This window comes from Pinus tabuliformis, chromosome 1_1 (genome assembly GCF_031772625.1).
Source record: "Pinus tabuliformis cultivar Carrire ecotype Pingquan chromosome 1_1, CPIR1, whole genome shotgun sequence".
Classification (NCBI taxonomy): domain Eukaryota; kingdom Viridiplantae; phylum Streptophyta; class Pinopsida; order Pinales; family Pinaceae; genus Pinus; species Pinus tabuliformis.
The window spans coordinates 172,177,600-172,249,688 of record NC_142297.1 but is presented as its reverse complement, the minus strand read 5'-3'; positions in this window follow the sequence as shown (position 1 = coordinate 172,249,688).

The following is a 72,089-nucleotide window of genomic DNA, read 5'->3' as shown; positions in this document are numbered from 1 at the left end:
GGTTGGCAAGAAAAATTGAAAGCAAAATAATGGCAACAAGAAATCCTACCACTCACAACTATAAAGATGGAAGTGTTGTTGCTCCTAGCCTTCCACAACCTACAAGGTTGACACCACGACAATTGGAAGAAAAAAAATGGGCTTTGTTACAGTTGTGATAAAAAATACACTAAAGGTCATAAGTGTGCTGAGAATAAATTATTTTACATTGATTGTGAAGAGGAGGAAGAAAAGGATCAAGAAACGTCAAAAGAAGAGGATATATACCAGAAACCAACCCCAGAGAAAGAAAAAATGAATATAACCATATCTTGTAATGCATTGGAAAGAATTACCACTCCTCAAAATCTCAAGATAGAAGGACATATCAAGAGGAAAAAGGATAACCTCACTTTCGTACAGAATCAAATGAAACAACAGGCAGATCAACATCACAACGAAAGAAGTTTTGATATACGCGACTGGGTATTTTTACGGCTACAACCATACAAACAAATGTCCCTCAAGCAAGCTAAGAAGGACAATATATTATCACCAAAGTACTATGGTCCTTACAAGGTACTGCAAAAGATTGGTACTACGAAATACAAATTGGAGCTTCTTGAATCTTCTTGAGTGCCCCTAGTTTTCCATGTTTCATGCTTAAAGAAGGTTATAGATGACAAGCTCTCAGTTCAAACTTTTTTGCCAGAACTTGACGAGGAAGGAAAAACCATATTGGAACTTGAAGCAGTCACGGAAACAAGAACCTGAGAACTACGAAATCAATCAATTTTTGAGTATCTCATCAAGTGGAAGAACTTACCCGCTGAAGATTCCACATGGGAGGATGAGAATTTTATATAGAAGCATCCATAACTACTCAAGCGTTGAGGACAACACTTTTTGAAGGAGAGAAGCATGTTAGGTCCCTATAATACTAGTGTAACCCCTTATTTTTATTAATGCAACCCCCTTATTGTATTATTGTTCCCATATAGTACCCATGTTGTTATTATTATGCCCCATAGAAGCCCACTATTGGTATTGTTGTGCCCCTACAATTTATTGTTATGTAGGCTCTGATTGTATTGGGACCCCTTAGAATCCTATATATAGAAAGGAGGTCTTGTCATTTGTATCATCCAAGAATTGTTCATTTATGTACTGGGAAGGAAGCTGCCCCCTCGAAGAGGCTGATTTTTAAGTTGTTGATCTATATTTTCTATCTTTTTGTGAGCTGGTTTCATAACATTTAATGTGTTTACCAATGCAGAAAATAGGTCAAAACCTATGTTGTCCAATGCAGAAAAAGTTTCAAAACTACATTGACTTGCCAAGGTTTTTCTTTTGGGATCTTATTTGAGTTTTTTGTTTGTTTCTCTTCCTATACTTGTGACCTGAAAAAAACTTCGCAAAAGTAAAAGGCACCATGTTTCTCCAAAACTTCACCAAAAATTCAAAATTACTAAAAAAGGAAAAGGGAAAAAAGCTTATAGAATGCCACCTAGAACCTAAAGTGTTAAAGTCCCTAAATTTGGAGTCACCATATTTTAGATGTCTTCCTACAAATGGGTTACAAAAATACTTTTTCTAATCTGGATAGATAGTAGTCTAACAACAAAACAATGAGAATTTAGTTATAAACCCTACGAGTAGCAAATGTTAGTTTAACTATTTATTAGATCTACATAATAATTAGAATAAAAAAAAGAAAAAGATAAATAGATATATATCACTATACAATAGATGAAAATTCCATTTATCCAAAGAAGACTTTTATTATATGCTCACATGGTGAGAAGCTCCATTCTAAGAATGAATAAAAAAGGACCTCCTCCTTGGGAGTATTCATGCGTAATCATTGTTGCATCTTGTGTGGTTCCCTCTATCCAAAAAGGGAAATGCGATCCAAAAACAAAAATAAAAATAAAAATGGAGGGCGTCTAGTGGAGAATGCTTGAGAGTTTCATGATCGTAGGTTTAATACTGAAAATGGATCATGTAGAATGAGGAGGAAAACCTCTCTATTTACAATAAAATGCTAGCTAGATTTGATGAGGTCAAATATAATAAGCTATTTGCTGGACCAAATCAAGATCTAACCAATTCAATATTTTATTATTATTTATGAGAGGAAAACGTCAAAGATAATGGTCAACAACCTTTATTTAGGCAACTAACTAAAAAATTATGATTTATTGATATAATTAATAAAAATGGGTAAAATAGTGGGAAACCATTAAAAGACAACGAGTTTTTTAAATTACTTCTAAATGAAATGGTAAAATAGGTTAGAAACAATTTATAAATAATTATTTAATAAATTATCTCTATGATAATATTTTTTTTGTAAGCTTGGTGGGACTACATCTTCATCATGTCCAATATACCACCCTGATCGAGGTGGGGAATTGAACTGGTGACTTCACATCAAGGAGTATCTTAACAAATGCCCGATCACCATGTATTTAAGACCCTGTGGACATATATATGATAGCATTTAAAAGATTAAAGAACAATCAATTAATAAATGATTTATTGAATTATGAAAATGTGAGTGAAAATATTTTAGATTCTTTTCACCTAAATGGGTAAAATTACGAGAATAACATAAAATTAATGAATTTATGAGCTATTCTTATATAAATGAATTAATTAACATAAATAACCTAGAAAAATAGTTCCTTAAATCCCTTAGGAATTGTTAGTGTCAGTCTTTGCAGCCTTCCTCCTGTTAGTGTCGGTATCTTCATCCCTCTGTCAGAGATCAAATTCTCTTGTTGCATTGCATATTAGGTGTCCTGCCCAGTCAGCTGAATTCCATTGGGAGCATGGATCATCTGACGGTAGTGGCTTGTTGTACATTTTCCCTCATGTACTTTACCTGCTGGCCCATTTCCATTCATCGAGATCATCTGCAGGCACTTTTTGTCTTTAAATTTGCAAAAGTCTTTTTTAGGGTTTCATTGTTATTAGGTCTAGGGTTTCACTAGGGATTCATCAAAAAGTGTTTCAAAGTGTCCAATAACAACCAGCAGGCACATGAGGAGGTTCCAACATCAATAAATTTCATCATCAAGTGCTCAAAGATGTGTCTTTCCTCAAAACTCTGTTTTGAGGAAAAACAGAGTATTTTTTGCTTTTATGGTACAAATTTATGTAATTTTATTTTCTTCATATGTAAATCACTCCACCTGTAACCCTGGTCTCTTTCCCTAGCCCCAGTAGCTCCAACCACCTACAAAACAAACAAAGCACAGGTCATTCAGTCCATCACAAGTTCTAATAAAGTGAAAAAGCTCAAAACAGAGTAAAAAATAAAGTCAAATTCAAAATATTGTAAAAGTGGGTCTTATCAACCAAAAATTTGAAAGCTCCATATATGAGTCATTTCTTCATTTGAAAAGTTCATTTTCACTGCAAGACAAAGTGGAAGCAAGGCAAAATCGTGTTGGTGAGCAAGTGAGAGGAATTGGTGAAAATCGGCCAAAAAACAGAGGTGCGATGCACTAGGCAGGTGGCACGGTGCACATAGTAGGTGCGGCGCACTGGGCTTCGACCTCCAGTTCAAAATTTCACGGGCGCGGTGCACTCAGTAGGCGTGGCGCATTGGGTTTGATGTGCGGCGCATACAACCGGCAAGCCTGAAAACTTCAAAAACTTGCTCCAAATCGCCCAAAACTTGTGGATCATCACTTGTCCAAGTAGGTTGACCCTCTGTCACTGCTTTTCATCCAAATTTGGTGGTTGTTTTATGGTGTTTGTTGTATGGTGAGTGTTTAAAAGAAACCAAACCCTATATCTTGAAATTTCTCAAAGGAAATCGCTGCGTAGGGTTAGGATTGACTGTTTTGCTACCAATTCCATCGTTATATTCCCTCAATCACTTGTTGGCATTATGACACAGGTTTGGCACTATGGCATAGGTGTTTTCCTTGATGGCAACTCACTCTGATGAAAGATCTCAGTTCAGGCTCTCAGAATGAAGGAAAAAGATATATACGCAGGTTCACCTTGACCAAGCCGCGTATACACGCGGGTTAGACGTTCCAAAGACGCGTATGCGTATACATGCACTTTCATGCAAGGAAAAGCACGTACATATGGGAGAACTTATTTTTGGTCCGTGGTATTTAGTCCTTGGTATTTGAACCTATGGTTTTGGACCATAGTATCTCGTCAGATGTGTTGATCCCAAGTATTGGGTCCATGGTATTGGTTTGTTATGGTTTTGGACCGTGGTATTGTGAAAGGCCTAAGACTATAAAAGAGGAAGGAGATCATTAGGCAAGGATCATCTGATGTATTGAATATCTGAAGACGTGCAAGTGATTGGTTTGTGTGGCTGGATCTGAATCAAGGAGGAACCTGAGCATTACAAGATAGATAAGTTCTATTGATGGGTCGAGATCTCAAGGCTTGAATAGTAATATCTTTTTTGATTTGATCTGTTATAATATCTATAAATCTGATAATCTGAGTATAACTGAAGTCTGTTTAAGTGTAAAGGGTGAATTGTCTTTTATAGATCTATACGCAGGTTCGGCTCTGCAAAGGCGCGTATACATGCAGGTTCAGTAAGAGAAGAAAGCGTATACGCAGGTTGACCTCGATTCAGCTGCGTATGTACGCAGGCTTATACATAGTGAAGTAGCGTACGTCTCTTGAAATATGTTTTAGCTTCTTCTGTGGATTCCTGCAGTGTTCTGGATTTAGTATTGGTGTCTGGTTACTAGTATTGTTTTCTGGTTACAGCACTCTGAGAAATTATTGGTTGATTCAGGAGTTGTTTATAGAAAGGAGATTGGTTGATGCACATATACTTGATGTTTGTTTGATATTCATGGATCCAGTCTGAAAATTGATGAAACGTGGTCCCTGGAAGAAAAGAGAAGGTTGTAGCCTTCTGTAGGTCAGCACTTACGTACTAGTATCTCAGCTAGTACAAGAGCTACGGGGGTTGTAGCTCCCTTCCAGGAGAAGCTGGAGAACGAGAGAGGGTTGTAGCTCTCTGCAGGTTGCAGCCTGCGTACTGGTATAAGTCTGCACCAGTACAAAATCATTGTAAAAAGAAGTTTCTAATTAAAAGAAGATAGAGATGAATTGCAGCAGGTGGTTTTCACCCACATTGGGTTTCCACCTTATATCTTGTGTTCTTGTGTGTGATTATCTTCTGCTCTGTTTTACTGTTCCTTGTTATTGTTTATATGACTCTGATGCACAGATTAATGATCAACATCTGTAGAATACATTAAATTATAAGTTTGCATGGTATACGCTGGTTTTCTTATATGAAGTTGCGTATATACGCGGTTTTCTCTAACTGAAGTAGTGTATATGATCTGGGTGTGAAATAAAAAATATTTGACTTAATAATACTGATTCACCCCCCCTCTCAGTATTATTTCCAACAATTGGTATCAGAGCAGGTCCTTCTGAAGAAGCTTGATCGCTTGAAGGAAGATCTATCATCATGAGCAACTACGAGAGAGAAGCATCGATCAGGCCACCAATTTTTGATGGGACCAACTTCGTCTATTGGAAGGTAAGAATTACAGCCTATCTTCAATCTCTTGGTACAGAAGTCTAGGATATCATAGATACAGGGTACACATTTCCATCAGCAACTCCTACAGATCCGGCTGGTAAGAAGCAGTATGAAACAAATGCAAAGGCTGTCAATACTCTATTAGGGAGTCTATCTCAAACAGAATTTGTCAAGGTTATGCAGCTCAAAACCGCAAAAGAAATATGGGACAAGATCGTTCTGAGCTATGAAGGAGATGAACAGGTAAAACGAGCAAAACTTCAAACTCTCAGAATTCAGTATGAAAATCTCAGAATGCACAATGATGAAAGTGTGGCTAACTATTTCCTACGTATAGATGAGATTGTTAATTGTATGAAAAACTTGGGTGAAGAAATAAAAGAGGTTGTTTTGGTTGAAAAGGTTCTAAGATCTTTGTCTTCTAAGTTTGAATCAAAAGTTTCTGCAATAGAAGAAAAACAGAATCTACAGAGCCTTACCATGTCACAGCTGCACGGAATTCTAACTGCTTACGAAATGAGGAAAGGAGGACCATCAGACAGGAGAGAAGCTGCATTCAAGGCTTCAGGCAAAGGAGATTACTATGAGTCAGGACATATGTCAGAAGAAGAGGAAGAATCAAATTTTGTCAAGAACCTCCAACGGGGAACTGGAAGATTCAGAGGTAAGCTGCCTTTCAAATGCTTTGCTTGTGGAAGAGTCAGTCATTATGCTACAAAATGTCCTCATAAAGATAAACTAGACAAAGGTAAGGAACCTGTCAGATGGAACAGAAAGCAGAATAAGAAGAGCTATTACATGCATGAAGACAGTGATGGATTGTCAAATAGTGATGAAGATGAACGAGGTAATGATGATAGACTTTTGATGGCTTTTGAAGATGATGATTTCTTGGATGCTATAAATGAAGAAGGTCTTTATGAAGAAATTTCTAGACTTAAAATTTGTTTAGAGGAAAAGAATATGATTATAGATACTCTAACATTCCAACTTGCTGAAAAAGATAAATACAATGAAAAGTTAGAATGTGAAATTGTGGGACTTAGAAAAGAAATTGAGAAAACAAAAGCCCTTAATCTCAGATTTGCTAAAGGATCTAAAACTTTAGATGAGATTATCAAAGTGCAGCGTTCTCCACTAATCAAGACAGGTCTAGGATATAATGAAGAAGCGTCTCAAGCACAGGAGCCATCCACCTCCAAAAGTTATCTTGATGCAGCAAGGAGGAGTGAACAAATTGACAATCGACAGCAAAGGCACAATGGAGACTACCAGGTAAATCGGGGGCAATCTACTTTAAGGATGAACATAAGCTACAATCAGCCATAGGTAAAACATTCTCAATTTGCCTCAAGAATGGATGTCAATAGAAACTACAATCATTCGGTTGGTAGATATGATAATCGTAGGAGTTTCTTCAATGGCCAGTGTTTCTCTTGTCATAACTTTGGTCACAAAGCAGCTCAATGTGTTGCCTATAAGACAATCATGACTAGAGAAGCTCAAAAACAAAGAAGTATGACTGGGATCATGAAAAGGACCTACAATAACTTTTCTGCTCTTGAAAATGAAATAGAATGTTCTATTTGTAACAACTTCGGTCATGAAGATTCTGAATGCAGGAGCAGGTTTCGGCAGACAACTCAGAAGGAACAAGTCTCAAGTGCCAAAACATGGAGAATGAAAGAACCGCAACCGGAAAGATGTGGGATAGCCTTATATGCAGAAGGACAGGAAAATCAATGGTATATCGATAGTGGATGTTCGAAACATATGACAAGTGATAAAGAAAAAATTCAATCATATAGTGCCTTAGAAAAGGCAAAGAAGGTCTCATTTGGAAACGACACCCTTGCGTTCATAAAAGGTAAAGGTTCTGTTCAGTTGAAAGAAAAGGTCAAAGCTGGAAATGTTATGTATGTTGATGGCTTAAAGCATAATCTATTGAGTGTCAGTCAGATGTGCGATCAAGGAACTGAGGTAATATTTCGATCAAATGGATGTAGTGTTCGTGATCTTGATACAGGAAAAACAGTGATCAAAGGCATAAGAACTCCAAATAATTTATACATATTCAAAGAAGGACAACATCAATGCTATCTAAGCAAGAATGATGAACACTGGCTATGGCACAGAAGATTGGGGCATCTTAGCTTCTCTTAGATAAGGAAAGCATGCAAATATCAGGCGGTTCGTGATCTTCTTGACATCAGAATTCCAGACAATACAATATGAAAATCATGTCAGTTTGGTAAGCAAACCAGAACTAATTTCCCTGAGAAGGAAGGATCAGCTAGCAGGCCACTTGAACTTGTCCATACTGATATATGTGGTCCAACTAGGAAGAAGTCACCTCGAGGTGAAGAGTACTTCATATTGTTTATTGACGACTTTTCAAGGATGTGTTGGTTAGGACTCATGAAGTATAAAGATGAAGCTTTCGAAAAGTTCAAATCATTCAAAGCCTTGGTTGAAAATGAATCAGATCGACGAATCAAATGTCTCAGATCTGATCTAGGAGGAGAATTTACCTTAGATGAATTTTTTTATTTTTGTGAAGAACATGGCATAAGAAGGGAATTTTTTGCTGCAAGGACACCTCAACAAAATGGAATAGTAGAAAGGATGAAAAGAACGGTTCAACAAATGGCTCGTGCTATGCTCGATGAATCTGGAACTCCCGCAACCTTCTGGGGTGAAGCCGCATTTTCTACTGTAACTATTCTTAACAAGAAAAATGTCCAGGTAAACAGCACTCAGACTCCTCATGAACTTTGGTATGGTAAGACTCCCATGGTAAAATACTTCAAAATTTTTGGAAGCAAATGCTACATTAAAAGGACTGATGAAAATCTTGGCAAGTTTGAACCTAGAGCAGATGAAGGAATCCTCCTTGGCTACTCTCCTCATAATAAAGGATATAAGTGTTACAATAAAAGACTTGGAAAGATTATTGAAAGTATTGATGTAGTGATTGATGAAGAGGGAAATACCCCTAGGCAGGAAAGATCTGAAGTTTTCGAAGATGATGAGGACTATCCCTCAACGTCAAATCAGACTCATGATGAAGAAGAAACCCATGAGGCACCAGAAGAACAAATAAGAATAGAAGAAAAGACTCCATCCAGATACGTTCAGAAGAATCATCCAGAATCTCAAATTTTGGGGCAGAAAGAGGCAGGTGTACAAACTAGGAGAACCATTTCAGAAGCTTCAAGCTATCTTGCATTGCTCTCCTCCACCGAACCACAGAATGTAAAAGAGGCATGCAAAGATGAATGCTGGGTCAAGGCCATGGATGAAGAACTTGAACAGATCGAAAGGAATAACACTTGGGAGTTGGTTCCTAGACCAAAAGATAAGAATGTCATAGGGACAAAGTGGATTTTCAAAAATAAGCTGAATGAAAATGGAGATGTGGTTAGAAACAAGGCAAGACTTGTTTGTAAAGGATATGCGCAACAAGAAGGCATAGACTTTGAAGAAACCTTTGCACCAGTGGCTAGACTTGAGGCTATAAGAATGTTCCTTGCTCTCTCTAGTTTTCAAAAGTTTAAAGTATTTCAGATGGACGTAAAATCTGCCTTTCTGAATGGAGACTTGAATGAAGAAGTGTACATTGAAAAACCAGATGAGTTCATCCTTGGAAATGATCCAAATCTTGTATGCAGACTCAAAAATGCTCTCTATGGTCTTAAACAATCTCCAAGGGCCTGGTATTTTCGGTTGGATGAGTACCTTCATCAACAAGGTTTTGCAAAAGGATCAACAGACAACAATCTATATATAAAAATTAAGAATGATAAGTTGCTAATACTTGTTGTATATGTTGATGATATCATCTTTGGCAACAATGAAGAAGCCATGAGCCAAAACTTTGCTTTGGTGATGCAAAAAGAATTTGAAATGTCCCTGCTTGGTGAGCTCACATATTTTCTTGGTTTACAAGTTCAACAAAACAAAGACGATATTTTTCTATCACAAACCAAGTATCTCAAGCAGATCTTGAAGAAATATGGGATGGAGGATTCGAAACCAGTATATACTCCTATGGTTACAGGATGCAGTCTCAGCGCAAATGATGAATCAGCAGCTGTACATCAACCTACCTATAGATCCATGGTTGGTAGTCTACTCTATCTAACAGGTACCCGACCAGACATTATGCATGCAGTAGGGATATTTGGAAGGTTTCAGGCAAATCCAAAGGAAACTCATCTTCAGGCAGTCAAGAGAATTTTCAAATATCTTCAAGGGACTCAAAACTATGGTTTATGGTATCCTAGAGATACAGATATCACACTTCATGCATATACAGATGCAGATTGGGCAGGTAGCGTGGATGACAGGAAAAGCACGAGTGGTGGTGCATTCTTCATGGGTCCTAGATTAGTATCATGGTTCAGTAAGAAACAAAGTTCCATTGCATTATCTACAGCTGAAGCAGAGTATGTAGCTGCTGCATTCTTCTGCACACAACTCCTTTGGAAGATGCAAACATTGCAAGATCTTCAAATCACTTGTACTCCACCTATTTCCATTTTTTTTGATAATACAAGTGCAATCAGCATTTCAAAGAATCCTATCATGCATTCAAAGACCAAGCACATACCTATCAAATACCATTTTCTTTGGGAACAAGTGCTTGAAAAAAAGGTCAAGTTGGAGTATGTTCCCTCTAAGGAACAAGTTGCTGATATTCTCACCAAACCATTGCCCAGGGAGACATTTGAATACCTCAGACAGAAGCTGGGGGTAGTTGATGCATCATCTTGTTGTTGAAACCTGTCTGTTTCAGAGAAATGTGGTTGTACGCGAGTTGCATGAGGAGGATCCGCGTACATACGCCGATTTATGCAGATACAGTCACGTATATGGTGGTTTGAAGGAAATCAGTGGGGACAGACTCTGGTTGAAGAGAGTCTGATATGGGTCTGACGAGAGACCATCTGGCACAGGTTCAGGGGGAGCAGATAATCTTCTAATAATGCATTGTTGGCATTACATTAGAAGCTCTTGGTTCGAGTACACAAGCTGTTTTGGGTTCAAGTGGATCAGCTGCAGAAGGAGAACAGAAGGAGAACATGGTTGCTGATCTGAATAATGATGCTGCTGATATTTGTTATTGGTGACTTTCATAGTCTTGCTCTAAATTTTTTCATCTCTATGTCATGTATATCTTTTCTTGTCAAGGTCATGTAACAGCCTATTTTAGTTTCCCCACTATGCTTGGGATGAATGATGTAATGTACTTGGTTTTCATATGTAAACTTCTGATGTATCCCCACTTGTTTGGGTGGATGATCCCCACTTGGTTGGGTGATGGATGTTTGTATAGAGTCTTTTGGTGATAGGAAGGTCTTTTATGATGTATAAGTCATGGTTCTTCTTGAAGAACATCTTTTTGCAGATCTTGCCTACAGTCAGGGGAGCATGGTCAGCACAACAGACCAGAGATTTCAGCATGTACTCAGGGGGAGCATAACCCTTTGCCCTTGATGACAAAGGGGGAGAATGAATTTGAGGATCTTGGGGTTGCCATCAAGTCCAAAGGGGGAGATTGTTGGCATTATGACACAGGTTTGGCGCTATGGCACAGGTGTTGTCCTTGATGGCAACTCACTCTGATGATAGATCTCAGTTCAGGCTCTCAGAATGAAGGAAAAAGATATATACGCAGTTTCACCTTGACAAAGCCGTGTATACACGCGTGTTAGACGTTCCAAAGATGCGTATGCGTATACACGCAACGAAAAGCGCGTACATATGGGAGAACTTATTTTTGGCCCGTGGTATTTAGTCCTTGGTATTTGAACCTATGGTTTTGGACCATAGTATCTCGTCAGATGTGTTGATCCCAAGTATTGGGTCCATGGTATTGGTTTGTTATGGTTTTGGACCGTGGTATTGTGAAAGGCCTAAGACTATAAAAGAGGAAGGAGATCATTAGGCAAGGATCATCTGATGTATTGAATATCTGAAGACGTGCAAGTGATTGGTTTGTGTGGCTGGATCTGAATCAAGGAGGAACCTGAGCATTACAAGATAGATAAGTTCTATTGATGGGTTGAGATCTCAAGGCTTGAATAGTAATATCTTTTTGTGATTTGATTTGTTATAATATCTATAAATATGATAATCTGAGTATAACTGAAGTCTGTTTAAGTGTAAAGGGTGAATTGTCTTTTATAGATTTATACGCAGGTTCGGCTCTGCAAAGGAGCGTATACACGCAGGTTCAGCAAGAGAAGAAAGCGTATACGCAGGTTGACCTCGATTCAGCTGCGTATGTACACAGACTTATACATAGTGAAGTAGCGTACGTCTCTTGGAATATGTTTTAGCTGCTTCTGTGGATTACTGCAGTGTTCTGGGTTCAGTATTGGTTTCTGGTTACTAGTATTATTTTCTGATTACAGCACTCTGAGAAATTATTGGTTGATTCAGTAGTTTTTTGTGGAAAGGAGATTGGTTGATGCACATATACTTGATGTTTGTTTGATATTCATGGATCCAGTCTGAAAATTGATGAAACGTGGTCCCTGGAAGAAAAGAGAAGGTTGTAGCCTTCTGTAGGTTAGCACCTACGTACTAGTATCTCAGCTAGTACAAGAGCTAAGGGGGTTGTAGCTCCCTTCCAGGAGAAGCTGGAGAACGAGAGAGGGTTGTAGCTCTCTGCAGGTTGCAGCCTGCGTACTGGTATAAGTCTGCACCAGTACAAAATCATTGTAAAAAGAAGTTTCTAATTAAAAGAAGATAGAGACGAATTGCAGTAGGTGGTTTTCACCCACATTGGGTTTCCACCTTATATCTTGTGTTCTTGTGTGTGATTATCTTCTGCTCTGTTTTACTGTTCCTGGTTACTGTTTATATGACTCTGATGCACAGATTAATGATCAACATCTGTAGAATACATTAAATTATAAGTCTGCATGGTATACACTGGTTTTCTTATCTGAAGTTGCGTATATACACAATTTTCTCTAACTGAAGTAATGTATTTGATCTGGGTGTGAAATAAAAAATATTTGACTTAATAATACTGATTCAACCCCCCTCTCAGTATTATTTCCAACATCACTCCCTTACTCCATTTTTCCTTTGATTTCCCTATTCCCTAAATTCACACACCCTTATATTCACTAATTCCATATCCCAAATCCCCTTTCCCAAAGTCCCAAATACTCTCTAATCCCTAAACCCTAGTCCTATATCAAAAACTCCTAAATCATTCCCTAATTCCCCATTTCCCTAATTAAACCCTACCCCAACAGTCCCTAAATCCCTCACTATTTTCTCCCTTCACAGTCCCTCATATCACTATTTCCCTTGGTGGCAAAAGTCAAAACACATCACAACTCACCTATTTCTCATCAAGACAGCTCCAAAACAGTCCATCCACTAGCAGACATGGCATCTGATCCCTCATATGATTATGAAGAGGAGACACACAGTGACTCACCTGCAGAGGTACATGCACCCAGGAGGCCTCATAGAGGTGGCAAACATATTCGAGAGGAACCAACCACCCTTGTTGAGTTACAGGCCTGCCCTCTTGCCATCTCTTGTTTTCAGCACCAGTCTTGCTATGAATTTTGTGAGAAGGTTGCTAACATTCAGTTTCATCATGAGTTGGCTTGTTTGTTTGTATTGCATTTACATGATGGTCAAGCCACTCTAGCTGGTGTCACTTTCACATTAACACCAGAATCTATTTCACTAGCAACCGGTATTCCTATCATTGGAGAGCAATGGAACAAGACGCAACAAATTGAACGGTAGCATTATGAACCATACATGAAGCCTGGCTATTTGAGACAGCACAGGAGAGTTTTTCCTCTTCAGTACCTCAAAGATGCATATGCTCCCTTAATGAAACTGATCATGAAGTATTTTAGCTGTGAGGGCCGCTACTCCCGTTTATATGTTATCATATTAGGCTGCTGATGCATTGTACCAGGGTAAGGATGATGAACATCCCTTACCTCATGTGCCGAAATATCGAGAAGATGACCACTCTAGTGCAGCACAAGACTCCTCAGCAGCAGTTCAACAATATTAACCATTTTTCTCTCATTAAAATTGTGGTCATTCATCAGCTTGGCTTACAGGGAATTACTTGGGAGGATTTCATCTCTCGTGAGTTTTTCACAGCTCCTCAGGGACCTTCAGAGACTTTACATGAGACAGGTGGACCTTCATATCAGCATGAGGGTCATGAGAAACAGACCGCTAGTATGCTGGTATTTATCACTTATCAGAAGGGCACTAGACGGTTGTTCGCAACAGCTAAGCGAGTATTATCTCCATCCGGGGTGGAAGGGGTCTCGCTTCCGTCATCAGCACAACAGGTTTAGGACAAAGGCAAGAGGCCACTACAGGATGAAGGACCATCAGGTGAGTGGGAGACTGATTTCATTCTCATTGAGGGTGATGATACTGATATGGGTCCGCAAAGCACAAATCTCAAAGGGATCATCCAAGAGCAGCAGGCGGATATCAATGCCTTTTCCCTCAACTTGGATAGAGCCCAATGGAAAATACAATACCTGGAGCAAAGGAATAAGCAGCTTGAAGACCAGCAAGTGATTATGGAGTTGCAAAACTTTCGGGAGAATCGCAAAGCTGCCCAAAGGAGGAGGGTGGAGTTCACTTCACTTGAGCAGGAGGTTAATGCCGATTGGGAGTCATGGCTTGAAAGAGAAAATATCCACTTGGAGAGGAAGCTAGAAAAGGCCATCAATGAGAATAATATGCTGAGAAACCTGTCATATCATTACTTATCGAGGAACATGGTGTGCCAAGCTAGAATTAGGAGCTTAAAGGCAAAGTTGAAGAGAGCATCAAGGAGGCAAAAAGAGAATGAAGGGCTTCAGATATTGGCTGAGGCTTCCTTGGCCCAAAAAAATGTTTGATGAAGAAGACTCAGCCCAAATTTCAAAAAATTTGGAGCAATTTTTGCATTTTTGAAATTTTTGGCACAAAAAACAAGATTTTCTGCCCTATGTGTCGCGCCACATGGCGCTCGCTTTTTCTAGGAGCCTCCAAATGCCAAAAACTCAGCATTTTTGGATTTTTCATGAAAAAATATGCTTTCCTACCAATGGCCAAGAAATTTGGACAGGTTTTGAGCTCTCAAAAAGGTTAAAAACACTCAAAAAATGACCTCACTGCCCCTATTTTGACACATAGGAAGCAGTGTTGGGAGAACTAACTGTTGGAGGGGAAAATGGAGGCCAAATTGAAAAATTCCACCTGGGTTGGAAAGTAGACAGGCATATTTTTCCAACAAGCACACTTGGAGCTAATTTGGACATTGGGAAGGCCTCCAAAAGTGGGTCCAAACAGGTGAAATGCATAGAGAATCAGGCGTGGCGCATAGAGGAAAAATTGCTAGTTTGACCAAGTATTGCTCTGTTTTTCGCCCAACTTTGGCCAGTTTGACTTTTTCACTTTCTTAATGGAAAATTTGTGATGTAATTTAATGTAAATTGATGGATCATGATGTAAATGTGTCAAATGTTCACTTGTAGAGGTAGATTCGTCAGTTTAAAAGTTGTTTCAAACTGAATGAATCAGTTCCCTTGTTTCTAGAGGCATGCTGTTCTGTTGCCTAATTTCTAGTTCTCAGTTTAGAATAAGTTGAAACAGCTCCTAAACATGTGAGCTCGACCCCTAGAGGTAAGGATGAGCTATGGTTGTCTATATTGTGTTGTTTTTCAGTCATTAGCATGGTTGGACTCTTGAGAAAGTAAGGAGCTTCATTGTACACTCATATCAGCATTTTGGCTAAGGAATTGAGACCAGGATTTGAAGCACTCTTTGGGATCCATGTGGAAATTTGTCTTGGTACAGTGATTTCTTTTTTAATTGTGAATTTTCTTATATGTTATGTATGCCATTCTCAATCTTGTTTCTTCTTAACTAAACAAACAAGAGTGTGAGTAGAATCCATTGAAATTGCAGTGCTCTACTTGAGGTTTGCTTTAGTTTCTTGATGTTTTCAGCTGTTTAGAGAGGATCCATGGTTTCCCTTGCCCTCTTCAACTACTCACCTGTCTAATCCTTCCACCTCATTCGATTTGAAGTGCCAAAATCAATTGCCTGCCTTGCCCCATTGAGATCTCTGCAAAGCTGAGCCTCATTCCCCGCACCCAAAATCTACCTTTCCATCTGAGCCAACAAAAACATCTTTTCATTCAATCAAACTTTTCACACATATACCTAGCCTAAGATCAGTATTCCTATCAGTCATCTCAAGCCCTCATCGATTATAATTTGCTGAGATTGACCCAGAGAGAGCCCTCTCCCGACCTGGTAGGGCTAGCTACCAGGTTAAGCGTGGTTTGATGTTGGCCCTGGATCCTACCTTCCTCAGCCTAAGGTAAATCTAGGCACTAACATAGTGGCGACCATACTGGGGAAGAAATTGTTTGTTTGTTAGTATTCTTCGTTTTATAAACTACAGACGGAGTCTGAAGATTAGCCATGTAGCCTTCGAAATGCTTTTGCTTTGCATTAGCATAAGTAGATAAAAGCTACTTCAATCAATTTGTGGTCTAGTCTTATAAACATAATATCTAACTTACAAGTTGCCCCAGGACATGTATCAAGTTAGATCTGATTGTTGATGGTGGATAGTAGTCAGACACATATGAAGGCTGAAATCATTCACCTGGCGACTCTAGTGTCGAAGAATCCCAAGCTTCAGAATTTTTATGGCGACTCTACTCTTCAAGAACTAGTAGCTTGAAGAATCTCTTGGTGAATTCATTGTTATCAAAATGGTTTCGCTGGATCGAAGATATGCTCCCATGAGCCGAGATCACATTCCAGGTTTTCCAAATAAAATTCCGAAGGTAGATTGGCAAAGGAATTTGCCTACATTTAAAGATGATGATAGGAAGGATGCTGCTTTACATCTGGTTAGATTTCACATGCATATTCGCAAGTTGAAGGTTGGCTTTCCTGAAGATTGTTTGATGAAGATATTCATGGCCACTCTGGAAGGTGAAGCCAGATCTTGGTATGAAAGTTTGCCGCCTGCTTGTATTTACTGTTTGAAAGATTTTCATACCATGTTCTTTGAAAGGTATAAAGAATCTTATCCATCATTAAATTTAGTTCAGAACTGTTGCAAACATGCTTATAGTTTTATTGAAAGTCTTGAGAAAGTTTATGAAGATGATGACTTCATGGACGATGAGATCATGGAAGCTCTGTACGAAAATCCATTTCAGCAACATAAAGAGAATTTGGAGGATACTCATCAAGATGCTCAGGAAACTTTGCAGTAGGATCAAGATCTCCGCACAATGGAAAATGATGAAAGAGAAGGTTTTATTTCAGATCTGTCTATAGAAGAAGACAACATGTAGGAAAGTCAAGTTTCAATTCTAGAATGTGATAAAGTCAAGTCGGTTATTTCAGATCTAGATTCAGATCGTGATGATCAAGAGTACCTTGGTCTGAATCCCATGAAGGAGAACTATGCTGTTGAGATCATCTAGAATGAAGAAGACAAAGTTACTGACCCAAGCCTTCATGAGGAGGTAATCCAGTCATTTTATGAAAAACAAGATGAGATCTTTGTTCAAGTAAGTGAAAAATCTTCTTTCAATAACTCAATGATAAATGATAATTTGATTGCCATGTCATATGAAGATGATCAACAATGTTTTCAAATTTTAGAAGATCAGGGAATTAAGGACTGTCATTCAGGTTTTTCATGTTTTAAAATGTTATTTCATGAGGACAATCACTATTTGAGCAAAAGAAAACAAAAAATATTATCTCCTTTGTCTGAAGATGAGATAGATCAACTCATGAAAGGTTATTTTACAGCCCAAGCTAAAGCAGATTTGCAGTTCACACATGGTCAAGAAAGTGTTGGTGAAACTTCTTCCTCTTTTGAAAATGATGACAGTCTTGTAATTAGCTTTATAGATCAGAAAACAGATAATATTTTCTTTCATGAAGATGATAAGGTTGTCATGTTTGATAGTCTTGAAGATTGTTTTCTGTTTAAGAATGACCTAGACCATGAAATCGAGGAATGTGAATCTGAGAGACACAGTATGCCAGAATTCAAGTCAGTTACTATCAATCAACAACCAACTGTTCTTTCAGATCAGAATAAAGGGAGTACTTGTATTTTTGCCGCTGGATCTCAAGCCAAGCTAGTGCTTCAAGACTTTCAAGATCCTTTTGACATTCTTTTGCAAGCACTAGAGAAGATGAATGTTGCCTGGTTCGTTAGCATAAGCCTTGGTTTCAGTTCTTATTGTGATTTGCCTACATTTACATCGTTCTACTTGTTCGGGACAGGTGAGAGCAGAATTTCAGTATGTAGCCATTTGTTGGATCGGTTACATTGGAAGGCCCACTTCACATGATTGTACATATTTCATCAATAAGCAGGTAGTTGTTGTCATGATTTGAAGCTCTCAAATCTCGATGGTCTGCTGCCATTTAAAAGCTTTGTAAGTACTTGTTTTAGTTAAGTCAGTCTCGAGTCATTTTTTGTTTCAGTCAGTTTAAATTTAGTTTCAGCTGAGTGTCTAGTTTCAGCTTTTGAGAGTCTTGTTTCAGTTTTGGATTAGTCGGTTCAACTATGAGTCTTGAGTCTCGTGTTTTGTTGTCAAGATATTAATTTTAGTTTGCTGAAGTTATTGACTCCATAGCTCAATGGATGAAGGCACTGCCTGCTTTCCCAGAGATCTGTAGTTCTTGGCACCTCCAAGGAGCTACCATCCCCATTGGAGCCAATGTTAGTGTCGGTATCTTCATCCCTCCGTCAGAGATCAAATTCTCTTGTTGCATTGCATATTAGGTGTCCCGCCCAGTCAGCTGCATTCCATTAGGAGCATGGATCATCTGACGGTAGTGGCTTGTTGTACATTTTCCCTCATGTACTTTACCTGCTGGCCCATTTCCATTCATCAAGATCATCTGCAGGCACTTTTTGTCTTTAAATTTGCAAAAGTCTTTTTTAGGGTTTCATTGTTATTAGGTCTAGGGTTTCACTAGGGTTTCATCAAAAAGTGTTTCAAAGTGTCCAATAACAACCAGCAGGCACATGAGGAGGTTCCAGCATCAATAAATTTCATCATCAAGTGCTCAGAGATGTTTCTTTCCTCAAAACTCTGTTTTGAGGAAAAACAGAGTATTTTTTGCTTTTATGGTACAAATTTATGTAATTTTATTTTCTTCGAGGAAAAACAGAGTATTTTTTGCTTTTATGGTACAAATTTATGTAATTTTATTTTCTTCATATGTAAATCACTCCACCTGTAACCTTGGTCTCTTTCCCTAGCCCCAGTAGCTCCAACCACATGCAAAACAAACAAAGCACAGGTCATTCAGTCCATCACAAGTTCTAATAAAGTGAAAAAGCTCAAAACAAAGTAAAAAATAAAGTCAAATTCAAAATATTGTAAAAGTGGGTCTTATCAACCAAAAATTTGAAAGCTCCATATATAAGTCATTTCTTCATTTGAAAATTTCATTTGCACTCCAAGACAAAGTGGAAGCAAGGCAAAATCATGTTGGTGAGCAAGTGAGAGGAATTGGTGAAAATCAGCCAAAAAATAGAGGCGTGGCGCACTGGGCAGGTGGCGCGGCGCACATAGCAGGCGCAGCGCACTGGGCTTCGACCTCCAGTTCAAAATTGCACGGGCGCGACGCACTCACTGGGCGCGGCGCATTGGGTTTGATGCGCGACGCATACAGCCGGCAAGCCCGAAAACTTCAAAAACTTGCTCCAAATCGCCCGAAACTTGTGGATCATCACTTGTCCAAGTAGGTTGACCCTCTGTCACTGCTTTTCATCCAAATTTGGTGGTTGTTTTATGGTGTTTGTTGTATGGTGAGTGTTTAAAAGAAACCAAACCCTATCTCTTGAAATTTCTCAAAGGAAATTGCTGCCTAGGGTTAGTATTGACTGTTTTGCTACCAATTCCATCCTTCTATTCCCTCAATCACTCCCTTACTCCATTTTTCCCTTGATTTCCCTATTCCCTAAATTCACACACCCTTATATTCACTAATTCCATATCCCAAATCCCCTTTCCCAAAGTCCCAAATACTCTCTAATTCCCAAACCCTAGTCCTATATCAAAAACTCCTAAATCATTCCCTAATTCCCTATTTCCCTAATTAAACCCTACCCCAACAGTCCCTAAATCCCTCACTATTTTCTCCCTCCACAGTCCCTCATATCACTGTTTCCCTTGGTGGCAAAAGTCAAAACACATCACAGCTCACCTATTTCTCATCAAGACAGCTCCAAAACAGTCCATCCACTAGCAGACATGGCATCTGATCCCTCATATGATTATGAAGAGGATACACACAATGACTCACCTGCAAAGGTACATGCACCCAGGAGGCCTCATAGAGGTGGCAAACATATTCGAGAGGAACCAACCACCCTTGTTGAGTTACAGGCCTGCCCTCTTGCCATCTCTTGTTTTCAGCACCAGTCCTGCTATGAATTTTGTGAGAAGGTTGCTAACATTCAGTTTCATCATGAGTTGGCTCGTTTGTTTGTATTGCATTTACATGATGGTCAAGCCACTCTAGCTGGTGTCACTTTCACATTAACACCAGAATCTATTTCACTAGCAACCAATATTCCTAACATTGGAGAGCAATGGAACAAGAGGCAGCAAATTGACCGACAACATTATGAACCATACATCAAGCCCGGCTATTTGAGACAGCTCAGGAGAGTTTTTCCTTTTCAATACCTCAAAGATGCATATGCTCCTTTAATGAAACTGATCATGAAGTATTTCAACTGTGAGGGCCACTTCTCCCGTTTATATGCTTATCATATTAGGTTGTTGATGCATTTTACCAGGGTAAGGATGATGAACATCCCTTACTTCATGTGCCGAAATATCGAGAAGATGACCACTCTAGTGCAGCACAAGACTCCTCAACAGCAGTTCAACAGTATTTACCATTTTGCTCTCATTAAAATTGTGGTCATTCATCAGCTTGGTTTACAGGGCATTACTTGGGAGGATTTCATCTCTCGTGAGTTTTTCACAGCTCCTCAGGGACCTCCAGAGACTTTATATGAGACAGGTGGACCTTCATATCAGCATGAGGGTCATGAGACATAGACCGCTAGTATGCTGGTATTTATCACTTATCAGAAGGGCACTAGACGGTTGTTTGCAGCAGCTAAGCGAGTATTATCTCCACCCGGGGTGGAAGGGGTCTTGCTCCCGTCATCAGCACAACAGGTTTAGGACAAAGGCAAGAGGGCACTACAGGATGAAGGACCATCAGGTGAGTGGGAGATTGATTTCATTCTCATTGAGGGTGATGATATTGATATGGGCCCGCAAAGCACAAATCTCAAAGGGATCATCCAAGAGCAGCAGGCAGATATCAATGCCTTTTCCCTCAACTTGGATAGAGCCCAATGGACAATACAGTACCTAGAGCAAAGGAATAAGTAGCTTGAAGACCAGCAAGTGATTATGGAGTTGCAAAACATTCGGGAGAATCACCAAGCTGCCCAAAGGAGGAGGGTGGAGTTCACTTCACTTGAGCAGGAGGTTAATGCCGATTGGGAGTCATGGCTTGAAAGAGCCAATATCCACTTGGAGAGGAAGCTAGAAAAGGCCATCAATGAGAATAATATGTTGAGAAACCTGTCATATCATTACTTGTCGAGGAACATGGTGTGCCAAGCTAGAATTAGGAGCTTGAAGGCAAAGTTGAAGAGAGCATCAAGGAGGCAAAAAGAGCATGAAGGACTTCAGATATTGGCTGAGGCTTCCTTGGCCCAACACAATGTTTGATGAAGAAGACTCAGCCCAAATTTCAAAAAATTTGGAGCAATTTTTGCATTTTTGAAATTTTTGGCACAAAAAACAGGATTTTCTGCCCTATGCGCTGCGCCACGTGGCGCTCGCTTTTGCTAGGAGCCTCCAAATGACAAAAACTCAACATTTTTGGATTTGGCATGAAAAAATATGCTTTCCTACCAATGGCCAAGAAATTTGGACAGGTTTTGAGCCCTCAAAAAGGTCAAAAACACTCAAAAAATGACCTCACTGCCCCTATTTTGACACACAGGAAGCAGTGTTGGGAGAACTGACTTTTAGAAGGGAAAATGGAGGCCAAATTGAAAAATTCCACTTGGGTTAGAAAGTAGATAGGCATACCTTTCCAAAAAGCACACTTGGAGCTAATTTGGACATCAGAAAGGCCTCCAAAAGTGGGTCCAAACAGGCACTATGCATAGAGAATCAGGGGCGGCACATAGAGGAAAAATTTCCAGTTTGACCAAGTATTGCTCTATTTTTTGCCCAGCTTTGGCCAGTTTGACTTTTTCACTTTCTTAATGGAAAATTTGTGATGTAATTTAATGTACATTGATGGATCATGATGTAAATGTGTCAAATGTTCACTTGTAGAGGTAGATTCATCAATTTAAAAGTTGTTTGAAACTGAATGAATCAGTTCCCTTGTTTCTAGAGGCATGCTGTTCTGTTGCCTAATTTCTAGTTCTCAGTTTAGAATTAGTTGAAACAACTCTTAAACATGTGAGCTCGACCCCTAGAGGCAAGGATGAGCTATGGTTGTCTATATTATATTGTTTTTCAGTCATTAGCATGGTTGGACTCTTGAGAAAGTAAGGAGCTTCATTGTACACTCATATTAGCATTTTGGCTAAGGACTTGAGACTAGGATTTGCAGCACTCTTTGGGATCCATGTGGCAATTTGTCTTGGTACAGTGCTTTCTTTTGTAATTATGAATTTGATTATGTGTTATGTATGCCATTCTCAATCTTGTTTCTTCTTAACTAAACAAACAAGAGTGTAAGTAGAATCCATTGAAATTGCAGTGCTCTACTTGAGGTTTGCTTTAGTTTCTTGATGTTTTCAGCTGTTTGGAGAGGATCCATGGTTTCCCTTGCCCTCTTCAACTCCTCACCTATCTAATCCTTCCACCTCATTCGATTTGAAGTGCCAAAATCAATTGATACCTTGCCCCATTGAGATCTCTGCAAAGCTGAGCCTCATTCCCCGCACCCAAAATCTACCTTTCCATCTAAGCCAACAAAAACATCTTTCCATTCAATCAAACTTTTCACACATATACCTAGCCTAGGATCAGTATTCCTATCAGTCATCTCAAGCCCTCATCAATTATAATTTGCTGAGGTTGACTTGGAGAGAGCCCTCTCCCGACCTAGTAGGGCTAGCTACCAGGTTAAGCGTGGTTTGATGTTGGCCTCGGATCCTACCTTCCTTAGCCTAAGGTAAATCTAGGAACTAACACCTCCAGTGATCAAATATGCTCTTACAAAGTGGTCTCAGAGTGTCAAAGTCAAATTTTGTCATTTCAGTGAGTTTTCAAGTAAAATTTGGTCACTAGGTATTAGGTGTAGGGTTTGTTTGCAATCCTTTCAAAATTGTCCAAAGGTCGGTCCATGTCACCATTCAGCTGAGTGTACCATCATTCAAAGGGTTTTCATCATCATGTTAGGTTCCAATGGGTCATTTTACATCTTGTTCATGCTTCAGTTGTGCCTAGGTAAGACTCATTTCCCTCTCCTAGGGTTTTGAAGGTAATTTCTCTTGTATGGTCAAATCATCAACAGAGCTTGCATCCTGATGCTCATACACCTTCCCCTATCCTTAATGTACCTTATTAAACACTTCCCATCACTGAGATCCCCCAAATTCCTCATCTTCCCACAAACCCTAGTTTCTTGCTACAATTTGACAATTTTCTAGGCTAGGCCTATGTTTTGCCCTTTTGGACCCCTTCCCCTCACTCAATATTTGAAATTCCACTTTCCCCTATTTCCTAACATCCCTCCCTACTTCCAAAAATTTCCTCAAGAATTTAGAAGCCCCTTATCCCCTTCATTTCCCTTCATTTCGACAAATCCCCTGTTCCACACATCGGGGTAGGTTTTACTCAAATGATGTTTTTGAGCAAGAAAACATGAATTTGGAAAAACTGAGAGAGATTTTGTCCACAATAGTCCAAGGAAGAAAAACCTCCTTCACTTTTTACACAGGTGTCATGGTTTTATAGAAATGTCAACAATACAGTTGCCTCAGGAGAATTGATGCACCTCTAAAGTGACCTTGGGAAAATAGAGATTTCTCCTAGCTTGGTTGGCCAAATGAATTTGTTTATGATTTAAATGATAACTAGACACAAATAGTTTTCCAATGAGCTATCATGAGCTCAATTTGGAGCTGAGGAAGACCTTCAAAAGTTGACTGCAACAACACTCTGCCTTTAAGTAGCCTCATTTTGCACATTTTGACCAGTCTTGGGAGATTTGACTTTTGGTAGGGCAAATGAACTCCAAATTGAAAAATTCAAGTTGTGTTGGAAAGTAGACTTGATAAAATTTCCAATGAGCTATCTCAAGCCCAATTTTGAGGCCGGGAAGGCCTCCAAAACTGGTATGTAAAAAGGTGAAAGTGGCGCGATGCACAGGATGGAAAATTGCCATTTTTGCCAAAAAACTCTGTTTTTCGCCTAGTTTTTTTTTTTTTTTTTTTTTTAGTTTGACTTTTTTCTCTCTCATGGTAAAAATCATGATGTAAATTGATGTAACTTGATGGAATTTGATGTAAAAATGATAAAAATTCACTCATGGAGGTAGATACATCATGAATAGTTGGTTTTCAACTGAATGAATCGGTTTCCTAGGTTTTAGAGGCAAGCTGTTCCACTGCCTACTTTTCAGTTCTTAGTTTAGATCTTGTTGAAACAACTCCTAAACTCATGAGTTCGACCCCTAAAGGCTAGCATGAGTTTTTTTTTGCCTATATCTAGTACTTTTTCAGTCATTTGTAAAGGCTGGACTCTTGTGAATGCTTTGAGCATTATTGTACATTCATCTCCGCAGTTTGGCAAAGGAATAGAGCAGGGTTTGCAACATCTTGTGGGATTCTTGTGGCAAGTTGATTTGGTATTGTTTTTCCTTATGTAATTAAAGTTTACATGTGTTTATGTATGCCATCATCTCTCTTTGTTCAGCTTAACTAAATGAATCAAGGATAAAGGTAGAATTCATTGATGTTGCAGTGCTCTACCTAGCGTTTGTTTAGTTTTCTATGTTTTAAGAAATTGGAGAGGATCCCTGAGAATTTCATGCCCTCTCCAACTCCTCACCAGTCTTAAGACTCTCCATCTCACTTATTTCAAAGTACTAAACCATTTTCCTACCTCGCCCCACAGAAACCTTTGCAAGACTGTGTCCATTCCCCGGACCCAAATCTGCCTTTCACATTTGAGCCAGCAAACCAACATTAAATTCAATCAAACTCCTCTGAGCATATACCTAGCCTAAAATTAGTCTTTACATCAGTCATCTCAAGCTTTATTGGCCATATTTTTTCGAGATTGACCAGGAGAGAGCCCTCTCCTGACTTGGTAGGGCTAGCTACCAGGTTAAGTGTGGTTTGATGTTACCCTAGACCTGCCTTTCTCAGCTTGAGGTAGGTTTAGGCCCTAACAGGAATATTTAAATAAATCATTATTTATTTGAATTTCCTTATTTCTGTTATTAGAATAATTATTAAATCACTATTTAATAATTATTTTGATTTCACACCTTTCTTGTTTCTCACGAAATAGTTAATAAATCATTTTATTTGTTAATTATTTCTAAATAAAGGAATTTAACCATTTTAAATTCCTTTTCCCTCTCCAATAAATATAATAAAGTATTCCAAGTAGTTGGATCTAAATTTGGTGAACAATATTTTATTATTCTCCATTTTCGAGATTAACTCCATACTTTGCCATATAAAGGAGGGTTTTCATTCATTCCTCACCATGATCATTATCATCATCAACATTATCGTCATTTTTTCTTGAGCTCCCACTTGAGTTCTTCACTTTGTTTGGGTTTTTCACACGATTGAGAGAGGGAATCTATTTCTGAAGCATCAAGGATATCAAAGGACCCATCCCATGGAGGGGAACTTACAGACCAATATGTAGATCTCCTCCACCAGGTGTTATCAATAAAGATTTATTTGTTTAAAATCGTATTTCCAATGGGTTATTATTCAGGATCTATCATTCTGGTACTATTTGTTTTGGATCTGGTTTTCTTTTATTACAAATTTTCCATTTGTGTTGCAGATCTAGAATGAAAACAACAATCAACTTATTGTTAGGGTCACTTGTCACCAGTGACTTAAGTGAAGGTTTTTGGTACATCTTTCAAGATTTTTCATACTAAAAAATGGCGACTCAACTCAGTCTTTAGTTACATTTGTCATCCAACAAATGGTGACTCCACTGGTTAAATAACCAAATTCTTGGGTGACTGAAGTTTTAGAAATTTCAAGGTTTCTTCAGCTATTTTTTAGGCCTCTCAATTTTATTTCCAATTTTAAGCCCTATTTTGTCTTATTTTCAGATTCTTAAGGGTTTCTGGTCTTTTCCACAGGTCATAGGTACCATATGAGAAGGAGACGACAACATCTATCTGAAAGCTACTGGCCAAGATCAGTGGGAACAAATCAAACTTTTTTGGCTGTTTAGTGTGCTCCCTTTGTCCAAAGCGCACTTTTTGACCCTGAATCTGTGCTAGTTCAGGAAATAGATTAGTACCTGTGCTCCCCATTTCTTTTGAAAAAATTTCTTACAGTTTTTCCGAAAGTGTTGTCTGCAGAATGGTTTAGGTTTTGCAAATTCTGTTAATCAGTCTCCCTTAGGTCTGGATTGACTTGTTTTGTCTCTTTGAGGAAGGAAATAGCCCCCAAGGGTTTAGAGTACTCCTCCACATTAGTAGGAAGACATTTGCTGAGTGAGGAGTCTAGGGTTTTCAACATTTTCAACCTCTATTTTTCAGATCTGATCCATCACTTTTCAGATCCATTGGATAGGTTTATTTTTCCTTTTCTCACTTTAGAGTTTGGTTTTGCCATTTTACCCCTAGGATCCCCTTAATCATCTTAGATCTTAGAGCGTCATACCCGTCCTTTACAACAATTGTCACCTCTGATTTTTGTTGTTTGTATAGACCATTTTTTAGCAGCCTAGAGCCTTTAGATCCCATTTTCTTGACATCAGATATTTTTGGCCTCTTTATGTGTCTTTGAGTAGCCTGTTTTCCTTCTCTTTCCTAGCTGCCTAGTCTCCCTTGTGGGTGGGGTTGTGTATGCTTGATTGACTATTAAATTTTTTGTCATTTCATATTCATTTACACTATTTCAACATTTTACTTTCAACAACATATAACATCATGAGAAATGCTTAATTACCTCATCCACTTGACACATCTTTTACACACACTCACACCTTAAGCGAACGAGATCTTGGTTAACACCGCCAAGCCAAGACATTAAACACTACACCTTAATAAATCAACACACATAGATTAAGCCCACTTGGGCATCAAGGCCAAACAATCTTTGTAGTGTAGGTGTAGGGTCGGTGGGATAGGCTTCCAATAACACCCATCGATCACTTTTCATTGAGACATAGAAGTTGTCATATTAGGGAGCTTAAAATCCTTCACCATCCCATGGTCAAAGTTGGAGTGTGTCAGAAACTCGATTCAGAGGGGGTTAGGCTAGGTCATCATGTGAGTAGTTCTCCTCAGGGATACCCAACCTGTGGCAAGGAATTTCGTGTAGTGGATGACTACCAAGAAGCTCAAGACTCGACCACCCCTGTGGGATGAAGGTAACCGTAGTGACCAATCTTAGGAAAACACCTTATAGGACTAGCTGTGGGAAGTAATTGGTCCTCTACCCCACCTTTCTCTGGATAACTCTGCTTGTGGGGATGAAATTCCATCATGTAATAAGTGCTTTGGAAGGCCATCTGAAACAATAGATTTAGGATTGTTTGAGGATTCAGATCACCTATAGGCTAGAGGTCTTTTTTATTTGATAGGACATGTTTTCTTGCATTAGAGTAATGTCATTAAAATAGTTAGTTTACACTTGACACCACTACACTAGGTGTTTTCTTGCTGTTTGTTTCTCTTTTCTTCCTATCATTATCACTTAGCCTAGACACCATAGTGCCTCCAAGGCATTTTTCGCGTCGAATTCGAGGACTCCACCCTCAGTTCCCATTTGGCCATATCACTCCTCCCCGTCAGGAGTGAGTTCATCCTCCTAGTCCTCCATCGAGTCATCATTCTGATTCTGATTCTGATTCTGCTGATTCATCCTTTGATTCCACATCCCCTCATCCTCATATTGCCATCATGTCAAGCACCAATGCAAGTGTAGGAACCCAGGTGCCAACCAGGGTACCCCCATTAGCGGAACCTCAACCGGTGTGGTCACTTTGACTCCCTTACTTCCTTTTGTCGCTGGTCTAAGTCTCCCATATTTTAACTAGCTTATCAATGATCCTCTTCTCCATGATCCCACATGGCCAACAATGCCTACAAAACTCCCCTTAGACATCCTGAAGTTTGAGGGTAATCCTGGAGAAGACCCAACCAATCATGTTCGCTCCTTTCATATGTGGTGTTCATCCAATTCTATTACCGACGATTCCATTCGTCTTCGATTGTTCCAACGTACACTCATTGGAGTTGCTGCAAAGTGGTATGTAGACTAGCCCAGGGAAACCCATTCCACTTTAGTGACTCTTACCACAACCTTTATTTCATATTTCCAGTTACCTCTCCGTTATGATACCGATACTGAACTTTTGACTTCATTCCATCAAACTTCTGCCACTCGCCTTTCCGACCACGTTAATTTTCTCTAGGAATTATTATTAAATCATTATTTAATAATTATTCCTTGTCCCATTTGACTAAATCCCTTCAGAATATTTAAATAGATCATTATTTATTTGAATTTCCTTATTTTTGTTGATAGAATAATTATTAAATCACTATTTAATAATTAATTTGATTTCACAGCTTTCTTGTTTCTTGCGAAATAGTTAATAAATCATTTTATTTGTTAATTATTTATAAATAAAGGAATTTAACTATTTTAAATTCCTTTTCCCTCTCCAATAAATATAATAAAGTATTCCAAGTAGTTAGATCTGAATTTGGTCAATAATATTTTATTATTCTCCATTTTCGAGATTAACTCTATACTTTGCTATATAAAGGAGGGTTTTCATTCATTCCTCACCATGATCATTATCATCGTCAACATTATCATCATTTTTTCTTGAGCTCCCACTTGATTTCTTCACTTTGTTTGGGTTTTTCACATGATTGAGAGAGAGAATCTATTTCTGAAGCATCAAGGATATCAAAGGACCCATCCCATGGAGGGGGCCTTATAGACCAATCTGTATATCTCCTTCGCCAGGTGTTATTAATAAAGATTTATTTGTTTTAAATCGTCTTTACAATGGATTATTATTCTGGATCTATCATTCTGCTGCTATTTGTTTTGGATATGGTTTTCTTTTACTACAGATTTTCCATTTGTGTTGTAGATCTAGAACGACAACAACCATCGGCCTTTTGTTAGGGTCACTTGTCACCTAATGAATTAAGTGAGGGTTTTTGGTACATCTTTGAGGAATTTTCACACTAATAACTTGGGTTTGCAAATTTTCTCCCATGATACCAAGGACCATTTTTTTTCCATGTTGACCCCACCCCACAAAAAGTAGCATTGCAAAGTATGTATAGAGGTGAGAATGGAGGAGGGCACAATGAGTGCTGAGAAAATATAAATTGGAAGTGCATGAAGGATTTATTTAAGAATAACCAATATTTCTACTACGCTGAGAGAGCGAAACGTCCAACATGCCATCTTTCTATTCACTTTCCGATTGAGATCTTCCCATAAATTTTACTTGAGGGAATTTTTCACGAGTGGACCTTTGATATATTTTGAGGTTAGCTTTATTATCTAGAAGCTGAGCACCTCGGTGATGTGGTTCTACACAATGAGTTGGGTATAAAAGAAAAAAATTAAGATTTAAAATTTTAAATTTCTATAACCGAGGCAAGGGAGAAGTCCTCTAAAACTTGAGATAAACCTATAGCTTCTTGGATTCTTGGGACTACCATACACATGGTGTCATATACAAATTGTTGGTGCAATAATCATAGATCCTCTCCAAAAAGACTTAGGTCTTGTATCCTTTTGTTTGAGATCACCACTTTGAGTTCTCTACCCAATCCTCCCGCAACTAGTGTGCAGAGGAAAGGAGAAAGAGGTTTTAATTTGTGAGTGCCACAAGATGAATGAAAGGGTTTCATGGGGGTTCCATTTATAAGAATAGATGAGAAGGTTGAGAAAATGAGAGCTTTCATCCAACAAATCCAATCATTGTCAAAAATAGAGGCATGCCAAATTTCAAAGATATGCCTAATTGAGTTTATCAAAGGCTTTAAAGAGGTCCAATTTTAGAAATATGCCAAAATTTTTATAATTTTTTAAGGAATGGATGGTTTCATGGGAAAACATGATGCCATTTATCTATAGATTACTTTGGATATCCCATTAGACTATTTGTCACAACAAATCTACTAAAATATATTTGAAATCCACACTGTACGATTTTATTTCTCCTTAGGTTTCTGGATTTGTTAATTACTGTTTATTGCATATGCATTAAAATTATAGTTATGTAGAAAATAGAGAAAAATGAAATAAAAGATCACAATCCACAATGGGCATAAGAAATATCCTTGGAAGCCCTTTCGGGAGAAAACCCAACTGGAAGGTGAGGCCGCTTTACTCTCTTTCTATAAATAGAAAATGGATGCAAGTATAAAGAAGTAAGGCTTGTGGCTTATAGGATACTACAATGTATAAATCCTCTCTATGTGTTCTCTCCCTATCCCTCTCGGATACTCTCCTTGTCGATAGAAAAAAATGCACTTTAAAAGAGATGAACCCATTTTCCTCCTAGTGGCCTAATTATAACCTACTAGTAATTAAGTTTGACTCCTTCAAACCTTAATTAGAGTTAAAAGATTATTTTTTCTAGAGTTTTTTGCATCATTTTCATGTGGCTAGCCAATTTTCCATGAGTAATGGGGGATTATGTTGCATCCTCTCTAATTGTGGTGGTCAAAATAGGAAGGTCAATTTCTAAGTGGCATAACCTTTGCATACAAACTTCGATTGAGGAAATTCCTGAATTGTTAGAAAGTTATTTGTGTGTATAATATGAAGAAAAAGTTCTAGAAAAGTTTTACCTCCAAAAAATTCCGTTTAATACCTCAAACTCCTCCCAAAAGGTTACAAACCCCAAATTGCCAAATTGGGTCCCACTAGTAAAAATGGCCTTGTGAGCTAATTTCTCCACTTTTTCCACTCTAAAAGCATCGAGTACACACAATATTATGTAAAACAAAAAGACATATACGATTTGAACGTGGCTGGAATGTGAAAATCTCATCATTTTAATTACGGTTTATGGATGGTTGCAGGTCCACGTAAATATTTCTCAACTTGCAGGAGTATGGGAATATGCTGAGGCCAAACCAACTTCTAGGCATCTAGGGTGAAGATTCACACAAAGAATGAATGTTGGAGCGCTTAATCAACTTATCCTCTTGAGAAATGAAATCTATTTTTGAACAAATACAATGCAATATGTCTATCAAACACCGAATTTAAGAACCGATATACAAATTTTAAATAAATATGTCAACTGATAAGCAATATTGTTGCTAATGAATTCATGGAGGAAAGGAATTTCAAGCATTAACTATGAGAATGAAAAGTAGAAACACCAATCAACATCAATCTAGTAAACAAATTTACTATTTTGAAATCATTCAACATCAATCTAGAAAACAAATTTACTATTTTGAAATCATTTTGTTGCCCGATTTGTGGAGAAATCAGAGGAGACTCAAGAGACTTTGTATTGCTATAAAAAAAATAGAGTTAGAGTGCAGGTCCGAGGGGAATGAGGCTTGGAAATATGAAAGGAGATGAGAGCGCAAGAACTAGAGAGGATGGAAAGACCTAGTGACAAGTATTTCATATTGCATTATTGTAAATGAAAGGAAATTCGCTGAGGATGACAACGATTTTCATCTCTGTATGAGAATGTTTGATCACGATTGCAAAGATATTTTGTAAGGAGTAGAAGACTCATGTGGGATGTACCTTTTCAAGACTTTGAGAGTAAATAATATGTTTGTTTTGGATTTCACTATTGCAGAATTGACATATTTATTGTTTTCTCTTTTGTAGTTATTCAATTTTGTTCTTGATTCTGTTCTCATTAGTATATTGATAACTAGTATGGGCACTAATTGTCAATTCTACTTATTTTTATGCTAATTGTGTCCTTGTTTAAAGCTACCTTTTGCAGGACCACACAGACTTATGATCATAATTGAAAATGATAAATAACGATTTATTTGTCTCATTCAAACTTATTATGATTTCCTTTAAATGAATAAAATGAAATACTTCTTTTATTCATATAAATCTAATAATGAATTCATCTTTGCATTATAGTATTTCGGTATATGCATGAACTATTTTAATAACTATTTGTCAAAATCAGGTCATTCTGTATGTGCTTAAACATCCCGTGAGTCATTAAACTATTTTGGTGATTTACAAGTAAATATTAACCCTAAATCCCACTACAGTCCTTTCCCTTTTCTATTAGATATTTTTCTCTTGATTAGGAGAGAGAGTATCTTTCTCATGATTAAGATAGGATTTATTTTATGTCACTTATATTAGGTTGCATTTGCATTTCACATTTCAATTTCTTTATTCCTTTTAAGTCTCCTTGCGTAGGAGCAAGCCTAACATTGGCTAGACTGAGCCCTAGTTTCAGTCACAAAAGGTCATCATTTTTTAAAGCCATATCATAGAGAGGATTTCCTTTCCTTCAATTTACTAATCAAAATCATCATCGCTCATAAAAAAATTGAAGGCCATCATTGTATATATTGTACATATTAGGTAAACTGACCTTAGGCTAGTCTTAGGACACGGGTAATTGGAAACCCATTGAACTAGTTAGTGTTTCCGTCACAATAGAAAGGATTCTAATCGGGACTCTCACCATGCAATTTTTATCGTGTTGATCGAGGACATTTCCAGGCATCAACATGACCATATCACAAAGCCTTTATTTTCTTACTAGGACCCTATAGCTGCACCTTTTCAATTATAACCATACTTTGTCTCCCAACTTAAAGTACTTATCTATTTTATGCTAATCATGCTTGGCCTTATATTTTTTCTTGTGATTTTTGTAGTGTCTCCTATACCTATATATGGATCTATTTGATCTTCTCAACAAATTTTTCTGCCATTAAGGAATCCCCTATAAGATCCTCCCTCACTCCTCATTGTTTCCCATATGCAATATCCAAAGGTGAGGGTAGTAAATATCCAAAAAAAGTTTCAAATGGGGACTTACTAATAAAAGTTTAGATTTCTTTGTTATAAGAGTATTGTATACGTACTAGATTTTCATCCTAGGTATTTAAATGCTTTTGATTAACCCCTCAAAAGCTACACCAAAATCCTGATGTCTACTTTTGTCTACCCTTCTGTCTATGGATGGAATGTTGTGGACCTATTTAAATTTGTGTCCATATTCTCCCACAATGTAGTCTAAAATACATTGAGAAATATTGTGTCCTTGTCTAGAAAAATTCTCCTTAGTATCCCAAAGTGCACCCAGACTCGTCCAAAGAACAAGTTTGTTTCTTCTTTCCTAGTAATGGTCTTTCTATAGGGCATCATAACACATATATTTCTGAACCCATCAACTACCACAAATAGGTAGTCATGTCTCTTCTTGGTTGTTGGTAAACCTCCCACAAAGTCCATGGAAATGCTTTTCTAAGGATGAGTATGTACAAGTAAGGGATGATACAAACCATATTTCCTATTACTATTCTTACTCATACAATAAAGCATGCATTCCCTTAAGAACCTAGCTACCTGCTTTTTGCATGTTGGGCCAATACACATGCCTTTGCAAGTTGACCATTTTCTTCCCTACATGAAAGTTCCCTGCAACTTTGGAGGTGTAAGCCTCTCTAATCAACTACAATGGCTCACCTTTAAGAACACATAAACTATATATCATGTAGAGGAACACATACACTATCTATCTTGTATAGGAACAGATAAATTATCTATCCTAGAGATGGTAGTCAATGGTGCTATCACCATTGTGCACATGAATATATCTTTGCAACTACTAAAATACCTCCTTGAAGTACTCATCCTCAAAATATGCCTCTTTATATGAATTATGGGTGAATGGATATGTGTGCATCAGAGTTCCCAAAACTGTGATCTTTGATGTGGGTGGCCTTGAAATCATGTTGGCCAACTTATTTGTGCTTTCCTTCTTATACTTGATCACTAAGTGAAGATGTTATGAAAACCCCATCCACTTGTAGATCTTGGTCTGTTGTATCTTACTTTGGGCTTGTAGCTATTGTAGTGGTCGCTAATCTATGTGGATTAGTACATCCTTTCCCATTAGATAGTGTTTCCACTTCTCCACAACTTACACTAGGTGCTAGATCTAAATATTCTCAGAAGGCAAAGAGATATTTCTCCATATATCTTTCCCTTAGATCAGTTAGATAGTGTGCGATAGAGTGTACATGACTTCTCAATACTTCAAGAAAATACATATTATTCATCTCATTAAGATAGAATATGCATACCTGAAACCCTCATATATTATTTAAGTTTGTAGACTCTTTGGATAGCTTCGAATACCCTACTTCTCCTTCCCCTTCACCATTCACATTATGTACTTCTCCTTCCCCTTCTCCAGCCTTGTAGATTCTTTAGAACTAATATATGGTTCCAAAATTGGTTTTTCTAATTCCTCTCCTATCTCTTCTGGCTCTTCTACCAATGGTAGGTTAAAATAAGTTTCTTCCTCTTCCTCTTTGTTGGGCATGGAAACCCACCAAGGCATGTTTTGGGGCTCAAAGCCCAATTTTTGACTTAATCTTGTTGTAAAGACTCCGCGAATTGCGGGCGCGGAGCGCGAAATGTATGATAGAGTCACAGGGTTGTCCGCCCTAGTCTTGTAATGTAATGTCGACCTACCCATGGTCCGCGGACCATGGGATTGTATAAATAGAGCGAGGCTCTAAGTGTAAAAGATAACTAACGAAGTAATAGATGAGGAATAGAAGCGAAGAGAAAGAATCTAAGTGTGGCTTGGGTCGTAGAGTAGGGGAAGGCTTTGTAGCTGAGTGTGCAGAGGCCTAGTAGTCCGCAGCTGAGTGCGCGGACCCATGGAACTGAGTGCGCAGGGTGGAGTCGAGTCTGTAACCGAGGAAGAAAATAATAAAGAGAGGTTTTATCTTAATTTTGTGTATCTGTTCTTGGGATATTACATGTTTGAGATAAATTGCAAATACACTGTTTATTTACTCCGCGCAGCTGTATGAATGATTTATATTTCCAAGTATACTTTGATGCATACAAGTAGGCTAAGTTAATCAACTAACAACGAAAAACTTGGGTAGTAACAACGTTCAGCCCCCGAGTAGGGTTGCGCGAAGGCAGCATCTCAGGCTACAAGGTATGGGGAAGTGCGCATAGCGACAAGCGTGCAGGGTCGAACCGTGGACCACTTGAACTCATCAGACATCTCCAGGGTGCGGAAACCTGGTTCTAGCACCCTCCCATACTACTTCGGGTGAGACCTCAGTCCACACTCCGTGGAATGTTGCCGAAAGGGCCAGTAGTACTGGGATTTGTTTGGCTAAATCACCTCTGAACTTGGGTCAAGCCCCAACAAGCCAACAAATGGTTCCATTACCGGGACCGGGATCTACATAAGAGATGTCTGATGTCGTGTCACTGGAATCCGACAAAGAAATAAATTGAAGAGTGGCTGGATAGAAAGATTCACAAGTTCACGGTGCAGGAAAACAGGAATCCATGAGTATCGAAGGAATAGTGGTTAGAGCGCTACTTATATATGGAAATCCATGAAATTTTCTTTGCATCCTTCCCCTCTGAGTTGTACGAGTGGATTGCGAAGCTAGCAGACAGTCAAGGAAGGTGTAGGCTCGACAAACCTATTGTGTGGACTCCAGAGTTGGTGCGCAGACTAGAAGCATCAGAAGATAAGATCATGTGCACTGTGGACCATTGGCTTGATTGAATTATAGGAGGGTTTATCATCGAGTTTGCGGTAGATACTTCAGTCAGCTACAGTGAGGTGGAACGACGCTTCCTCAAAGGACTGCGAGGTAAGTACGTTAAATCTTTGAACACTTGGATTAAAATTCTACTGTGTGAAAAGTGGGTTATGCGAATAAATTGATGTTTGGGGCTACACGAAGTGGGAGGATCTATAGAAACGAAGGTAGCGCAGAGATAGAAACTAGCCCCTTGATTTCGCCTCGGCAAGAAAGCGAGGAAGAGCTCGCGAAGGTTTCACCAAGAAGTGCGATTAGTCTGATAAGGCAGCGAATTCCGCGCATACCACCCCCACCTACACCACCACCAGTTTCACCCTCTTCACCCCCATCTCCACCCACACCACCTCCGCCACCACCACAATTCAATATGGTGAGTGCAATAAAGTTGCCGATGTTCAAAGGGGTAGGGAATGAAGATCCAGACCAATTTTGGTTCGTGGTAAAGGTTGTATGGGAAGCACAAGGAGTCATGGATGACAATATAAAGAAGGCAACGCTGGTAAGCGCGTTGCAAGATCATGCACTGACGTGGTACATTAAGCATTCCAATGACAATCCAAACGCAGGGATCACGGATATCCAAGCTGTGCTAAACAGGGAATTTAATAGGCCAAAATCGGAGACATAGTCGATTATCGGGTTTAAGGAAATCACGATGCTTCCAGGTGAGACCCCCTGGGAGCTGGATCAGAGACTAAAGGGTATGATTCATGAAGCCAACATGACCTTGATAGATGGGCAACACCGCGCATGGTTTGTAGCGTCACTAATGCCACATCTAAGGACCACGCTGTCACAGCAGAAGCTATCCACTTAGGCCGAAGCTTTGGAGATCGCAATGAGATTGCATGAGACCCCGATACAAGATCCTAACTTGGGAGTCCAACAGATCCACGCGTAGTTGAAAAACCTATGTTTGGAGATGCAGAGTTTGAAACAAGACAGGACAACTTGCCCAGAAGCGCGCGAGGAGGTATGGTGCATAAAGTGCAAAGGCCAGGGACATGACAAGGACCATTGTCTAGTCTTTGCGAACTACCTAGCGGGAGGAGGACCAATTCCATTAAGACCAGAGGCACAAGTAGGATCGAGCGCGGCGCCTGCATTATGGTGTGCGATTTGTCAGATAGGAGGGAAGCATGCTACAGATAACTGCCACCTATTACAAAAGTATATGCATACGTCCTTGTAGTTGTTCTGTAATTTCTGCATGTCAGTAGGCCATGGTGAACACACCTGTAGAAGTTACGAAATGATGATGGATCAGACTCCTACCTAAAGAGTTTAGACTGAAACACAAGCCCTCGAACAAAATTTAGGGATGGCACGCACTAGATTTCAGGGGTGTGGACGAGGTCGAGGTGGAATGGGACCATGAAGGGGTCACAGACAATTGATTTTTATCAATTGCGGAGGGCTAGGGCATTATGCCCGCGATTGTAAAAATCCAATGAGAGCATCATGTTTATATTATACCCAATTTGATCATGAGATGGAGGACTTCCCCACACTGATAGCGAGGTTGCGTGATAAAGGAATACTCCAACCTCCACCGATTCAAAACCTGCAAATGATGAGGTCTGAGCCACGCGAAGAGGACTCGAATGTAAATATTGTGCTTCGAAGTGGCATTACGACAGGAGACGACAAAGGTAAGCAACCAAAAGAGAGTGCTTGGGTTTGCAAGGCTCCAAAAAAGAAACCAGAGTTCGATTTGGAGCGCGTGAAAGAGACATTCGAGGAAGCTAAGAAGAGCTTGACGGAGGCCTCCACTTCAGGTAGTAAAGACAAACTAGAACCGGAGATGGACCCATCAATTCTCACTACCTTTTTGGAGACATGCATGAAGTTGCTGTGCAACAGCAAGGTTATGAAGGGACTGCAAGAACTCATCACTAGGTGCGTTGGGTTAGGAGAACCGCACGTAGTCCGGAAGCTCGGAAAGCACACAATGCAAACAGGAAGGGAGATGAGATTGACTGCACAAATCGGGGAATATGAAATGGATCAAATGATTCTGGATCTAGGATCAGACATGAACGTCCTACCAAAGCAGACATGGGAGCGCATGGGCAGGCCTGCGTTGCAATGGTCTCCTATTCAACTGCAAATGGAAAAACAACAAAAGATCCTACAGATGGGAAGATTGTAGGGAATAACGGTAGATATTGAAGGTGCCAGCGCGCTTGCAAATTTCGAAGTGATAAATATTGTTGATGACAAAAATCCGTATCCCGTGCTACTGGGGATAGATTGGGCCACTGACATGAATGGAGTGATAAATCTAAAGAAGCGCAATATGATTTTTGAGAAAAAGTCACTACGCGTAGTGGTACCTTTAGACCCTGCAGAAGGATCACGCTACACAGAGCCAGTGCGCGACGACGAGAGTGACGATGATCTAGACTGTATCTACAAGATAACTGCATGGGAGCAGGACTGGGTGAATCCAATAGCAGATGGCAGGATTTCATTGGAGCACGAAATCTCCTGCACATCAGATTTAGATGAGGAAATAGAACGATGGCAGGATTTCATGGGAGCGCGAAATCTCCTGCACATCAGATTCAGACGAGGAAATAGAACGATGGCAGAACCGGTTAAACGAGGTAACCACGCTCAATTACAACATGATGATAAGATCATTGCGCTCCGTGAGAACATAGGTAAGAGATCTGCCTATGTATGATGGGTTGAGTGAAGTGGATGATTTCCTAACCAAATTTGAAAGAGAGGTGCCAGAACAATAGCGTTTTGATGCTCTGAAATGGGTATTGCACGCTATGCCCGCAAGGTGGTGGGGTACACACCAATGGAATTTTAAGGACTGGCGGGGATGTAGAAGGATGATGCGCCTATGATTTGGGAAACCGTAGATGTGGCTAACAGACAAGTATGATGGATAGGATGATCCACGTGCACACCTCGCAAAATGGACCAAGGTCTACGGGGAAGAGCCACAACCTGAATGGGTGCATTTGTTCTGTCATACCCTGGATGTCATACCCATGAATTGGTATACTGAGATGGAGCTCCACCATGGCACGAGCGAATGGGATATCTTGCGTGAAGGATTCCTGTTAACCTTCACGTTTGAAGATCGTTGGTGGGATACTATTGATGATGCACTACAAGCAGTCAAAGCAGCTATCTTCAAAATACCCCAGGAGCCAATGGAAGTGCTTCAGCTGGAATGGGTGACCCAACTGAGCTGCGCGCTGGAGTGTTACAATGTAAATATTGAGGAGGATGATGAGGATCCACAGAAAATTAACATTCCAGAAACTGAAGGTTGTCGTGAGGTTCGAGGACCATTGATTGAAGATCCTGACATCACCACGCAACTAAAAACGAAGAAGGTAAACATTTAGATGGAGGCTAAACCAAAGTATGCAATGCTTGGTGACTATTGGGATGATGCCACGGTGGATAAGGTCACTGAGTTACTCTGCAAGTACCAAGACTTATTCCTGACCAAGATTACGGACTTAAAAGGGATTGTTGGCGACTTAGGGATGATGAAGATCACCCTAAAACCCAATGCGAAGCCGGTTAAGCAAAGACCTTACTGCTTGAATCCGAAGTATAAGGAAAAGGTCTGCGTAGAACTAGACAAAATGCTTGCAGCGAAATTATCAAGCTGGTGGAAGAATTCGACTGGGTGAGCCCTATGGTAGTGTAGTAGAAAAAGCAGAAGGGCGAAATAAGAATATGCGTGGACCTTAGGAAGCTGAATAACGCCTGTGTACACGACCCATTCCCGACACCATTCACAAATGAAGTATTGGAAAATGTTGGTGGACAAGAAGCATACTCGTTCATGGACGGGTTCTCAAGGTACCACCAGATCAAAATCGCGCCGGAAGACAGGAGAAAGACGACCTTCGCAATAGAATGGGGCTGCTTTCAATACACTGTTATGCCATTTGGGTTGAAGAATGTGCCAGCCATCTTTTCGCGCATCGTTGTTGCCGCATTCAAAGAATACATCCACAAGTTCCTGGAGGTCTATTTGGATGATTAGACTGTCTTTGGATTGGTTAAGCACCACGTAGAAAGCTTACGCTTGATGCTAGATACTTACAGATGAAACCAGATTGTGCACATTCCTTGTTCCCTTTGGGAACCTGTTGGGAAATGTGGTTTTCAAACAGGGATTGATGGTGGACCCCGCGAAAATTGCAGTAATTCTAAATTTGGAAGAATCGCGAAGTGTTAAATAGCTGCGCGCTACCTTGGGACACACAGGGTACTACAGGAAGTTCATCAAAAGCTATGCCCAAATCACCACACCGATGGAGAAACTATTGAAAAAGGATGTCACATTTTGCTGGAATGATGATTGCATGAAGAGCCTAGATGTCCTAAAGGGGAAATTGGCCTCTGCTCCAATCCTGGTCTTCCCAAAATGGGATGTGGAGTTTCATGTCCATGTTGATGTGTCATGTATTGCATTGGGAGTAGTGCTCACACAAGAGGGTGGAGAGGGCTTGGATCACCCTATCACGTTTGCAATTCGTAGATTGTCCAAAGCTGAGAAGAACTATTCCACAACCGAGCGCGAGGGGTTGGCGATGGTGTACGCGCTCCAAAAATAATGACACTATTTACTAGGAGGACATTTCAAGATGTATACTGACCATTCCGCGCTAAAGTACTTAGTCAATAAGCTTGTGTTGGGGGGGTGCATATGTAGGTGGCTCTTATTGTTCCAAGAATATGACTTTGAGGTTGTGGTAAAACCTGGACGCCTGAATGCAGGACCGGATCACTTGTTGCGTATTGAGACGGGCGAGGAACCTACTAGTTTGGAGGAAGGATTACTTGACACATAGCTCTTTGTTGTGCGTGTCACAGACGGACACTTCGAAGATATAATCCACTTTCTGACAATAGGGACCGCACCGAAGGAATACTCTGTCCAACAGAAGAAGGAATTGGTGGTGCATGCGACGGACTTTTCTGTCATCGCGTGGCACCTATATAAAATGGGAAATGATGAGATATTGCGAAGGTACGTACCTAAATTTGAATGAAGTCAGATCCTTGCGGAAGCACATGGGGGTGCTGCAGGAGGACACTATGCAGGACAAGTGACCGCACAAAAGATTCTTCGCATAGGTTTGTGGTGGCCAAGCCTTCACCTGGATTCAAAAGCACACTGTAAGGCCTGTGATATATGTCAAAGGACTGGAAAACCATCGTGGAGGGACGAGATGCCGTTGAATCCACAAATGACGCTGCAGCTGTTCGAGAAATGGGCAATCAACTTTGTGGGACCTATCAAACCTCAGGGAAAGACACGCGTGCTCTACATCATCACCATGACGGAGTACCTAACACGATGGGTGGAAGCGCAGTTGGTCAAAGACTGCATAACCGCTACGGTTGCGAAGTTTTTGTTTGAAAATGTGTTGACCCGATTTGGTTGTCCAAAAATCTTAATGAGTGATTGCGGTACACATTTCTTGAATGAAACCATCAGCGTGCTCACAGAAGAGTTCCAGGTGTATCATCAGAAAAGCACACCGTATCACCCACAAGCCAATGGGACAGTAGAAGCATTCAACAAAATACTGGAGACTGCGCTGACCAAAGTGTGCAACGCACAATGAAGCGATTGGAACCTACGCGTACCTATAGTGTTATGGGCTTATCGGACAACCTGCAAGAAACTAATGGGACAAACAACTTTTTTGGTTAGTTAATGGTGTGGAAGCTATCATGCCAGTGGAATATATCGTACCTAGTCTACGCATAGCAGCGCTCACAGGGATGATGGACCGCGAAGCTTTGGAGGAAAGAACTTGAGGAGGAATGGTTCTTGGCTAGTTTTCATCAGCAGGTCCAAAAGCAGCATGAAAAGGCCTGACATGACCGCCATATCAAGTTGCACACCTTCAAGGTAAATGACTTAGTGTTGCTGTACGACAGTAAGTTTGAAAAATTTCCGGGAAAATTCAGAATGCATTGGCTGGGACCATACGTGGTTAAGGAGGTTATAGATGGAGGCGTGGTCCAACTAGTCAAACTAAACGGAGAACCCTTCCCAGGCAAAGTGAATGGCAGCCGCTTGAAGCCCTACACGGGTGGGCCGGCTATCTAACTAACCAGTAGAAGCACAATCTTCGCGCTCCAAGGAGTCGGAAAAAAGCGTGGGACTATAAAAATATGCAGTAGATACCGGTACAGATGTATGGAAACAGTTTAGACACAGAGGTCTCGGAATAGTGGATGCAGCAGATCTAGCAAGCAGCAGCTCAGTGCGCTATGGACCTCAGTACAGTTCGAGAACAGTTGGAGGGACTCCGTGCCAAGATCGCCGCGCCGACCGAGTGACTCGAGGGTGAGTCACGATGTTTGTGTTGGGGGCCTGTTGGGCATGGAATTCCCCCAAGGCATGTTTTGGGGCTCAAAGCCCAAGTTTTGACTTAATCTTGTTGTAAAGACTTCGCGAATTGCGGCGCGAAGCGTGAAATGTATGATAGAGTCATAGGGTTGTCCGCCCTAGTCTTGTAATGTAATGTCGGCCTACCCATGGTCTGCATACCATGGGATTGTATAAATAGAGTGAGGCTCTAAGTGTAAAAGATAACTAACGAAGTAATAGATGAGGAAATAGAAGCAAAGAGCAAGAGTCTAAGTGTTTAAGTGTGTCTTGGGTCGTAGAGTAGGGGAAGGCTCTATAGCTGAGTGCGCAGAGGCCTAGTAGTCCGCAGCTGAGTGCGCAGACCCCTGCAACTGAGTGCACAGGGTGGATTCGAGTCTGTAACCAAGGAAGAAAATAATAAAGAGAAGTTTTATCTTAATTCTGTGTATCTATTCTTGGGTTATTACATGTTTGATATAAATTGCAAATACACTATTTATTTACTCTGCGCACCTGTATGAATGATTTATATTTCTAAGTATACTTTAATGCATACAAGTAGGCTAAGTTAATCAACTAACAATGAAATACTTGGGTAATAACAGCGTTCGGCCCCCGAGTAGGGTTGCTCGAAGGCAACATCTCAGGCTGCAAGGTGCGGGTAAGTGCGCGTAGAAACGGGTGCGCAGGGTCAAACCGCGGACCACTTGAACTCATCAGACATCTCCAGGGTGTGGAAACCTGGTTCTAGCACCCTCCCAAACTACTTTGAGTGAGACCTCAGTTCGCGCTCCGCAGACTATTGCTAAAAGGGCCAGTAGTACCGGGATTTGTTTGGTTAAATCACCTTGAGGCTGGGTCAGGCCCTAACAAGCCAACACTCTTCACTAGGGACTTCTAGATCTTGTCCTAGAAGTTGCTCTCCATTTGAAGATAGAAAAATTACTCCTCATGTTAGGGACGTAGGATCTTCTTCTTCTATTATAGCTTTAGTTGATGAAGTTGGTGAATATCTAGGTTCGATTTCAGATCTAAGTACCCCAGGAAGTTTTGTGTTTGCCTGCAGTAGATATAATATGAGTTTGGGTGGATGGCGTGTGTTTGGCATGGCCAACTTGGTCCAAGTTTTCGGTAAAAGACCCTGCAAAAGAAGGAGTGGACCATGCAGAGATGGAAAAAATATATTCATCACGCAGACTTTTAGGGATTTGGGGATGGGATAAATCCCTTATTTTGTAATGGGTATCAGGTATTAGTCCTTGTTTTCTGGATCCATGGTATGTGGACCATGGTTTTTGTAAAGATGAAATGTATTTAAGGAGATGTAATACTTTGTAATTAAAGAATGTATTATCATCATAGTGAATTGAATCTCTGTATTCGCATATGTAGTTTGTAGTTTGGGGAAGGCTCCGCAACTGAGTGCGCGGAGGCCTGGAAGATTCTGCAACTGAGTGCGCAGACCACCTGCAACTGGATGCGCAGGTCAAATACGTATATATATCGAAGATTTATATTAATAAATAAGCAATTTTAGTGAAGAATTATATATCTTTCTGTGTTCAGTCTTTGTTGTTGTTAGTATCATTATGTATGCTTTTCACTGAATTATGCGAATAACTGTAAGATATACTATTATTTGTTAGAGTTTATGGGTTTAATGTGATTTTGTTAAATTAATCATCTGCGTGAAGTTCTTATGCACGTCAAGTTATAAGGTCAATATAGAGTAGAAGTAAACACATGGTGCCACTGCACGGATATCCCTTCGGTTGTAGAAACCCAGTTCTGTAGCCTCCCATAACTGCTTGGGGTGAGACCGCGATCTACTTGCAGGTCCTTGCTGAAAGGGCCAATAGTTGAGGGTTTTGCTGGTGCGTAGCATACTCTGAACCTGGGCCAAGCCCCCCTCAAACCAACAAATGGTTCCGTTGTCGGGACCGGGATCTGCTTAAAGGGACATGATTTGGCATCCATCAAATAAAGAAATCGAGGACTGGGTCAAACAGAAAGAAAGAGAATTTGTAGAAAAATAGAATACAAATATGCATTTATCAACTGAAGCTTGGTTGCAGAGATATATCTTCAAAGATCAATATGATATTTTCTTTGTTTCGTTCCACATTGAATTGCTTGAGTGGATATCTAAGTTAACTGAGAATAAGACCTATTTCAAAGGTGATGAACCTAAGTGGATTCTTGATTGGATACAATGGCTCAAGAGAATCGATAAAAGTATCTCAAGGGATGTTGATTTTTGGATCGATAGCAATTTGGGAGGATTTATCACGGAGTTCGTGATTGACGAAATCATGTACTATAGCGAAGTTGAATGAGGATTCTTCAAAGGACCATGAGGTAAGTTCTTAAATTATCTGAAGCTTTAGATTAAGATGTTATTGTGTGAAAAGGGGATTCTACAGATGCAGTCAGATTAATTTTTGATCAAAGAAGAAATAATCCAGAACCAGAATCTACGTGAAGTGGAAGGCGATATAGAACAGAGGCAAATAACTATGTTGAGACTGACTATAGCCCTCTATTAGGATCTGAAAGCAAAGAAGAAATAAGTAACCCTACAACCTTGCGATATTCCCCCACTCATCCTGAAGGCACGTCTTTGGGATTCCCCATCCATCTACCCCCCTCACACCCCACCCCCCTCCCCACATTTCCCCTACACCTCCACCCCCTCCCCCTCCATCTAGCCCCCCGAGAAGAAGGATCGATGATGATATTAAGCTAGTTGTCTTTAAAGAACTATGACCAAAGGACCCTGACTAGTTTTGGTTCGCAACTGATGTAGTATGGATAATGAGACAAATTAATAATGATGATGTAAAGAAGGCACAACTCTTCATGTCGCTGAGGGAGAGAGTGCTAACATGATATATAAAATAATCACGAGTAAGACGAATGCTACTTTTGATGAAATTAAGAAAGCCTTGGTAGGAGAGTTCAAAAAACCAAAATCAGAGTCGTAGTGCATCACAGAGTTGAAAGAAATCAAATAGGCACCAACTGAATCTATGTGGGAATTGGATCACTAATTCAAAGTGTTGATGTGTAAAGTGAGCTTTGAGATACCCCCACATCAACATAAAGAATGGTTCACAGCGGTGCTACTACCACATATTAGGTTACCATTGATGCAAGCTGAAGCATTGGAGATTGCGATGAAGCTGGAAGCTTCGCCAATTGGAGATACTCATGCAAGAGTACAACAGATACAGAATCATCTAGCTATGTTGACCATAGAATTGTAGGATCTGAATAAGGGTAAAGAATTCGGACTAGAAAGATCAGAAATGTGGTGTACAAAATGCAAAGTAGAAGGTCACTATAAGGATCAATGCTCCGTGTTCAGAGATTATATTGCAAGTGGAGCACCTAATCTAGTAAACCCAAGTCCGCGGTGCGAGATTTGTAGGGCGCGAGGTCAACATTGTTCTAAAGACTACTACCTATTACAAAAATATATACATACCCTAAAGAAACTATTTTGTAACTTCTATAGATCAGTAGGCCATGATGAGAATTTTTTTTGAAGTTATGACTTAATGATGGAGTGCACTACTGATAGTTATAGATTGCAAGCCAAAGCACATGAGGAGCAAGGACAACATGTTGGTCGAGGAGGATTTCAAGGACGAGGATAAGGAAAAGGAGGAGTATTTGGTTGAGGACGTGGCTAGATTATCTGTTATAACTGTGGATAGGTAGGAAACTTCGCAAGAGACTATCATACCCGATGACAACCTGCAATTATTGTAAATATTTTGATCATGTGATGGAAGAATGTCCCATCCTTATTGGGAAGATACAGAAGAAAATAAACTAGCAACCTGCAAAAAATTTCCAAATGATGACCGTTGAACCAAGAGAAGATCAACCATGCATCGACATTATAACAAGAAGCGGAACCACGACCGGGAATGATAAAGCTAGAGGGAAAAAGGAAGATAAAGCTACGTGGATAAAAAAGACTACTGAAAAAGCTCCTGCATTTGATATCTTGAAGGAAAAGAAAGAATTCATGGAGGCGAGGTGAAGTTTTATGGATGATGGGGCCTCGAACTCTACCACGTAGCCGACTCAGAAGGATAGCTGTGAGATAGTACCGATTGTGACATAGGAGGTGGATTCAGATATCTTGAAGTATTTTCTGTAGACCTGCATGAAGCTATTGAGGAATCAGAAGTTTGTGGAGGGATTACAGGAACTTATAGACTCTTGTACTTCTAAGGAGGTTCCATGAAGCAAGATGTTTGCAGTGAATAATCTGCATAGACACAAGAAGAGAATGGGAAAATAAATGAGGCTTACAACGCAAATTGGAGAGCATGACATGATCAATTTATATTGGATTTGGGATCTGATGCTAATGTCTTGCCAAGGAAAACTAGGGAATCGATGGGTAATCCGAAGCTACAATGGTCTACTATTAAGGTGAAGATGGAAAATCAATAGAAAATCTTACCCCTAGGAAGATTATCTAATGTCATAGTGGACATCGACAAAGTGAGCACTACCACTGAATTCCAAGTGATTGAGATAGTAGATGATAGTAATCCTTACCCCACATTGCTTGGATTGGATTGGGCATTTTCTAATATGGATATAATTAAGCTGAAGGAAAGGTAAATGATATTCGAAAGTAATAATATGACAGTTATTTTTCCATTGGATCCATCAGAAGGAGCGAGGTATAGAGAGCCTGTCAAAGAAGAATATAGCGCGGATGATGTTGATAATAGCTATCAAGTCACAACGAAAGAAGAAGAGTGGATCAATCCCATTGTAGATGGAAATCTGACTTCGGAGAAGGATAGTTCCTACATGTTGGATTCAAAAGAAGAATCAGAGAACTGGTAGAATCGATTGTATGAAGTGTCTACAAGGTGATGTGCAAGGATCACTAAAGTAGTGCACTACATGAAAACCGAGTTACGTGACTTACCTATATATGATGGTTTTGGTGATGTAAATACTTTATTTATAGATTATGAAAGGCGAGTACTAGAATGCCAGAGACTATTTGTTATGGAGCAAGCATTAAGAGATACTCCTACTAGATGGGGGGTACTCACAAGAAGAATATAGGAGATTGGAAAAAATGTAGGAGGTTGATGTGGGTAAGATTTGGACAAGTAGAAACAGACCTCGCATAAAAGTATGATGGCTAGACTGATCTTAGAGACCATATACAGCTCTGTATGGCAGCTTGGGAAGAAATTCCGCGAGAAGGATGGGTGCATGGCTTCATCGATACCTTAGAGACAATCCCTTAGAATTGGTATTTGGAAACTAAACTTCGATATGGCACTGCTAGCTGGGCAGAGATGGTGGATGGATTTACGATGACATTAAGATTTGAAGATGCCTGTCCACATATAGATGCAGCTCTAAATATAGTTAAGAAGAAGATTTTTGAAAACGAAGTTCCAGTTGTTATCACAAAAAAATTGATCATCTAGCTTAATTTACTAGATGGATCGAAGTACACCATGTAAAGCCAATTTTACCATAGTAAAATTTCTTTCCTTGTGAGAATTTACTTAATAAACCACCTTTGTTAAGTAATTTATAGTTAAACCAATGAAGAATAATTAAATAAATCATTATTTATTTGATTTTCTTCTAGGAATAATTAATTAAACCATTGTTCAATTATTATTCCTTGTCATATTTGACCCAATCATGAAAAATAAACAGATAAATCATTAATTATCTTATTTTTCTCTAAGAATAATTAATTAATCACTAATTAATTATTATTCTTTATCAAATTTAACCAAATCCCTTAGGAATAATTAAATAAATCCTTATTTATTTATTATTCCTTATCTAATTCCTTGAGATGAGAAATAATTTATTTATTTATTTATTATTTCTAAATGAAAGTTTAAATACTTTTTCCCTTCTAACAAAATATAATAAAATATTCCAAGTGGTTATTCCAAGAATGAGATCAATAATATTTTATTATTGTTCATTATTCAAGGATAACTCAATATTTTGTTATAAATAGAAGGGTTTTCCATTCATTATTCACTTTTGATTATTTTCATTGTTGCACTCACTGTTGTAACTTTGATTATTTTCATTGTCGCACACCATATTTTTGCTTGGTTTACACATTATAGAGGAGAGAGACTCTACACAAGCTGAAGACGTTTGAGGATAGCAAAGAACCCGTCCCATAGAGGGGGACTGGTAACATCTATTTGTTCCCTTCACAGGTGTTGTAATAAAATTATTGTTTGTATATCTGGTTTCCATTGGATGATTGGAATTATCACTCTTTCTCTTTGCTATTTAACTATGATTGTGGCATAGATCCAGGCTTTGGTAGGTTTTGTTTCTATCAGTTGCTGCAGATCTACAATGTTTAGCAACCATTTATATTGTTGAGAGTGTTTGTCATCCACAACCTTAAGTGGGTTCTTTTCATACATCTTTGAGAAGAAAACACCATAACAAAATTGGCAACTCCACTGGGTTTTTATACTTAAGATCCAGAAACCTGGGTGACCTTCGGTTTTCAGCTTAGGGTTTCTTATTTTTTCAATTCTATTAATGTTTACTAGTTTTTTTAACCCTAGATATGTTAAATTTCTGACTTCTGCAAGCTTTTTGATCTTTTCCACAGGTTAGAGGAACCAGCCGCGAAAAATGTGACACTTTTTTTTCCGAGATTTTCCGACCGGGATCCATGGAGTAGAAATCATACTTTTTGGCCCAAAAAGTGTGATTTGGAGGCCAGAACGCACTTATCAACCCAAAAATGCGATCCCTATAAAGAAACAGGTCAGTACCTGCGATTTCTGGGTTTTAAGGTTTTTCTCAGATCTGTTTCTGGGTTTCGCCTCATCCCGCTTAGGCCTTGATCTACTCTGATTTACTCATCGAAGTCAAATTTAGCCTTCCTAGGGCTTTTAGTATGCTTCCACCTTTATAGGAGGAGTTTAGCTGAGTAGTCTGAGTTTCTGCAGTGCTTTCAACCAAATTTTCCAAATCTGTACCCTTCTGTTTAATATCTGTTAAGATAGGTTGTTACCATCCATAGTTTCACATTTAACCTTGTTTGGTCATTTTCCTTAGGGTCCCATCGATTTCCCTAGGTGTTTCACCCATCTCCCTATCTTTTTGCAGTGATCTTCCCCTCTAGTTTTTTGTTGTTGCTGCACCACATTCCAGTAGCTTAGAGTCACTTGATCTTTGTCACACTGACATTTAGATCTCTTGACCATTTCAGTGTATTTTCCAACGGTTTAATTGTTTTGATGTTCATTTTCTGTTATTAATTTTAGTTTATTTTCAACAAGATTTTTTCTTTTTTACAAACACGATCTGGGCTTAATCAATTAATACACACACAAGCACACCTTAAGCGAAGGGTGCTTGGTTTACACTGCCAAGCTAAGACTTAACATCCTAAATTTATCTCCCCTCATTGAGGCAAAGGCATATTGTTGATCTCCCTTCACCATTTCCATGTCACGTGTGTCCTACCACCATTGCACCACCAAGGCATTTGTCATGGAGATTATTAGTCCTTCACCCCGGTTTCCGCTTGGGCATATTACCACTCCCCATCAAGTTCGATTTCATAGCCGTTCCAGTCCCCACACCGAATCTTCTCCTGGTTCATCTGATTCCAAGTCTCCTTCACGGCATATCATTACCATGTCTAGACCCACAGCTGGTGCAGGAACCCAACCTGGTGTTGGCTTCGGTTCTATCTCGATGGTCACATCAAGCGGAGCAGTCTCAAGAACCGTTCCTTCAGCCCCCATACTCCCATTTATGGTTTGGTTAAGTCTATCGGATTTTAACCATTTGATAAATGACCCCATACACCATGATGCTGGTTGGCCCTCTATGCTGATTAAGCTTCCCTCAAACATCTTGAAGTTTGAGGGTAATGCTGGAGAGGATCCTACCAACCATGTCTGATCCTTCCATATGTGGTGTTTGCCCAACTCCATAACTGATGACTCTTTTCATCTTCGGCTCTTCCAATGCACGCTCATTGGAGACACTGCAAAATGGTATGTAGACCAGCCCTCCACATCTCATTCCATTTTCACAATGCTTGCTAAAGCGATCCTTTCATATTTCTAGTTACCCCTCTGGTACGAAACTGGTACGGAGCTATTGACCACATTCCATCAGTCCTCCACCACTCACCTTTCTGTCCATGTTCAAGAGTGGCATCAAAGGAGAAGCACATGTCGTGCCTCGCCTTTTGAAGAACATGTCTATCTAGATTGGTTTCTTAGGAGCCTTTTATATCCCATTGGAAAATATGTCACATCCCATTTTCCTAAGACAGAGGAAGAAGCCCTCCAAACCTCTCTGAGATATGATCTGATTTATGCACAATCTAGTTATGTCTATACCGTCATTCCAGACCTCCCTGGTCCTAGAAGTGCCAATGCACTGGGGGCATCTCACACCACCGACGGTATCATTTGATCCCTTTCAAACTTTTTTCCATACACTCAGCAAAGTTATGGCTACTCGCAAGGGGGCACCAGTTCCTCCAACACTTATGTCCCTCCTGCTAGCAACATGTTTCTAGGACCCCAACCCATCTACCAAACTGTTGCTCCCCCTTATGCACAACCTAGTGCTCCAGCCCCTCAATCATTAGCACCACAACCTCCCATGCATCCTCAGCCCCAACAACCACTTCCCCCTTAGGGTTAAGTGTTTACGCAATAGAGTGCTACCAATCCCCAAAATTCGAAGAAAAAGAATAAGGGGAAGGGTAACAAGGGTAACTAGGGTAATCAAGGTAATCAACCTAGTGAACCCCAGGGGAACCAGCCTAACACTAACAACCAGCAACAGGGCAGCCAGCCCAAGAAGAACAAGGCTATTCATATGAACAAGCCTTGTGCATGTTGTGGTGTACATGGCCATTATACACATGAGTGTCCTCTATTACCCCAGATGTGCCAAATGTGGGAAGCTCAAGTAACTTCTAGAGGTTAACAATCGCCTCAGTATCCTGCGCCATCATCATCGGCAGTGATCAAAAATCCTTTCCCTTAGCAAGGATTTGTTGCTTCTCAACCTCAGCCTGGTCAAGTAGCCCATCTCCCCCAAGCTTCTAGTCCTGGTGACTACCAGATCCTTATGATGAACTCTGATGAGGTTAACCCCTCCAATATTAACCTGCAAATGCAGTCACGTCAATATGACAAGCCCTCGAATTCGTCAGCTACCGAGTCCAAAACCAAAGTATCTGCTGAGCCTCTTATGACACCAAATGGTCCTTTATAGATCCCTCAACCTAAAGTTTAGGCCATTCCTAAGATCCCAAAGGGACCATTACGTTGTAATGTGAATTCTAACAGAGCTGCCCATATATACAGTATAGTAGATGACTTGGCGCAATCACCTGCTGCCATGTCGACGCTGAAAGTCCTCTAGTCGTGCCCATCTCAAAAGAAAGCTCTGCTAACTACCTTGGTTGCAGTGGATCCTTATGAAGATCGCTTGATTATCTTCCTGATTGATACATTTGAACATCCCCCATTGCCTTCATCTGTTTCCTTCCAGATACCAGTTCAAGTTTGTAATGCCATCATCTACCGATGCATTATTGACAAAGGTGCATCCTCCTATGTGATGTCCACTGCTATTTGGAAACAACTTAAGTCACCCGAGTTGTCCCCCTTGTTACACTAAAAAATGTCACCTTGACTACTTACAGTTAGTATGACTCAAATCAACGGTCATGCTACCCTCTTAGGCAAGTCTTATGCCTCTGTTATCCATCTCAAACTCAAAGAAGAGAGAAAGTCTTGTAAAAACTATGTTTATCTCTGGGGTTGCAGGTTCTCTCTAGCCTTACCTGCGGGGACGCTGACCATGTTCACAAAATCTGCGTCCATGGACGCTCTGTATGTTAAGGGACAGGTGCGTCCCTCTGTAAAAGGCAAAATGCGCGAGTTTTATCTTGAAAAAGTTACTTGTGGTTACTTCTAGAACATTCTAGAGGTTGGTTTGATGAAATGGATGCGCCTCCAGTTGGTTCATGTATCTCTATTAAGAGGGAACTTATCCCATCAATAAGGGAGCTATCCCACCCAAAGAGGGGGATGATCCCATTGATAGTGGACCTGAATAACCTCTTTACAGCACTATAAATAAAGACATTGAGCCAGAGGGAGAGGAGGTTGGAGCTATACATTTTCTTTGGGTAAATGCTGCAGGATTTAGGTCTTCCATTAGAGCCTTTGTGAGGAGAGATTGTCTTTACTTGATTCTACTTGGAAGAGGGTGAGCTTTGTCAAAGTAGAGGAAAACCCTTGATGGACCCTGGGAGGAACTTGCACAACACCAAGGCCAGGTTGTAAGAGTTTCTTTGTTTCGTTATTAATACAAACTGGTTTATTTTTCTCAATAGCTTGTGTTAATGAGTTATTTCATGTGTTCCTTGGTCTGCATGTTGAATATATGTTTTATTATATGAAATGCAAGTGCTTGGTAATTGTTTGATTGTTTGTGGTTGCAGGAATTGACTTGAAGGAGGAGCTCATCCGGATTGGCAAGGACAAACTACAACAACAGCGTTTTGGAATAAGGTAAGCCTAAACACTTGTAGTTTTCATATTGTAAAAGGTGTATTTAGAGAAAGATCACTCCATTTTGTCTTGTTTGTCATTAGAACGTCTTAGACTTCTAGGAAGGTCAGTCGTGTCCGCACCCTTGACCAATTCCGTGTGACAAATTGGCGACTCCGCTGGGGAATCCATTAATGAGAGAGTCTTTTCCTTTATATGAACTTTGCTTTGAGAAAATCATTTTTATTTTCTGGTTTTTGACTGTGAGAATTAGTATTTGGGTGGCTTAGCTTTAGATTTAGTTAGATTTGGTTTTTCTTCATTTTTCCAGAAGGACGCACCCTCTGAGTACTGCACAGTGCGTCTTTGGACGCGCTGTTGCCGTTTGCACAGAGCGGGGCCGCACCTGTGACCACGGGTTGCCTGCGTCTTCCTGTAAAACTTAAGAAAATTCCATTTTTGCTTTAAATTGCTTTTAGATTTTGTTTTTCCTTAGTGTTTTCTACCCAGATCCTTTAGTACCCTGTCAAGAATTTTCACCTGAACTTGTTTTGTGAGCTTTGAGTGTTTTAGTGGTTTTCAACGAAGTTTAGACCTAGGGTTTGATTTTTGGATAGGTTTTGTAGTGACTTTGATAGTAGAAAGTTGTCCAGCCTTAGATCTCTCTGGTTAGTCAACCTTCTTAGAAGTCGGGCCTGTCGTAAAGTCTCCTTGTGTGAGCAACTTGCCATTTAAGTTGTTTTGGGTCAAATTTCGAATTACTTGTTTATAAAGTATTGATTTCCATTTTACAAAAAGAACAAAAAGATTAGAGTTTTGTTTTGGCTAGTTTTTGGTTCTGCAATAAACTAGTCCTTGATTTGATTGTGATCAAGTAAAACACCTTAGAAATAATCATTGTTAGTTTTGGCCTCGTTAAGATTGCTTAGAGTAAATTTGCTTTTAGTTTGCTTATGAGTGGATTTTCATAGATTTTAATAGTCGTTAAGATTGATTTTTGGTTATATTAGATTTATTTGCTTTATTAAAAGAAAAATACAAAAACATCTTCTTAAAAAGTCTTGTTTCAAGTAGCTTTTTGTTTTTGAAAGAAGAAAAGAGTTTTTTCGTGCATGTAAAGAGAGGTTATGTTTTTATGCTTGGAAAAGAAAAACGAATTGTTTCTTTGATTGTCTTCAATTAAGAAGTTGCTTTTATAAAGATTGCATTCTCTCAACTTTTTAGTTAAGCAATTCATCGAAAAAGTAAAGTAGTGGGTAAATCATTCTAGGTGCATTTTGTAGTGGTTTCGAGTCGAGTCAACACACCACTGGTTTCACTTCCATCACCTTTTGACTTAAGAAACAACCTTAAAAGTAACGCTTAAATTAAAATCAATCTAGTAATCTTTATTTTTCTAGGGCTCTGAAACACCAACATAGCTTAGGCTAGGGTCTTGGAGTAGGTGAGTACTTAACTCTCCAAGACTACAAAACCAAACAGATAGTCTATCTTGAGTAGAACAAATCCAATTGTTTTAGTTACATTCTGGGAAAGCTCCTCTTAAAGGAGAAGCACGAGCTCGTGTCCGAACCAGTGAGGGGATCATTCCTCCCTCGTTGGGAACGACGCCAGGCAGTACGTATTACAAACGGTAAACCTCGGATTAACCATTGTCGAGGAGCCAGGGGTCACTTATCGGTAAACCTTGGATTGTTGTCAAGGAGCCGGTAAGGGGATTGGAGCTTGCTACTCTGCCCTTGCGTGCTGTCGGAGTTTAGACTGTTCCCCCAGGTGTAATTGTTGTGATTGGTAACCTTAGTGGCCATAATATCTAGGATTCTACCCAAGGTGACGGTGGAGGGAAGGTCCCACTGTACCTGGAGCAGACGTCGGTTATACTCACTTGGATTTTCTGGGGGGTTCGCTTCACTTCGAGACGGTTAAAGTGGAGGAACTTGGTCCAGTCTATTCATTAAGCAGGTTGCCGGGGTAACTGTTCCACCCGCCATTTCTGTACTGAATCCTGCGAGGTTGGGCCTAATCACCAACTAGCGCTTTTGGTCCGGAAGACTACTGTTTGTGTGTGGTTTGACGCTCTAGATTATTTAGGCGTGTGCTTCAAATTTGTTTGGTTCTTTAGAAGACTTTAGGTGGTTTGATTTGAAATTTTTACTTTGTTTTCGTGTGTTGTAGTTAAAATCTTTAATTGTGGCGGAATTACCGAGACGGTCCCGTCGAATTGCGGGCCAGTCTCCTGAAGTTGTTTCTGTGGCCGAATTGTTGAGAAGATCCCGTAGACTTAGGGGATCCCCTCCTCGAGACGACCCAGGTAATTTAGAAGGGTTAAAGGTCCTTGTAACTCCTCCTAGTGGCAGTAGAGTAGGTTCACCTGAAGAAGGAGAATCTTCCTTGGTAGTCCATCCAGATTACCAAAGTTTAGAAACAGGTTACAATCCCGAAGCTGTTACAGTTTCCGAGCTTGCTGGTAGTTTTTCATCTGCCAGTGAAACAGGCGAAGAACCTGAAATTTCCGAACCTGTTACTCCAACTCCTAGTGTTCCTGATTCACCAAGAATAGAAAGAATTATCACCGAAAATCTTCCTGTTGGATTAATTGCTATAGAAGAACTTGTTCCAGAGGAAGAAATAGGCGTTTCTGATTCTGAAGATCTAATTACCCTTGATCTAAGGGAGCGTGAATCCATCTTTTACAGTCCTCCTAGAAGTGAATCTTGGTACCTTGCATTAACCAATTTTTTAGACAACTCAGTAGGTTTTTCTACACCTCGTACTCCTATTCCACCTAGAGGAATTCATTCTCCTGTAAATATGTCTGGTCAGTCATCTGTGTTTTCGCAAAGTCCTGAATCATTTTTACATGGCGGTCCTTCTGTTCCTACTGGGTATCAATCACTTTCTGGTACCTTTGCGGGAGCATCTCCTCAACCCATTGATCATGGGTTATTAGTTGGAAACAGTGGTAATGTACCATTGAGTATAGGTGACATTTATATGATGTCAGGTTCAACTCCCATTAACCAACCTCAAGGTGGCCAATTACCGCCTGGGGGGCAACCTTCGTTAATGCCTGGGGGGCAACCTCAAGGTACTTCATTCATGACTGGGGGGCAACCTCAAGGGTATCAACCCCAAGGGTATCAACCCCAGCCTCAATATGTACCCCAAAGTCAACCTCAGTATCAATATCAACCTCAAGGATGGCAACCTCAAGGATGGCAACCCCAAGGGTATCAACCCCAAGGGTATCAACCTCAAGGATACCAACCTCAAGGTCAAGGTCAACCCCAGTACTCGTATTTACCTCAAGGTTATCAACCTACGGGTCAATACCCTGGTCAAGGTTATCAACCACCTCAAGGGCAATCATATGGGACTGCACCTTACAGTTATCAACCCTATCCTCAATACGGCTATGGATCTCAGTATCCTCAACCTGTTACGAGTCAATACCCTGGAATGTTAACATGGGATCCGTCACAGGGTCAACAGATGTCGCAACCAAGTATACAGTCGGTACCTCAAGCAGGACAACCTGCAGTTCCTGGTCCACCCCAGCAACCGCAACCTGTCCAGTCAAGTGTTCAGACCCCTGTAACTTCCGTAGTTACTCAGCCGCCAATTGCACCTGGTACTCCACCTCACACGGCTGCAGCAACTACCGCTTCATCTACCATGCTTACTTCTGGAGTATCGGCAGCTCCGGTTTCTACTGTCCCTGTAACCACTCCTCAGACATCTGTACCGTTGTCTGGACCTACGGTTCAAACCACAGTCCAGATGCCTGCAGGCCAACCTGGTACAAGTACGGTTGTTACTACTCAACCTCAATTTGTTCAACCTCCGTACCAGGGACAGTATCAACCTGGGCAAGCTGCCCAACAACCGGTTTACCAGTATCAACCGTATCCTGGGTACACTTATCAACAACCTCAGCAACCCCAGTACGGTCCGGTTAATCCTGGTTTTCCAGGAGGATATAATATCCCAAATGCGACTCCTGTTCCTAGTTATCCTGGATATCCTCCTCCTGGGGCTGGTATTGTGACTCAGAGTTTTAGAGATCCTAACCGGCAGTTACCGTTTATTGCGACTTTAGATTTACCCGACTTGACGCGCCTAACGAACGATCCAATTCAATATCTTCAGTTCTGGCCGCCAATGCCAAATAAGTTGCCCAGCGATATACCCAAGTTCGAAGGTAAGTCTGGAGAGGATCCGTCTAATCACGTGATGACTTACCACCTCTGGTGTGCATCAAATTCCATCTCAGATGATTCCATCCGCTTACGTCTTTTCCAGCGTACACTCATTGGTCTCGCAGCCAAGTGGTACATTGAGTTACCACGGGCCTCTTTTTACAACTTTAGCCAGTTAGCTACCTCGTTCTTAACTCATTTTCAGTTACCAGTCAGATACGATAATGGTACAGAATTATTAACTTCGCTAAAACAATCGACATCCACGTACATTTCTGATCACATTCATGAGTGGAGACGTCGAAGAAGATTAGTGAAAGTTTTTATCCCGGACCAAATCTTAGCTGAATGGTTTGTCAAATCATTATTACCAAGAATTACTGAAGATGTAGCTAAGGCCGGAGTAGTTACTGAGGAGCAAGTCATTGCTCAGGCACAATACCTTGACTTAGTTTACACTCAGTCGGGTACGTTACATGAGAAAATTCCGGATCTTCCCAAGTCAAACCAAATCGCTGCTGCTCCTTCGGGATCTCATGCCGCTGATGGTATGATTGGTATCGTGACTACGAAGAGTAAGAAGAAGTCTTCCAAGGCCTCCAATACTCCAATTATCACTTTGCCTGATTCTCCGACAGGAGAGTCTTCTTCTCCTGAACTCACCGCCGACATTCACGCTGTAGAGTCATCTACGGCCAAACCAAAAAACGGTGGAAAGAAGAAAGGAAAGAAGAAGGCTAAAGCAGACAAGGCTCCAAAGGAGAAAACGGAAAAGTCGGAAACCAATGACGAAAAGCGCAAACCTCGATATCCTTGTCTCATTTGTGAAGAAGATCATTTTACGAGAGATTGCCCTCATCGGGCCGAGGTAGTGAAAATAGTCAAAGGTTCTCCCACTCCTGCTGTGTTAAAAAATCCATTTCCAGAGCAGGAGAATAAGATGATAGGTTCTTCTTCGAATGCCAGTGAAGAACCCATTTTGATGATGTCTCATGTCAGGATTGCGACTCGATCGCAAGATTATGGTAGTAAGGCTCCTGTTGATGGTAAGGAAGCAGAATCTTCTCACTCTAACCCATCAACCTCAGCTCCTGGTTCCGATCCACTACAGATCGAAAAACCTAACCCAGACTTAGTGATTAAGCCGCCCGCCAAGGGTGTACTTCGAAGGTCTGCTTTCAATCCACATGCGAGAGCAGCCCAGAATTACAACATTGTTGAAGACTTAGCTGTTTCACCTTCAGCAATGTCGGCACTCGAAGTGCTGCAATCATGTCCAGCGCAACGAAAATTGCTTTTGTCGGCTATCGGAGCTGTCGATGTTCAGGACCCGAACCTAATGATCTTTGATCTAGAAAATAGTACACCGCGTCTCCCCCATCAAATGGCTTTCCAAATTCCAGTGATAGTCAAAAACAGGCCTATTCATCGGACTGTGATTGATGAGGGAGCTTCTACGTGTATTATGTCGATTCAATGTTGGAGATCGCTTGGTTCTCCTTCGTTGAACCAATCCCCCACCATCCTTAAGGCCTTTGATGGCCGTGGGTTCCGTCCGTTTGGTATTCTACAAGAATTGCCTATAGGGGTCGAAGGTAAAACCGTTAGTCTGGATGTGGAAGTGGTTGATGCCCCTCTAGACTACAACCTTCTTTTGGGTCGAAGTTGGTCATATGCTATGACAGCGGTCGTTTCATCGGTCTTCAGAGTCATTAAGTTTCCACATAACGGTAAGATCGTGACTATTGATCAGCTGACATACTTTTCATCCGACCCAACCTCTTCAGAGAGTATCCAGCATGTTGGTAAAACGACAATCCCTTATAGGGACATTGGTGTAGGTTTAGTTAAGGATTCCGGTTTACTGGGAACTTTTCCTCTCCCTCCACTCAATGCAGACCCTTCGTTTGCAACAATTCATATGATCACGTCAGAAAACATTATTTATGATGATCCTTGGTATGTTCCATCTGACTCTGAGCTAGACTCACTCGGTGATGTTATGCCGTTGAGTCCGTATGAGATTGCTTATGAAGCTCTTATGTCTTTTACCGACTTTCATTCAACCGAAACCGACCAAATGAATGTGGTCAGTGAAGAGTCACTTTTCACCTCACCCTTAGAACGGATAACGTTTCCCGAAGAAGTGTCATCTGACGAACAACTTCGCGAAATCCTAAGTGTAGATGATCTACCATGGGAAGATCTCCATCACAGATCTTCGTTTTTACCTAAGGATGATGCATTTGAAAATGATTTTTCATCTATCTTTACCGCTGAATATGTCAAAGACGCTCAGGATCCAACGAAACATTCTGATTCAGAGCTGAATTTAGGGAATATTTCTCGTACTATTCCCATTGATATTTCAGTGAAGCCCGGAATCGAGGAGAACATTCATATAGGTGCCGCATGTACTGAAGAAGAAATCCAAACTTACAAGGCCCTATTCCAAGAATTCCGCGACGTGTTTGCCTGGTCTTACGAGGAAATGCCGGGAATTGATCCTGCCATTGTTGTTCATGAAATCAAAACCTACCCGGATGCTAAACCCATTCGGCAACGGTTGCGTCAGATTCACCCTCGAAAAGCGGCTGCGATTAAAGCAGAAGTCGAAAAGCTGTTGAAAGCAGGTTTCATTTATCCGATCCCGTTAACGGATTGGGTATCGAATATTGTTCCCGTCAATAAAAAACAAGGAACAATAAGAATCTGTATCGACTATAGGGATATCAATCGAGCTTGTCCAAAAGACAACTATCCTACGCCTTATATCGATCAAATAATTGATGATTGTGCCGGAAGTGAGATGTTTTCCTTCATGGATGGTTTCTCAGGCTATAATCAAATCAATATTCTACCTGCCGACCAACCAAAAACGGCATTCATTTGTCCATGGGGGACATTTGCTTATTGCAAATTACCTTTTGGGCTTAAGAATGCCGGCGCTACTTTTCAACGGGCGATGTCTTATGCATTTCATGACATCAAGCACATTGTGCAACCCTATCTCGATGATTTGCCTGCTCATTCTTTACATCGAGCTGATCACCTTGTCCACCTACGAGCAATCTTTATGAGGTGTAGGCATTATCGAATTCGGTTGAATCCCCACAAGTGTGTTTTCTGTATAGAAACAGGTCGATTGCTGGGATTTGTTGTTTCAAAAGCCGGCATTCGCGTCGATCCCTCGAAAGTCGAGGCTATCATCAAATTGCCTCCTCCTTCGAGTTTGCGCCAACTCCAAAGTTTGCAAGGGAAAGCGAACTTTTTACGCCGATTCATCCCAAACTACGCCGAGGTCACTAAAGGTTTTACACGGTTGTTGAAACAGAACGCACAATTCTTTTGGGACGAGATTGCCCAACAATCTTTTGATGCATTAAAACACGCGTTGACCCATGCACCGTTATTGCATCCTCCCAACTACAACCAGGACTACTTCTTATACCTCGCAGCTTCGCATTCCACCATTGGAATGGTGTTAGTTCAAGAAGATGAATTCAAAGCAGAGCATGTGATATATTATCTTAGTAGAACCTTAAATCCCACTGAGTTAAAATATTCGCATGTGGAGAAATTGGCCCTGGCAGCCGTTCAAGCTGTCCAGCGTTTTCGTCACTACATTCTTCTCCGCAAAACTACAGTTATTTCGGATTGCAACCCTATGATTTATATTTTGACAAAACAACTGCTAGGGGGCAAGTACTCTAAATGGATTGTTATCCTGCAAGAGTTCGACTTGGAGTTCGAGAAGTCCAAGTCTAAGAAATCTTTAGTTTTTGCGGAATTGATGTGTGATTTCCCGAGTGCTGACACAGAGACTGTGGCAGAGGAGTCCATTGCGGACGAATCTTTGTTTCTTATTAGCACTTTAGATCCGTGGTATGGGGATATAATCATCTATCTCCAAACCCAAACCTTTCGGCCTGAAGCTTCCAAGGAAGACCGTCGAAAAATTCGGTTTCGATCCCAGCAATACAGAATTATTGGAGATACACTTTATCGCCGGGGGGCAGACTTAGTTTTTCGACGTTGTTTAACTCACGAAGAGGCTGAGAGAGTTTTGAATGATTGTCACTCTGGAGCATGTGGCGGTCATATGTCTGGGTATGCCACAGCTCAGAAGGTGTTGCGCGCTGGCTATTTCTGGCCGTCTATGTTTAAAGATTGTATCCTTGCCGTCAGAACATGCCACAACTGTCAAGTGTTTGATCGAAAGATGCGCGCTCCACCTGCTCCTCTCCACCCTATAATTGCCGCTGGTCCATTCGCCAAATGGGGCATTGACTTTATTACTTGTAACCCTCACTCGGCCGGGGGGCATGCGTATATCATCCTCGCGGTTGATTATTTTACAAAATGGGCCGAGGCGATGCCTACATTCGACGCAAGCGGCAAGACAGCTGCAGTTTTCGTATTCAATCATATCATAACTAGGTTTGGTGTCCCACAAGCAATCATTACTGACCATGGGAGCCATTTTCGAAACGTCATGATGACTGAGCTTACAAGCCAGCTTGGTTTGCGCCACGATAGCTCTACTCCTTATTATCCGCAAGCCAACGGTTTGGTTGAGTCAATCAACAAAGTTCTAGTCATCATGATTCGACGGATCATTGGTATCCATCGAACGAATTGGCATAACATGTTATTTTCGGCGCTATGGGCATATCGAACTTCAGTGAAAAATTCAACAGGTTTCACCCCTTTCCAGCTAGTTTATGGCTTAGAAGCTGTGTTACCTATTGAATGCGAAATCCCATCACTTCAAATGGCTGTCGAATTACTTCCAGCTACTTCCGAAGAGGAGAAACGGTTATTATACTTGGCTAAATTAGATGAGACTCGACGTGACGCTACTTTAGCTATCGAGACTCACGCGAAACGAATGAAAGCTCAGTACGATAAAAATGTAACCCCTCGAAGTTTTTCGGAAGGAGACCTAGTACTATTATATGATCAAGCTAACGATAAGCTAGGTGCCGGAAAATTCGTTCCCATGTGGCATGGGCCCTACATTGTAAAGCGAAAGCTAGCAAAAGGGGCTTATGAGTTAGTTGATTTTGATGGGGACTCTTTGGGTAAACCCAGAAATGGACTTTACCTAAAGAGGTATTATGCTTAAAATGATGGGTATGGAGAAATTTTTAGATAGGTTAGATTTCCTTTCTAGCTAGCAAGTGTGTTAGTTTAGTCAGTGTGCTTAGCTTAGCGAGTGTGGTTTTTCGTCATTATTCTGGCTTATCTTGGTTTTACTCTTGATATTGTAGATGTCGACGCCTCTCCAAACATACATTGGATTTGCTGATGGTGCTTGTCGTAATACACGGAATATCTCTTCCGCAGCTTGGGTTATCTATTCGCCCTCTGACGAGTTAGTTTCTATGCATGGGGTAAGCCTCGGTCAAACAACGAATAACATTGCAGAATACAGTGCAGTGGTTGAATTATTATCCGAATCTATTTCATTTGGAATTCGACGTTTGATAGTGAGGTTAGATTCTGAACTTGTTGTATTACAGCTTAATAGAGTTTATGCCATTAGAAATCCTGTGTTATTAAGGTTGTTTTTGAGAGTGCGTCTCTTGGAACGTGAATTTGATTACATTGAATATCAACATATTCCAAGGTCTTTGAATACATTAGCAGATGCAATTGCTTCTCGAGTGTTGGACAGACATTTATAATAATCATGCAAGTAAATTTAAAAACATTTCATCATACATGTTAAACAAGATAAGCCGGTAATAGTGATATATATAGATAGAAGTGTGTCAAAAAATATATACATCGTCTTCGATCATAGGTTGAAAACACCTTATGATCGGCAAAATGATAGTACAAAAAGTCAAAAATGTCACATGTGACTACAAAAGTGACTAGTCAATCACTGGTGGTGCTCTCTGTACGACACCACTGCGCGGGCTACCTTACGCAAAAATCTCCTAAACGGTCCAGGGACCGCGACTACGAAGCGCTGAAGCCTGATAGGAATGTCGTCCATAGTAGTCTCAGGTATATCTGCCGTGAGACGCTCTAGATCATGCTCCAACTCAGCTAGTACTTCTGCTGTCGCATCCTGTGGGGCCGGTACCGGTGCAGCTGGATGTAGTCTATCATAAGGCCGGAGGTTGGCTGGACGCTGTGGACCAACATCTGCATTTTGAAAAAGTTTTACTATTAGTTTTGAGACGATATATATAAAAAATACAAAAAATACATAACTAGAAAACTTGTGAAAATAAAAGTACCTCTGTCGTCCCATTGTTCTCCCTGTGGAAGAACCATGTCCGGATCACCTCTGAAATCCATTCCGGCATACGGAAAGTCCTGTATCACAAAAAGCTGGCCCTCTAACCAGTCAAAATAACTATCTGAGAATCGAACTACTGTCGCGCCCTCGTCAGGATGCCGGGCCATCACCGCAACCCATCGTATCAGCTTTGGCTGCCGAGGACCCAAGATATCAACAGTGAGTTGCTGAGGGATCAGCATTGGAATTCTCTCCAAGGCAAAGCTCACGACTATAGGCCCATATCCAAAAGTCTTTAGTCGTCCGTTCTTTGCCTTGGTCAGTTGGCTCTTCATATGAGCCGACACAGCTTCACACCAGTTGAAAATGGTGCCTTGGTAACAGTCAATTGCCATCCGCATTTGGGATCCGGAAGCAATGTGTAAAGCGGCCGCGCCGCAAATTCTGGTAACCGTGAACGCTATGACTTTGAGTTCCGGTAGAGTGATGTGTTTTATCTCTATGCCTTTTGAATGGTGAGCCCCACGTGTGCACCAATCCTCGCGGAGACTATCAAGGGATTGGCCACCCGGCCTAGTCCCCGCAAGACTGAGTTGCTCACCTCTGTTTGGCAAGCCAGTGAGAAAGTATACATCCGAGGGCTCTATCTCGAGCTGGTGCCCTCCTATGTAAAAGCATTGTTCTTGAACGTTCCATCGCTCAACCAGCCATTCCAAGAATCTTACCTGGCCCCTCATGCCCGGTATGGTCCAATATTTGTATAATCCGCATGCTCTTAGGGCATCCAAGGAAGGTTGATGATTTATTGCAGCTTCATCTTCCTCTACATGCTCTCTTTCTCTCCAGTCTAACATGATTAATGCCCTGCATATCAAAAATAGCAATTAGAAATTGATTTGGGAATTTTTGGTGGTTTTTTGAGAGAGTTGGGGTTTTGAAATGCGCGTTTCTCGGAAGACGCACCCCGGCTTTGTAGCACAGGGCGCCCGGACGCAGCTGGCCTGAAGGCGGGCTGCGTCTTCCGACCGTTTTCCCGTATGAGAAAAAGTCGGGGGACGCAGGTCACCCGAAGGGCACCTGCGTCCGCCGAGAGGCGCATTCCAAAACCAAAACCCCCCCAAAAAATGAAACTAAAACCTAAAAATTGATTCTAAACGGATAGAAATGCAGAGTAGGATGTGTAAAATACCTGGATGAGACGGCGTTCGATTCCGACGGTCAGATTTTCCGCAGCAACCACGGGAAGTTTCTTGTCAAAAGCTCCTTTTTCAACCTCAACAGTGAAACGGTAAAAATGACATGGTAAAAGGTCTTTTTATAGGTTTTTTGGATGAATTAGTTCATTTTTTACCATGAAAAGATGTTTTTGAATGTATTTTTGCCTATTTTAAACAGGTATGAGTAATGTGTTGCTTTTGTGCAGGACAAAGGGATTTCGAGGGAAATTGTAATTTTTCACAAACAAAAATATCAGAGTCATCTTTTAAGCCCTTTTCTGACTCCTAAAACATGAAAAGATCGCCGAGTGTTTCTTTTTCACTCGTTAAAACGGAATTAAAAGACGGTCCCCTTTTAGCTCTTTTCTGACCGCAAAATCAGGAAAAGATTGCCGGGTTTTTGTCGTTTCGAACTCGATAAGGAAATAAAACGACGTGTCCTTGATCGCTTTTTACTTTTCAGGTCAACGACACTATTATGAAAGTACTCCTTGGTCGCAAGATCAAGCGGTTCCCCCAGGTATTATTTTATACTTTTTCGGGCTTGAGGGACACAAATATACGAAAAAGTTCAACGTGGAGTCTCCTTTAGTTTTTTCAGACTCTCTAAAATTGAAAAACGCCGAGTTTCTCCTATACTGGGCTCGTTAAACTTTTACAGTAAAGGACCTGTTCAATTACAAACAGGAACGAACCACTCCTTCCTAGGGTTCGAATTTAAACTAGGTTGGACTCGTCCGAAGGATGAGCTTATAATCAAGCATATGTTATCCTCCTCAAGCTTGTTAAAAATAAAGAGGTACTTGCCAGAAATGGTGGGGGAAAAGAGAGAAGAATGAACCTGTTTGTCACCTTTTGTCTCAGAAGAAACTTTATTACCGCTCTTGAACACGACACTTTTCATTCACCTGGGTTGGGAAATCTTTTACCTCACAGTTGACCAAACCACTTTGAAAGTCTTTAACCGGGTTCCGGGGATTAACTTTGAGTTATTCGTCACCAAGCCATCTGTCGTGTCGTTATGTGTTCAAGAGGTCTGCAAGCAAAACTTTCATCTGCAAAATACTTGTCATCCATTTGACCATCCCTGAGTCAGTCCTTACAGCAACATTTCTTCAACTTGAACAATGATTTCGTGTTGTGGGCTTGCCTGCAACGGGTCGCTTTCTATCGACATCGACACATTATCTAGAAAGATGACTTAGGAATCGACAGTACCTTGAAGTCTGCATGCATCAATGGCAGGTTTCTCGCCTTTGACGTCAGTTTACATCATTGACTTTCGATCAAAGGATTCCGTGAAGTGTTCGACATCAAAACATCTATTCACATTTCACGGGTTGTGCTTGGTACTTTGAGAACCATTGACATTACTGGTGGTCTCTCTCACGCTTGTTAACAGTTTACATCATCGACTGGTAATCAAGTGGTTTCTAACATGTTCGACATCGAATCATTTAATCACATGGCTAGAATCGTACCAATTCGGGAAGTAGAAGTGAAGACCCTGGATCTAGTTTCTACCATCCAGGCTGCGAGGAGTTTTGTATTCATTATCTATGTAGACTAATCATAAACAGATGGCTGCGTCCATACTGTGTCTACAAAAGTCTATAAAAATGATGTACTGCAAGATCATTCCTGTATCAGAATAGTTAGTCCATTAGTTAAAGTTTTGAATCTGAGTATGGGAATGCCTACCTCAGTGATGATATAATCTTATCCATGTATTTTGTGTTGAAAATTGCAGGTTCCAACCAGGCCATCCACAAGACAATCCTTGAAATGATAAAGCGCTTCACCCTTCCTAGAATTACAAAACCCTACTCTATTCCAGGCTTCGCACTTTAGGGGGCAATCTGTTACACTAAAAAATGTCACCTTGACTACTTACAGTTAGTATGGCTCAAATCAACAGTCATGCTACCCTCTTAGGCAAGTCTTATGCCTCTGTTATCCATCTCAAACTCAAAGAAGAGAGAAAGTCTTGTAAAAACTATGTTTATCTCTGGGGTCGCAGGTTCTCTCTAGCCTTACCTGCGGGGACGCTGACCATGTTCACAAAATCTGCGTCCATGGACGCTCTGTATGTTAAGGGACAGGTGCGTCCTTCTGTAAAAGGCAAAATGCGCGAGTTTTATCTTGAAAAAGTTACTTGTGGTTACTTCTAGAACATTCTAGAGGTCGGTTTGATGAAATGGATGCGCCTCCAGTTGGTTCATGTATCTCTATTAAGGGGGAACTTATCCCATCAATAAGGGAGCTATCCCACCCAAAGAGGGGGATGATCCCATTGATAGTGGACCTGAATAACCTCTTTACAGCACTATAAATAAAGACATTGAGCCAGAGGGAGAGGAGGTTGGAGCTATACATTTTCTTTGGGTAAATGCTGCAGGATTTAGGTCTTCCATTAGAGCCTTTGTGAGGAGAGATTGTCTTTACTTGATTCTACTTGGAAGAGGGTGAGCTTTGTCAAAGTAGAGGAAAACCCTTGATGGACCCTGGGAGGAACTTGCACAACACCAAGGCCAGGTTGTAAGAGTTTCTTTGTTTCGTTATTAATACAAACTGGTTTATTTTTCTCAATAGCTTGTGTTAATGAGTTATTTCATGTGTTCCTTGGTCTGCATGTTGAATATATGTTTTATTATATGAAATGCAAGTGCTTGGTAATTGTTTGATTGTTTGTGGTTGCAGGAATTGACTTGAAGGAGGAGCTCATCCGGATTGGCAAGGACAAACTACAACAACAGCGTTTTGGAATAAGGTAAGCCTAAACACTTGTAGTTTTCATGTTGTAAAAGGTGTATTTAGAGAAAGATCACTCCATTTTGTCTTGTTTGTCATTAGAACGTCTTAGACTTCTAGGAAGGTCAGTCGTGTCCGCACCCTTGACCAATTCCGTGTGACACCCCTCCGCCATCACTTTGCGTGCTTGGGATGGACACTCCTCCCAGCCCCTTGGCATGTACCACAACTATCCAGTGACCCTTGCGGGAAAGACTGTCCATGTCGACATTGAAGTCATTGATGCCCCTTTGGATTACAACATTCTCTTAGGTTGTAGTTACACATATGCCATGTCAGCCGTCGCATCTGTGGTGTTCCGCAAGATGTGATTCCCCCACGAAGGGAAGATCATTACCATTGATCAGTTGACTTACTATGAGCCGACATCCATGACCTCCCTTGAGTCCATTATCTCATCAATGTCTGACAAACAGTCTTCAACTCCTACCACCAGTGTTTCACCTAGAGTCTATAAAGATTCCTCATTGTTGGGTGCTTTCCCTGGTCCTCCCCCTCCCATCTCAGAGCCTAACTCTATGAGTGTTTTCATGTTACAAGTGTCACGGGCTTCCCTTAAGAAGTTCGGTACACCCGATCAACAACCAGCTCCTCAGCACCCTGTTGTTGCCCTTCTAGCTGAGCCCTCTGGAGCCACCAGACCAGGACCTCCTCCATTTGTGGGTGCCTTTCCTATGTTTCCACCGAGAACTGTTCCTCCAGGTGTCAACCATGCAGGAGCCATTCCGCCGAGACATTACCCTGCATGCCAGATACCTTTCTTATTCCCTCCTCCAAGAGTATTTTCTGTCCATGTCATGGCTTCATTGGTCCTTCCTAACATGACTTTGGGGATCCCAGTATGGTACATTGACCCCCCTACAAGAATTCTGCCTGGTCAGCTAAGACCTTATGATGCTTTGATCCTGGTTTAACCAGTCCCCATGACCCCTGCTGCTGCTTCAGTTTCGTCACATCCTCAATAGGAACCAACTCCTGTTGCGAAAGCATCCAGACAAGTGGGCAAAGCTAAGAGGAAAGAACCTAAGGATAAGGCTCCCCAAGCTCCTCTAGCCCCTAAGGCCCCAAAGCTAACACCCCCGTGTGCTTTGTGTAAAGTTGTTGGGAACGCCACCAACAATTGTCCTAAACTTCCTCAACTTAAACCTTTGGTTCATGAAGCATTCCCTAAGTCAAATATCCTAGAAGTCCATGTTAACTTACCGGTCCCACCTAAGAAACTCAAAATGCCACGCACAACCACCCTTGTGCCCTGTGTGATCATCATGGTCATTATTCCCATTGTTTCCCTCATCTCGATGAATTTCACGATTGCCTTGGGGTGATTCGTGAATACAAGGCCACTCGTAGTGGATCATCTACTCCTCTACCCATGGATTTTGGTACCACTAGTCAACCAGAACAAGGAGACTCTGGCCCCACTATTGTGATCCCTCCCCTCGATGTTGAGATGACGGACACCACAGGCCACATCCTTTACTTGTCATCATCCTTGAGTTCCTCGCAGGCAAACCTTTTTGAGGTTTCTGTGCATGCTTCTATCGAACCTCTTTCAACAGAATCCTAGGTCTCAACATTTGTAGATCCTCCATCTACTAGCTCGTTGTCTACCATTCCAGATGATGCGTATGTGAACCTTCTTTCTCAGGTTGATGCACCAGGTAATGCCGCCACATCATGTAGTCAGTCTTCCTCCTGTCCACCCATCTCCCAACCTGATGAGGACACCATGGAAGCTATGTCTACCCCTGATTACCCCTGCACTTAAGCAAGGGGGAATTTCTTCAAAGGATTTTGAAGGCCATTTCCTTCCTAATTCTCCCAATGCGCTCTACCTCAAGAAATTCTACTCATAGCACATCCCTTTGATTTGCGTGTCTTTATTTCTGCCATGAAGTTAGGTAGATTGCATCATCTCATCCATTTTCTTTTGCACCTTTCAAATGGATCCATCATCCACACCGTATATCGGTCATGCTGACAGTGTGAGTCGCTTCTCCTGGAATCTAGCCTCGGCAGCCTGGACCATTTTTACCCCCTTGCATACGTCAGTCCTTGCAAACAACGTGTGCATTGGATCTGCCACCAATAATCAGGTCGAATATGATGCAGTGTAAGGTTTGTTAGTCGGTGCTCTCACTCATCGCATCCTTCATCTTCATGTTCATTTATATTCCTTGCTACTTGTCATGCAATTGAATGGTGTATATCATGTGCATAACCAAGTCCTATTTAGAAAATATCTACGAGTTAAGATATTGGTACATGAATTTGAAACCATTACGTTCAGTCATGTGCTTAGAGCCGAAATTCACTATGTAGACACCATAACAAACAACATTCTAGATTGGCATTTATCACATGTATACCATAGAAGATAACCATAAAAAAAACAAATCACAAACCATCATTGTCATCTCAACTGCATAATCATATCATGTATCATATAAGTGTTTGGAGCCCCAATCTACATACATCCAGTATGTCCATAGCATATTGGGGGGAACATAGGCCCCTATATCATCCTTTGGAGGATCTCGTGCCAAGTTGGACCGAGATGTTTGAATCCCTTTTTCGAGCACTCAAAACACAGTGGCACTCCACAAATGCCTCTTGCTAGGGGGAAGAATTCCCGCCTTTGCATACCAGATCAGTCCCCTCCATCACATATGTTTGCGGGCAGTATCCCATGCTTGGGGGCATGATGGTTTTCCCATGGCCATATTCTCAATTGATTCTCAGCCTAGATCCCACTGGATCTAGCTATGGTCAATTATCCTCCCATTCCTTGGATAGTTTATCCTACCGGCATCTCCGACAAGCCATATGCACATTTCATATCGTAGGTGTTGGATACCATATCTTAAAATATTCTACTCTATCTCCACATAGTACCAATGTTTGACTTTGTAGGTGAGGATGATTCTAGACCTCCTCTAGTAGTTCATTCTCGTTTTCCTCTTTCCTTAATTTTTCACCAAGAACCATCATTCCAAGAAGCATTAAGGCCATCTTTAGACAAGTAAAGCCACTTTCCTGAAACTCACAAACATTGATTCCAATGGTCAGTTTTTCTGCTACGATCTCCTCAAGATTTAGGGCCTTTTCCTCCTCTCCAAATTCACCACATCTCACTTAGCAAACGATTCCAAATTGGAGGGAAAATGTCCTTTCACAGAAAAATCCCCAATTTTTCTATCGCCCATTGTGACTAGATCGTAGCCCAGTTTGACGAACCATCAACAACATTGGAAATCTCCCACTGAGCTCTATAAGGGTCTTCCTCAGTTTTTGATGATTTGACACTTCACCAGGAAACCATTTCTCCATGAAAGGTCACTTCGTCGCCTCTCAAAATCGAATTTCGTCATAAAGAGACACTTGTACTTTGAGGTCCACCTCCTCTTAATACTTGTCATACCATATGTCAACTTTCATCATGAGTAACCATCATTTACTCATGTTTTCATGGTCCCCAACCGGCCTAGTCTATGTGGAAGCGTCATCAAGTTACCTTTGTTCAGAGCATCTGCAATGAGTCACCCTTGCATTCTTGGAGTCTATTTCGTGTCCCATTATATCATGTCATAATATTCGATCCATATTTGCATATTGTTCATCCTGTGTTGCCCATTTTAGTCTTCAGTCATATTGTTGCCATCCCCCCCGAAGTTGAGTCAGTTGCTACCAGGTCAACCATGCACTTTATGCTCTTTCAATGGTAGTTTTCTGTTTGTCCCTCAATCCCACTTTTTCTCCCATTATCCCTGGTGTCATTCCATCGGTCACATTACTATTTTCTCTCATGCTTTAGTTGAGGATCCTCATTGCCTCATCTATCGTGGGCCCTATTCTATCGACATCAACTCATTTATTCCATAAGAACGACCTAGAGGGTGGTGTATCTTGGTTCCAGCTCCCTTTCTTGTTAGGCACCTTGGATCGAGTAGAGGGAATCATTATTTCCATTTGACTTGGTCGTTTCGTGTTCGTGATTCATACACTTGATGGTTCAGTGATGCAACAGATTGTACCAGTGATTCTAGGGTATGTGTGAGACGTTTTAGACCTCATGAGGGGGTGGCCCTTAAGGTATCCCCCCACATGCCTCGATGCATTCCTATTATGCTACAGCCTCAGATGCAGTTCTGCAGAGTTGATGGGTTCAGTTCCTACCGATTGCAGTATTCATAGCATGCATGTATCCTCCAGATGATCCCTTCAGTCTTGCATAGCCCTTCTTTGTTCAACAAGGCTTCTCCTATTGTTCTACCCTCCCTCCCACCCATTTTTTAAGGAAGGGGCTTTGTATCTCATGTACTCAGATATTATTGTGTTTAGTCTTGGCTCATATTCTTCTAGGTGCATTATGTATATGAGACACATTGTATTATTTTCTGGCTATGTTTTGTCAGCGTGTCATGTACCATTTAGCATGTACTTCATTGCTAAGTTTTATATTTCTGGGCAAACCATTTTTTAACTAAGTTATCTCAGCGGGTATGGGTACGCCTCCCCCACCTCATTGAGGTCTAGTACCACAACATAAAAGGAGACTTGCATTAGTCTCACCCCCTCTGTCCATATCCTCTTTCAATTCAGCTTTATTTGTCTCTCTCTCTCTGAATCCCCTGTGTTGTCTAGTGATTGTGCCTTTACAACGTACTTCAGTCATACATTTTTCTCCTAACACTTGTATGTTGGGGGGCAATCTGTTATCACCAAAAAACTGATCATCTAGCCTAATTTACTAGATGGATCGAAGAACACCATGTAAAGGCAATTTTACCATAGTAAAATTCTTTCACTGTGAGAAATTTCTTAATAAACCACCTTTGTTAAGTAATTTATAGTTAAACCCATGAAGAATAATTAAATAAATCATTATTTATTTGATTTTCTTCTAGGAATAATTAATTAAACCATTGTTCAATTATTATTCCTTGTCATATTTGACCCAATCATGAAAAATAAACAGATAAATCATCATTTATCTT